We start from the raw sequence: 72,089 nt of genomic DNA on the forward strand, positions 1-72,089 counted from the left end.
TTTATTTTTGTACATACCTATCCAATCCATCCATACTGTACATACATACTCAATCCAGCTGTATTTATAAAGCACTTTAAAACATCCACCACTGTATATAAAGTTCCGTACATGGAGCAGAAATAATTCATACAACAAACAAAACAATAAATAACAAGGATAGTGGAAAGCACAAAGACAGTGAAACTAAAAATCAAGTCTCTTGCTGAGTCAAAAGCCAAAGGGGAAAAAAAGAGTTTTCATACAAGTTTTAAAGAATGGCAGTGAGGGGGGCTTGCCGAACTTCCAGTGAGAGGTCATTCCAAAGAGAGGGACCAGAAATGGAAAAGGCTCAATCCCCTCTGAGCCTCCGCTTGGTTCTCTGTACCTCTACGATTGTCTGGTCCGCTGACCTGAAGCACCTGGCAGGTGCGTCAGTGTGGAGGAGCTCAGAGAGCTAAGGTGGGGCGAGGCCATTTAAAGACAACAAACAACAGGATCTTAAAAAGAACTCTAAAATGTATAAGGAGCCAGTGAAGGGATGCCAGAGTAGGAGTTATGTGCTCCTTCTTATGAGTACCAGTCATGAGGCGAGCAGCAGCATTCTTTACCAACTGGAGACACTTCATGGAGGATTGATTGACTCCAAAGTAAGGTGCATTTTAGTAATCCACCCGTGATGTGACAGGCAGGAAGTGCTCTTGAGAAAGGAGAGGCTTTACTTTTGCCTGCTGCCTAAGATGAAGAAAGCTGGACTTAAAAACAGTACCAATTTGCCGGTCCAATTTAAAATCACGGTCCAGTTTACAAGGGCCACTGGGACCAAACACCATCACTTCTGTCTCCTTTTCATTGAAATTCAAGAAATCCAGTGCCATCCAATTCTTGATTTCCTCGAGACAGGATAAAAGTGGCCTCAATGAGAAAGTGTCTTTTTTGCTCAACGACACATCTACATAGACATAGACATACATTATATTCACTAGTATTATTAGTAATAAAAACAAATATATACTGTACATACGTATTTTTTTTAACTAGTAATATTCAGTCAATTCAGTGTTTAGATTGGGCAAAATTTTTCCGGGAAGGTCAAATACTTTATATTTTGTTCAGTTATGTGTTTTGTGTTTTATGCATACGCTTGTGTGTTTATTTATGTTGTGGTAGTTTTTCATTTGCTGTTTTATTTTTTGTTATTGGGGTTTTCACTTCAGAACCACTGTAAAAGTACTAATCCTCAATACTAAAATGATAGATATGAAAAATATTCAATATTTAGCATAGCATATAAAGATCTTGAGAATATGACAATATTAAAATGACAAACATGAAGAATATGAAACATGTAAACGACGTAATCTAAGACAGTTCGTCAATTTTTTCTTAATTTGAAACCAGTTGGTGGTGAAAAAGGTTTGCGCTGCTGTAGATGTTGAAGGGATGACGAGTGTGCATCATTGTTGTTATTGTTATTTTGAATGTTATCTCATCAACAAACAAATTAACTCAGTATGTAGGTTGTGCAACAAGAGGGAATAAAATTCTGGACCTCTGGTAAACCAAATGCCAACATATGAAGGGAGCTCTTAAATTTTAATTAGAAAAGATTTCCACCCGTTTTTTACATGTTTATTATTATAATTATGTATGTATGTATTTACCTATTTATTATTATTGTAATTTGTGTTTCATTTGTTTCTTTTTAATGTTTCGTCTGTTTGTTAGAAGAAGTCAAGATGGCGCCCGAGTAGGCAGCCGTCAGCAAGTGCTCTCATGAGCCTTGCTTTTTTTGTTGTTTTTGTGTTTGTTTTGTCACTTTGTGTTTGTTGTTACGTCGTGTGGACTTGATGTGGACTTTTTTCAGCAGTTTTTGGCCACGACATTCATCAAGGAAGAGACTCTGTGCTCGGTGGTTGCGCCTTCTCGGCAGCATGGGTATACCAGCACTGTTTTTGACTGGGAGGAATGTCTGCGCCATTTGACTGTCGTTGCTGGACAGTCCTGGGGCGCTTGTGTCTTGCGCCTGTAATGGGCAGCATTTTTCACAGCCCCGCTTTGTTCAGCGGAGAGATTGGTGCTGTTGAACGGTCTGCGGCTGGATGGATGTAAGTCTTGAGGTGCCGACGATGAGAAGAAAGGAGTGTTAGTGCGAAGCGCCGATGCGGATGTGGAACTCGGAGTTGCGGCTTGGAGTTTGAAGCGGATTACGTGGGACAGGAGAAGTGAACAAATCTCTTTTCGTCAATGGACGCTACAGCTTCGTGTTTGCTTTCAAAACTTAGCTTGTAGCAGACGTGTGCACATTTTCAGCATGACGTCTCCGATCCACTGGTGAAAGGACACTTTGATCCTCTCCTCTTTCATCTATAACTGCTTCAGACAACAACGTGTATGCAGAAAAGTGGTGAAGATTGCACGACTGTCTGTGTCCTATGTGTTGTGTTGTATTATTTTTGTTATTTTGACTTCAAAATGGCGCCGCAAGAGTGGCTGCCTTTCCAGCAGCTCCTATATTTTGTTGTTCGGCTTCTTCCTTTCATAACTTTGGTGCTGTGAATTGGGAATTTCTCCATTGCGAGACTAATAAAGGCTTTCTTATCTTAAATGGTATGTTGCGTTGCATACTTCGTTACTTTCATTCTCTTACTTTTGTTGGTTGTCCCAAAAGAAATGCGTTTTTGACAACCAGTAGTTCAAAAGAGCCTATTATTGACAAACGGGGTAAGTTCCACTTTTTTAACTTCGGTTCAGAGAAGTGGCTGTAGGAGATAAAGAACAATAACTTCCACAATCACGGTGAAAGCGTGGATATTCAGCTGACTTGCAGTGAAGAGGAAGTGCCTGTTGTGTAAGAAAAGTGAAATAAACGTAAACAAAACAGCAGTGCCTATACAAAATAAAAGCGATTTAACGTCAGATGAACATATGATTTTAGTATGGGTGAGCGCAGTATACGCTCCAAGAACAACTATTTGAATTCAATCCACCATTTTAAGGTATAGGTTTCGTTTACATTATTCTAAAGCGTATTAAACATCCACGGCGTTATTTTAAGATGAGAAGACATCAGTTGTATTTTGAAATTGAAAGCCGGATGTAGATTGGGGTATTGACTGCCTTTAAATTACACTGACGTGACTCCTAGCATGATGGCTATGGTTAAAAAAAAACACGTCAATTGACACATTCGTTTTAATTTTCGAGTGCGTGTTGAGTCTTTAACTGAAATTGTTGCGGTGGCGTTATTTTTATATTTGACTTTCTCTAGCCACTCCAAGACCTGAGGTACGTAAATGGAAACTTTAAATTGCCCACTGTTCTCTCGTGAATGGATTCACAAGAGCTTTCGGGGAAATCGTGTAGAAGACACATTAACATTTGTTTTGAAGAGGACATTTAAAGTTATGCCTCAAATTTGCTTTAGTAACAGGTGCAATCGTCGTGTTAAATCTCAGCCATGAATAGTCTGCTGTTTTGGACGTGTACAGATTGTTGCATAAATTGTGAGGTGGGTCTATTTGTAAGATGTAAATGTAGTCTTTGGAAACAAAATGCCTGGAAGGATTAAGCATAATAAAGAGTGTAGCCTAAGATGGCTGGAAGAATAAGTTCTCATGAGCTGACTAATGAATCATAAGCAATGTTGTTCAACCATTTGTTTAAAGTTTGTTCCTGTGTTACCAATTCGGACCAATTCGTGACGGTGTGAACCTGGGATGCCCGAGGGGATGGATCCTTTGGGTGCTCGCTCTCAATTTGTGGACATCCAGACCCTCCCCACGTGGCAGCAGCTGGAGGTGGATGGCGAGCACATTCCGCAGGATCTGAGTGACAGCTTGCTCAGCCAGCAGTCCTTCCCTTCGCCCTTCCCCTTCAGGCCAGACATAAACTGCAAAATCATCCTCTTGTGAGTCTTACTGAAAACATACTAACATATATTTAGCAGCTTCATATGGATTTTACGCCATGTTTGTTTTGAGAAAGGTAAAAACATCTCAAGATATTAACACACTCCCTGATTAGCCTTATCACTCAACTCAACTGAAAAAAGATGGCATGAGTGTTTAAAAACTTGGACGACACTAAAGGCACTTTTCTATTATGTGCTAGGATGTCTCGGCTTGGCCTGGCCTGGCCTCAGTTGCTCTTCATTACAACTGGGATCAATAAATTGAAGCAAGATCAACTGAACTGTGCAACCCTCCATGCACACTTGCAGTATGTAGTGTTCTGCCACAGAATTCAGGAGTGGCCGGATCTTAGCCAGTGGTTTTGTGGCAATTCAAAATATGAATAGCAGATACATGATGTGGCAACTTAACAAATTATAGACCATCAAAAGAAGCTTTTTCACAGAGGGAAAAATCCATTTCTGGGGTTAAGCGAGAGAGACACAGCTGCCTGTCGACAAGACGGTGTAAGATAAGATAAGAAAACCTTTATTCATCTCACAATGGAGAAATTCCCAATTCACAGCAGCAAAAGTCATGAAAAGGAGAAGTATATAAGTAAATATAAATGAACATATGGGCAGTATATACGATACATCCATCCATCCATCCATTTTCCGAACCGCTTGATCCTCACTAGGGTCGCGGGGGGTGCTGGAGCCTATCCCAGCCGTCTTCGGGCAGTAGGCGGGGGACACCCTGAATCAGTTGCCAGCCAATCGCAGTATACGATACACAGATTGTGTTTTACAACATTATTTTTTTATATTTACCATTTCATATGAAGATAGAATAAGTGAAGCTTGTGCACATCTCTGTTCAAGGGAATGGGTTCATTTAGTTGAATGACAGTGAGTCCTGTCAATTAATGTATACCCATTTTTGTCTTTATTGTAGCTCACGTCCTCATTATAGCAATCTGTAACGACTTGACTGACATCTTGCGGAGAAAAATGGGTGTATTGAAAAATAGGTCTCGTTCTCATTCACTTGAATAGACCGATATGTGCCTATGGTTTGTAATTTTATTTATTTACCGTATTTTCCACACTAAAAGGTGCACCTAAAAGTCTTTGATTTTCTTAAAAGCTCACAAGCACCTTAAAACCCGGTGCGCCTTGTGTATGGTCATTACGGTAATATGTCAACCCAAAATGGCTCCTTGCTGGAGACATGCAATAGAACACGGAAATAGAATGGCGGCAAGTTCAACGTTAATGAGTCAATGTTATAACTTGTTGTTGGTTCAGTGAACTGTGTCGCTGCTTTATTAAATAAGTTTTTGTTGCAGCTCCGAAAAAAGGAGAGCTGTGGTGTTGGTTTTTTAAAATGTACACTTTATTAATGGTTTTCACAGTCTCAACAGATACAGGTCCTTCTTTGTCCGTCTCCGTGCCTTCTCTTCTGTTCGACTCGAGAGGCGTTCATGACTGCCTCCGAAAAATGTAAATTAACGATTACTTCAATGAAACTACAAAAATTGAAAATAATGCATCAAAACAGAAAATCAAGCGAGGAAATCACAAAATAAATTCTATAGCCCCCCTACAGAATTTATTTTGTGATTTCCTCATTTGTGAAGACACAACAAAGGAAAAAATAACAAACACTTCTGAGACAGTCCAGTCTCCTATATTTTACTGACATCTGATTCTTCTGTTTGCATTTCTTTGAGCATAGCTCTATCAAGTGAATGCATTGTAGATTGCATTTTATAATTCGGTGCGTCCAATATATGAAAAAAATTACAAAATAGGCCATTCATTGAAGGTGCGCCTCATAATCCAGTGCGCCGCCTTTTAGTGTGGAACATACGGTATACATTTTTTTTTTACCACAACTTCACTTATTTTATCCATACATATGAAATTGTAAGTGCTGTTGTAAAACACAATACTGTACCATACATGCATGCTCATGTACTGTATTTTTTGTACTTTACGGCAGCCGGCTGTTTCTGGTTTACTTAAAACCAGGAAGTGGGATTATGAAGTAGAATTGGTAACTGCATCGCTGTCATCGGTGATGACATGGCCCTCCTCGGCGTGTGTGTGCATGTGTGCGTGCGCGCGCACACACGCCATGTCATCACCGTCATACATTGGGCATACACATACACACACACACATATATATACTGTATGTTGTAAAGCAACATTCAAATTTTCTATCCATTTGGCAAAAAAATAATTGATAGAAAATAAAAGTATTGATTTGTTAATCTTCAGCTGATTTAAATTGGAATTTAAATCAATGATTTTTGAAATCAAACAATCCGAATCCCAAAGACACTTCATACTGTACAGTACTGTATGTATAGCCAATGTACAGTTGTGCACAAAGAGAAAAAAAGGGAAAGAAATGGTGACATTTACGATCAGCATTCACTTTCACTTCCATCAATTTCTTGGATAATGTCTTTTATTTTGCTTCCTCCATCTTTCAGTTTGATCACTTTTACCCTCTCTTCCAGTGTCAGAGCTCTTCTTGTTTCAGCTGCTTGGCATCCAAAGGTCCGTTTTGTAGCCATTTTAGCAATGCAACGAAATACTTCCTGGACGACTGCGCATGTGTAAACCAGTGTGGTGGTTGCTGTTGCAATTTCGGAGCGAAGCAGCAGAGGTCGCTGTTGGCTGAGGTTGGATTAGACTTTTGCGGAAGGCTTGTTTTCGTTGTAGTGTATCTGGTCGCGAGGCAAGAGCAGAGAAAAACATTTCGTACAATGGAACAGGGGGATTTTTCATCATAGGGGGAGCAGAAAAGTGGGAATGGCTTACATGCCTGAAAATGTTTTCACATTAAGGGGTATTTTCGCCCATGTAGGTTTCGTTGCAGAGGAGTTTCACTGTGTATATGTGTGTGTGTGTGTATATACTGTATATGTATATGTACCGTATATGTGTGTATACAGTGGGGCAAATAAGTATTTAGTCAACCACCAATTGTGCAAGTTCTCCTACTTGTAAAGATTGGAAAGGCCTGTAATTGTCAACATGGGTAAAGCTCAACCATGAGAGACAGAATGTGGGGGAAAAAAACTCAGAAAATTACTAGAGCTGTCAAACGATTAAAATATTTAATCTAATTAAAAATGCAATTGTCATAATTAACTCAAATTCATAAAAAAATTAATCATGATTACTCACGCATTTTTTATCGTTTCTGAATTTCCATTTATATTTTTTTGTCCTATTTATTCCCCCTTTTAATGCTCTCATCAACATGGAATCATGAATCAGTTTTCAATGTGCAAAATGCAAATATTTACTGAAATAACAATTTCGATTTTACATGAACATTTTTCACTTGGAGCAGTTATTCACACATAATCTCTCACACAATATTACTGTCCATCAACAACAGTTAAAAAAATATTTTGTCACATAACAGCTGCTATAACAGCTCTTTTTATGGAATCAAAACAGAGCAATATAACATTTAAGCACATCTAAGGTAAAATAGTACTCAGCCTGTAGTGGATTTAAGCCATGGTTGCATACTTCGTTTTTCTCAAGTTTGCTTTGAACACAGCAGTCAGGCTATGTTGATTCTGTTGGTCCTTCTTGCGCGGGAGTCTCTCCATGGTTTTGTGCAGACATCATTTCGGATGACTACACTTGGTTCGATGACAACACCGGAGACGTTTTATTTTCTGTATGATCCCTATGACTGCACCGCTGAACTCTCGACGTGTCTACTAAGCGCACCGTCAGTCAGACAAACACGGAGAAGCTCCACCCGCTTTATTTATATGGACACGGAACACGGTAACCTTCCACACAAAATAGTTCCAAACAAGTAACAGTCGCGTCAGTGGCATACATCGTATTTGACAGGCTACCTGCTCTTTATTCTTATTTCTCTCCCGAAACAGTGTCTTCTCCCGCTTGGTGTACCTTAGCCTTCTCCGCTACGTACAATCTCTATACACAGCTTGTAATGGAGGCTCTCACTGGCAATCCGTTGTGGAGTCGTTCGATGCAATGCGAATGATTTCAACTTGAGTCGAGCTGTGGACAATGTTGACAGGCTTGCATGCAGTAGCCATACATTTAGCTATGGCTTCAGCAAATTTGTTCTTCGTCATGTCATCCATTTTCTTCGCTTTGAAATGATCCATCGCTGTCTGTCTCAGACGAGGGGGCGGAGTACTCGCGTCAGCTGTGTGCTTGGCCATTAAGTGGTATTTCAGACTCGACGTGCTATGATGATAGCTCAGTTTACGACTGCAAAACATATAGGTAACTTTGGTCTTGTCAGTGGAACAATCTCCCAACTTTCCATTCATAAAATAAAGTATCCATTTTCGGTGTCTCGCGCTGCCGTGGCTGGCAAAACAAACGTGCGTGGACCTGTGCAGCGCGCTTGTTGTTTTGTTTCTGGTTTATTCATAGAGCAACGTAACATCCGCTGTGACGTGTGCCACGTTAATCTCGCGAGAAAAAAAATTTAATCCCGTTAAAATTCATTAAAATTAATGCCAATAAAAACGCGCTAAACTGACAGCTCTAAAAATTACATCGTTTGATTTTTAAAGAATTTAATGAATATACATACAATTATAAACAAATGCTGCAAAAATGTAAATAATTCAATAGCAGGCCTGAGGATTTCAGAAATTCACGGTAACCGTTTTTCGGTTCCGTCGGATTACCCAATGGTAAACCACGGTAACTAATTTTGGGTTCCATAAACCTTCATCATGGGAACCCATTTTTATATTTTGACTGATATTCATAATCAAGAATTCTGAAACTCAAAAGTATAATGTTTCAAGGGTAAATGTTTGAAAACTATACATTAACAATGAACATTCAGTAGCTGTGTACTCCAGGTTTATTCAATAAAATAAATGGATCAAAATATGCCGAGTGTGAAGCGGTTGGGATGAAAATCAGCACCTCCAAATCTGAAACCATGGTCCTCAGTCGGAAAAGGGGGGAGTGCCCCCTCCGGGTTGGGGAGGAGATCTTGTATCTTGTGGTCTTGTTCACGAGTGAGGGCAGGAGGGAGTGAGGGAGCGAGAGATCGACAGACGGATCAGTGCAGCGTCTGCTGTGATGCGGACGTTGTATCGGTCTGTCGTGGTAAAGAAGGAGCTGAGCCAAAGGGCGAAGCTCTCAATTTACCGGTCGATCTACGTTCCAACCCTCATCTATGGTCACGAGCTATGGGCCGTGACCGAAAGAACGAGATCCCGGATACAAGCGGCCGAAAAGTTTTCTCCGCAGGGTGTCCGGGCTCTCCCTTGGAGATAAGGTGAGAAGCTCGGTCATCCGGGAGGGGCTCAGTCAGAGTCGAGCCGCTTCTCCTCCACATCGAGAGGAGCCAGATGAGGTGGCTTGGGCATCTGATTCGGATGCCTCCTGAACGCCTCCCTGGTGAGGTGTTCCGGGCATGTCCCACTGGGAGGAGACCCCGAGGATGACCCAGGACACGCTGGAGAGACTATAGGGGTGTTCACACGGCAAGATTTGGTCCGGTGCTACGCCGGGGCTGCCCCAGTAGAGCGTTCACACGTGCAAATTAGCTCCGGCGTAGCCCCGGAAAACAGCTTACACCGGACCAAATTTGATCCACCTCAGGGAGGTGGTTTAAAAATTTGGTTGTTAGCGAAGCAGCACCGATGTAAATTTGCACGTGTGAACGCAACTGGGTTAAATTTGCTCCAGAGCAAATGCTTGTGAAGAGTTTACGTACGGCGAGAATGCGTTGCTTTCGCGCTCTGTCGGACTTCCGTCATGTGTTTGTTTAATAACGACACAAGACTTGGCTGGTAACATCTTTCCTTTTGTAGGAGACTGGACTGTCTCGGAGTTGTTTGTGTAGTTTGTTCCTTTGTTGTGTGTCCACAACCCCCCGCCCCCCATATAATTTATTTGTTGATTTCCTCTCTTGATTTTCTGTTTGGCGCATTACGTATTTGCTTTTCTGAGTGTCATTGAAGTTGATTTACGTTTTCGGGGGCGGTCACTCTCGAGCAGAAGGCACGGAGACCGAGAAGGAGAAGGACGTGCCTGTCCAGTAGTCGCTTGAGTTGTGTATACGTTTTAAAAAGAACCAACACGACAGCTCATTTGTTTTCTGTCGTTTTGCTCCGCTGCAGAAACTGCCGTGTGATCGCAAGTGGGGCTGCACCGACGCTGTGCCGGTGCAGACACGCTCAGCGGCTTTGTACGTGTGAACGCTCCACACAATTTGCTGCGGTGCAAAATATATCGCAACAAAATACATCGGTGCAGCGCCGGAGCAAATGTGTGCCGTGTGAACACCCCTTATGTCACCCAGCTGGCCTGGGAACGCCTCGGGATCCCCCGGGGAGAGCTGGAAGAAGTAGCTAGGAGAGGGAAGTCTGGGCTTCCCTGCTAAAGCTGCTGCCCCCGCAACCCGTCCCGGATAAGCGGTAGAAGATGGATGGATGGAATTCAACATACCACACAATCAGAGTATTTTTTTTTCCAATCTCACACTGCAAAGATTAATTTACTGGTAATCATTAATACAGGTAAGTATTGATGTGGCTTGACATCCTCTTCCCAAAACGATGCAAGTGTAATCTAATATCAATTTGACGAAAGAATCTAACACACGTCATCATTAGTTCTACCAACAGTTAACATTAGCATTACTGCACGTTGTGACGAATGTTTTATCCCTAAAGTTGCCATGCTACAACCAGTAAATTATAGAATAACCAATACTGTTTCATAATATTTTTCATAGCGATTAGCCCAGACATGTCCAGCTCCGGGCCTGGAGGGCCACTGTCCTGCCTGTTTTCCAGCTCTCCCGCCTGCAGCACACCTGATTCAGATGATCAGCTCATCAGCCAGCTCTGAAGCGGCATTAGAACGATCCTGATGATTTGAATCAGGTGTGTTGCTCCTGGGAGAGCTGCAAAACAGGCAGGACAAGCGGCCCTTGAGTACCGACTTTGGACACCCCTTGATCTTTAATCAGTGTCTGTTGTTTACGATGCGTGCTAGTTTATGTGTGTGTGTGTCTGTGTGTGTGTGTCCTTGCGTGTGCGTGTGGCTGAGAGAAAGATAGAGAGAGGGGAGGCTTATAAGAACAAAAGCAGGTCTCTTCCATCCTTAATTGTCTAATCATCCGTACTTGACGAATCATAAACACGTCTGCTGCACGGCCGCGGGATCGCTTGCCTGTGTGTGTGTGTGTGCGTGTGTGTGTGTGTGTGCGTCTCTCGTAGTTTTTGTTTTGTTTTGTTTTGACTGAGAAATTTCCTTGCGTCCCAAAAACGCACATTATTTGGAACTGTGCTTCCCGTGGGAAAATTGTGCATCTAGGACGTGGGACGCAGAGGTAACGAGATGGCTGCTTTACTGAACACGAACGAAATCGAAACACACAAACGTATTAACGTATTGGGCACCCCTACCTTGAAAGCTGATGAGCTTAGCGCTTAGCGCCGAGCACCGTTGTTTGCGCATGAGCGATGATACAGTTGTCATCTGATTGGTTGCCCTGTTTGCCAATCATTAGCGCTAAGCACCGTTGTTTGCGCATGAGCGGTGATTCAGTTGTCATCTGATTGGTTGCCCTGTATGTCAATCAAGTAACGGGATTGATGATAGGCTGACGTAGTTAGTTCTGTGTATTTAGTGCCGTTGTTTGAATGGCAGCGCCAACGACGAGGCGTTTTCGACGCTTGTTATTTGAAAGCCCAGGAGCCGCATTGAACCAGCCAAAGAGCCGCATGCGGCTCGCGAGCCGCGGCTTGGCCACCACTGCTGTACAGTATCTCTCCAGTAAAAGACGATTCGTTGTGGATCTCAACATATTTCAATATGAAACGATTTGCTCCGATTTAATGCACTTGCATCTTTTTAACGAAAATTTGAGTTTCCAATTCAGACCAGTTCTGTGATGTCCCTCCAGACTGCCAGGGACATTTTCTTCCACCATTACTGGCTTACATGCTACCTTAGAAACCAACTAACAAAAGTCTATTAAATAGAGGTTCCATTGTATTCAAGGAACATGTTGCTCAGTCGGGAGTCCACATCATAATTCGTCTTTGTAGAAGATCACCTGATCCGTGTGCTGCTCAGCTTGGTGGCTGACTCAGTGTGAGCACCCCTTTGTGGTTGCAAATTTTCTGTTCCCTTGTTGGGAATGCTTGCATTCCTGACACATGAATGGTGACCACCGTGCCCCCAAGCCTCATTGAGCATCCAAGCCTTAACAGAAGATCCATTATTTTCCCGTATTTGCTCTTTACACAGAACCAAGCAAAATATTTCTCCTTTGGGGTTCACCCAGCGACGGCATCCCAGAAGTTGGATTGTCAGATTCACTTCTCTCACCTCGTCGTGTTAAAAACAATTATCACTCTACAACAATGTAAATGTTACTCCTGACACTGATTTATAAACTACTCGTTGGTGAAGAACAATTGCTTTCAACATAACACCTTGTGTGTGAAGAAATGACCTTGGAAGCTAAAGAATCACATTGCTATCTTCTTGCCCACAGCACTGGTGATGTAGCGCTGCTGAACTGCACCGCCATCACAAATACCAGCAATGAACTGCTCAACGACAAGAACCCTGTATCGGAGCGCATCCATCAGCTGGCAGGGCCCGAGCTGAAAGATGAGCTGCTCAAACTTAAAGGTTCCTAACACATTTTTATTCTCGTGTTCGAAAAATGCTGAGCTAACTTTGGACTGTACAGGTGTTGTGTCTATATGTGTGTACTTCCCCTATTGTGTGTTTCCTGCGCAGGATGTCGCACAGGAGAGGCGAAGCATACGAAAGGCTTCAACCTGGCAGCGAGGTTCATCATCCACACAGTGGGACCAAAGTACAAAGCAAAGTACAGAACAGCAGCAGAGAGCTCGCTGTACAGCTGCTACAGGAACATCCTGCAACTGGCCACGTAAGAACCGCAAACTGATTGATATAAAAAAGAAGAAAATATATATACAGTATATATATATATATATATATATATAATTACCGCCCAACATTTAAAGTTGACTTTACCCCAGATGTTACAGGAAAAAAATGAGTCGAACCAAACTTGATGTGTGACTCGTCATCAGGCATGACGTCACCAAATCTTGTGATACTTCCTTTTCATGCTCAGCGAAAGCAATGGTGGGCAAAGTGTGGCCTGTGGGACACTTCGTGCCAGTTTTGTTCTGTAATCTGGCCCAGTGGGAAATTTCTTCACCTCGGTTAATTGTATTCAATTTATTCATTAATTTTGTATTTCAAAATACCTATTTTTAATTAAATTCACTTCAGAATAAAAATGGCCATGTTTATAATTAAATTAATTTCATTTGAACATGTTTTTTGTTTTATGTTTAACATTTAAATTCAAGACTTTTTTTTTTTCTCCTCAAGTATTTCCTGGCCCATCTGTCCGTTTTAGAAATTAAATGTGTTTCTTGAGGTCAGAAAGCGATTTACAGGATTAACCACAAATATCTTTCACTTGTTAACTGTTTTTGGACATTTTTTTAATGCCACTGTGTGATAACAATGGAAGCAAAAACAACTTATGCCAACATGGGAAAACATTTGTGTCCCCGATATGAGCAATCCAATTAATTAAATGTCGCAAGATTTTGTTCAATCTAGCATTGTGTAAAAAACTCAACAAAGTAACAGTATTGCTATGCAAGCACCTGCTTGTTCTCTCCCATTGCATTTGGCAGCATCTCAAAGACACTTTTATAACAGTTCAGAGGTGGGCCTTCCGTCACTGATGGAAGGTCTGTCAATCTGTCACTGACAGATGCCCATTTTGCTGGTGAATGACAGGAAATTGGAAAAATAAACTGACAGACTAAGCATCAACGAAAACAGGTTTTCAGGCGTCATCGGACATGTCACTACACAAGTCGGTAACAAAGGACATTCTCAGTCCAGCACTGATGACTGAGAGTTACTGGACTAAGAACTGTTTCGCTGATGACTGATAGAAACACGTGCCACGTGTCTTGTGTGTTTTGTTCGAGGAGGTGAATGTAGACCGGGGTTGCTTTTAACGAACTGCATTAACTATGGGCTCATCTCATTCCTCTGATTGCCCTTTCCTAGTTTCTCGCTCCTCTTTTTAGATGCTTGTACCTTCCACCAGAAATTCCATCGAGGAGAGAGGAGGTAGAAATGTTTTGCGGTAATCCGACAATAACTCCTCAATGTTGTCATTGGATGGAGACGTCTGCTAAAGATGACCTCATGTTGTTGACACAAACGCACCGTCTGTGTGTCCGAATTATTACTATCACCACAAATGTCTGTTCATGTTTCAAGAAGGATTAAATTAAAGTCATATTACTGTATCGACAGTGTTGCGCTTCACAGCTTTGCAGGTGCGCTTGTACTTGTATTACCTTTGGTCGGTTGCCATGACAACATAACCTACAATATTTGCGTCTATTTTATGTATATGCATTTATTTGCATATAAACCTTTATGGTCTGTTAAATCTTGGTGAAATTATTTATTTCAAGTATATTTAAACAATTAGTTCCAATTTGGGTCATAAATGCTGCAGAGAGAGACATATTGAGATCGCTGAGTAGACAAGACAAGACAACTACTGGGTTACAAGGCACACAAGGCATTTTGTTTATTTATTGAATGTTTGAGTCAAGGAGATGATTGCTAATATTGATTGTATAAATACGATGGAATATCTTTGTTTTAGTTTTTATGGTGTTCCATAATGGATGAGCAATAAAACGATTGTGGACGTCAGTATGAGGTGTGGTTCTTTACCGGGGTAGATACATGATGCTTTTTCTCTGAATGTGTGTGATGTAGTAAGTTGTACGTTCCTAAAGGAGATGGAGCCTAGGATCTGACGGTCCTAAAAATAGTGGTAACGAACTGTAGTTTAGCAATGCAACCATGGTTAAAATAATGATAACGGAGTGATTGACTGACATTACCGTTTTGGTTCGGCTTGAAATAATGAAGGACTAACACTGATAGACGGGTCGGCCAGCCGCAGGCTAATGGCGAACCAGTAAAATTGTCTGACGCGTCCACCTCTGTGACAGTTAATGTAAAAATGTTAACTTTGCATCGCAGTTAAACAATATTTTACATTCCCAAAAATTTGAGCCTTAAACAATTCAGATTTGGATCAAACAATAACCAGCATCACCGAACGGATTGTGTTACACATTGTCTCATTCCTTCAAATATTATGATAGTCATACATTAAAAGTAATGAAACACTCAACTTCTTAACTTCTAAATGAGCAGGGGTAGTAAACGTTTCTTAATGCACCTTTTAACATTAAGTATACATAGAAATAGACATTAAGTGCCAATAGAATGTAAAATGTCCCAGAATAAAACGTTTGAAAACACTGACATGTCAGCCAGACTGCCGGTGACTAATGCAAGCAGCGAACAAAGCAGTCTACATTTCATTCACAAGTAGACGAGTTAATACCACCTATCAAGCCAAACTAAATGGCAACAAAAGCAGGAAGTAGCAAACTACTAAAGCAAAATAACCTAATTTGAAACGGATTACCTCTCATCATGGCTGCTGCCGATCCTCACCAACTATCTTATCAATGAAGCGGTATATCAATAAAATATTTAATAGTACCTCAATCTTTTCTACTTTAAATGAATACACTACTTAGGACTCCAACATTTCAGGTAGGTATTCTTCTTTTTCAACTGTTTTGTCTAGGAGAAAAAGTGCAACAAAACACCAAACACGCTCAAATGAGGAAATGAGTTCAAATGAGGTGTGCTGCCGTCACGCTATTCCCTGTCCAAACTTTGTATGACATTAAAGGCATATTTTTCCTTGAACATTTTAGTCTAACTCCAAATGTTTCTTCAATGTCTTGGACTTCAGAGGTTCCACTGTATTACAAAGTAGAAAGCTTATGAAAAATGAGCATTGACATGTGATCGTCTCTCCTTAAAACAAGGGAACTGTCGATGTCATCCGTTGGCCTCAGTGTACTGAGCACCGCCAAACGAGGGTACCCGTTGGAGGACGCCACACACATCGCCTTCAGTAAGACACACAAAATAACTCAATTTGTATATTCATAAATGTCAGTAGTTGCACCATTTGGGAGTACAACAGTGACAGTGGTAACTACAAAGTGGGAAAAACAGCCTCTGGTTCTTAGCCCTTTAGCTTTAAAGAGCTGCAACTTTATGTTCAGTAGATATAAATAGTCTGCACACCCTTCTTCAAATGGCAGGTTTTTGTGCTGTGAAAAAAAAAATCTCCATCCATGATCCAAACCGCTTCTAATCATTTCAAATATTTTCTTCACCATTAATATGAACAATAAGCTCTACAACTTAATTTGGAAGGAAAATCTGAAATCTTTTAGAAAGGGAAAGTAAAGCAAAACAAGTGCAGTGATGCCATGGCAAAAGTCTGTCCAAGAATTTGAACGACTTCATTTCACTACCTGACAGATGTTTCGGAGTCGATGCTAAGTTGCCAGTTGAGTCGTTCAATTCGAACTAATCACTGATGCCATTTAGACATTTTCATTTGTCAACTTAACTTGGTCTTAAGCCTTCAAGACAATGCTTTCTCCAAGCACAAGCTCACTCAGCCCATCATAGACATATGCACCCCACCTTCCAGTTGCCCCACTCACCGACTCACTCATCAAATCACAGTGATACCTTCACTGCCTCACAGATACCCAGCACAATATAACTTATTCTGATTTATATAACACAACTTCAAGCCCATTGTTCTCATTTCAAAAATAAGAATCATGTTTTGCAATCGAGAGAATGATTTACAATGATGTATTGCAGTGACTCTGCTACAGATTGTGTTATGTGGATTCTTGCTCCCGTTCAATAGGTTCTGTCTGTGAGGCAGCTAAGTTGTCTGAGTACCATTTTTTGATTGGATGAGTGAGCCAGGTGTTGGGGTGACTGAAGGGGGAAGAAGTGCTAACGGTCTAAGGGACCAAGGCTTGTCCGAAACACTAACTGAAGGGTCTGCAACCCATGTCTCCAGAGCCACACGTAGCTCTTTCATCCTTCTGCTCTGGCCCTCTGTGACTTTGGAAAATAAGTAAATAATTGAAATTATTTTGTATTTTACCTTGTTTGTTTTTCTGATGCAATTTTAAATTTGAAAATGATGTTACTTTTGTCATGTTTAAATTTTGGGTCACAACCACCCATGTGCGGCACTTACAGTAGTTCATTTAGCCTTTCGACCCCCCTGTACTGTCGGTGAACATGGATAAATCTAAGAAAAGAAATGTTTCTGAAGAAAATAATGCTCGAATTAAAAAAAAAATTATAGAGCAACTAGCTCTTTAATTATTAATAAGGTAGCGGATCACCGACGTGACGACGAGATAACACCAGCACGTAGTAGCAGCCTGGCTAACTAATGTACCATTGTGGTGATCATGTCTGCAGGGGTGACTTTCTCACCAAAGGCTATGCGTGGACATTGAAAATTAAGTTGTCACTTCCTCATTTTTCATTGATTCTCTTGGGGTTTTACAGTATTGTCAATGCCACAATGTGTGCTATCAATGAGAGCACATGAAACAAAAGTTGTATCTACCTATGTTCATGCGCATCTGTTTCCGATCCCTGGAGCCGTTTTTTTTTTTCCAATGGCGTAGTCACAGGCAACAGTAATTGTTGAGTATAGAACAAAATACTAAATATAGAAATGATGTTAATCGACCATCACTCGCCTTTGTCTAAGCCAGTATTTCTTCACCTGTGTTCGATCGAACCCTAGGTGTTCGGCAAATCGCTCTCAGGGGTTCGACAGAGCCTCTGCCATGGAGGTTAAGACACACCTGACTCAAGATGTCAATTAGTTATGACACGTTCGCTTGGCCATCACTGGCTGCAGATGATCACATTGCATTGCTTGTCCAATCAGTCCTACGGGAAATTTAGTCCGCTCAGTAGTCACCATGTGACTGTTGAGATAGTACATTATACAATTTTTTAAAAACTATACTTAGACCATGTAATTTTATTTACTTTTTTCTGTTTTTAAACAAATGTTTTTTTAATGTCTAAAAAAAAAATCTAGTTTTTATTTTTCACTAATGAAGGGTTCGGTGAACGTAGATATGAACTGGTTGGGTTCGGTGCCTGTTATGTAACAAGGTTAAGCATCACTGGTCTAAGCATATGACATTCTTTAGTCTCTATCGTAGGGGCACCCAACCTTTTTTGACCGAAGATAGACTTTTCAAGCAACCAATCTCCCGCAATCAACCCGTCACCGCAATTGCACGCGTACACACTCGCACACACACACACACACATGCCATGATGAGCAACAGCCGTAACGGCCCCTAACATGAAAAAGGAAATCACTCCCTACTGTCGCAGAGACCTGACGTGGAGGCATGGGGCGGACTTTTGCTGTGTGTTAAGTGCATGAACATCATTATCGTAGCCAATGTGTAACGTTTTAAAATGCTTCTCCTGCCACTGCTGCCTGCTCATTCGTTGCCAGTGCCAGATGAAAAAAACTTTGAATGAGAATAATTTTTTAAATATTAAATAGGATGCTTATGGTGCAGTGTACACAAACACAAAAATATATATCGGTACTAATACCACGTACACACACGCAATTGTTTCCCCCCCACCATTTCCCCTTAAACCTCTCGCGATTGTCTTGGAACCACTCTGCGGGCTACCAGTCAACTGCGATTGACTGCTTGGGCACCCCTGCTCTATCGTTTCTCTGTTAAAGGAGAGCGTTTGGTGAATTCGGCAGCTGACATGAGGATTTTGGCTGCTCATCGGCTAACGTTCACGTGCCCCTTTTCAGATAGCGCTTGTGCTTTTGTTTGACGAAAAGTATTAGACATAGACAATAAATCGACTTCAAAGTCTAACAGTCATTACAGAGTGGCAAAGTTGACACATCAACCAATCAACTCAGCAGTTCCAAATAAAGCTAGGATTTTCCTGGCATTTGTTTGATGTCTAGGAGATGCCTCAAGGATTGTTGCCAACATTGCACAATTTGGAACAGTTCATAATTCCCTCCATCCCTGATTGAAGCCCCAATTCCACCCCAAAAGTATGATGGCCCTGCAACCTTGCTTTTCAGTCGGGTGCACATATTGCGTACTTGTGCAACCACATTCTCACTTATTTGTTCTTCCCTTCTTGAAAACGTTTTTATTTTAATTCTACAGGTTATATTTCACATTAATATATGCCCGAGAAAAGTACACGTACAGTATCTGGGTCACATGTATTTTTTTAAAATCACAATCATAATCACACACTGGCATTTGAGCAGGGTTGTACAGACTTCTTGTATCCATTGTATTTGTTCACAGGAACAGTCCGCAGGTTCTTGGAGAAGCATGGAAGCAGCATAGAGGCAGTGGTGTTCGCTGTGACAGACACGGAGGAGGTTTGTCCGACTTTGGTCCACCAATTGAACATGCACATGAGGGGTACTATATATTGTGCTTGTGTTTACGATTCTGTAGGCGGTGTACAGGAAATTGCTGCCTCTCTACTACCCTCGCTCCGAGGAGGAGGAGAGGTTGTGCCTGCCCCTCGTGCCAGCTGATATTGGTAACTCAGAAGGCGAGCCTGTCGTCCCTGAGAGGCAAATCCGCATCACTGAGAAACCAGGAAGCTTGGAAGGTAAAACATACTCTCACTGGACACTTCTTTTGGGTACATTTGCTCAATTGTATCAATGTTTCAAAAATAAATGAGAAATACATGACAGTAGACCTGAACGTATCCCTTCAGACATTTCACTACACAAGTGGTTGGAAAAACTTGATTATCAGATCCGCACAATTGGCATATAAGAGCTTCAACAGAGAACCCTACATTTATCAACCTGTGGCTTCCACACAGAAACCGGCATGGCGTGATATTGCTGCGACTCTAAACACAAAGTAACACAAAGGCCTGCAACTAACGATGATTTTAATAATCGAGTGGGTGTTTAGTGGCAGGTCTTGTCAGTAAGATTTGATTGTAGCCTCACTTCTCGCCGTGTGTGTGTGTGTGTGTGTGTGTGTTAGTTAGTTAGTTAGTTAGTTAGTTGGTTACCTACCCCAGTAGCTGAAAGTTGACATTGTATCATACCAATTGCTGAAGATAGAACAATTGATCACCAGGAGACCCTTTCCCTCCCCCCTCAATTATAAGGAGCATCGCCACATGCTGGCAAAACGTGATAGTTGTTCAGCAGCGTCTAGTCAACAGTCACTTGCGATGGATGTTGCACCGGCTCCAAACAGTCATTTGCACAGTATTCAGATTAAATTGCAGTACGTTTATTGGATTTATGAAAAAAATGAATGCAAAAACATGGATGCCCCTTCAAAGTAGCCTGTTAGATGCACAGTGCGTACATCACTGGCGACGATCAATATAATTTCTAGATCCACAACAAAAGGACATGAAATTTCTTTAGCCAATTTCTCCCCCATATTCACAATGAGGTCATTGAAGCCTTCCACCACTACCTCATCCTTCGCATTATTATTTTATAATCGTAAGGTAGAAACTCATACTGTACATTGTCGCAAAAAAATCATCGATAATTTTTAAATTGTTAGCATTTAGTAGATCTATGTTAAAATCGTCACAGAAAATAACCTTCTGTTAAGTGTTTGTAAACATTTCTTGCATGGTATTTTTAAGTTGCTCAATACTGGAACTGGGAGCTCTGTAGACCAGGGATGGCAATTTTCCACGGATACGCGGAAATCCGCCGTTTTATTCCTTAAATTGATCATTTTTGTGAATCGTCTAAATCCGTTGAGAAAATTTTAGGGGGGGTCAGGTACCTTATTGTCGAGTTTTCAAAACGAGCTCTCCCGATCAGTCTTTCCATCTTCCGATTGTAAACAGCCCTGCGATTGGACGTGTATGATGTCTTACTTGTTGTGATTGGTCGTCCAGTCCAGGCCATGCCCCTTTCCGCTTTTTTCATCACTAGCCATTGCCATCCCTGTGTAGACGCAATCATATTTTTCCTTTTCATCATTTTATTGTCAATGCAAATGCAGTCTCACACGTCCTTAACAGCACTATCATACTACTACAGTCGTTATCTTATATTTCACTCCTTTCTCAACAATGCTCTCCCCCTCCGCTTTTAATACCACTATTGACATAATTAAATTTGTATCACTCAATTTTTAAATCATTCCATTTTCCTGACAAAGTTATGTCTTAGAAAATTGCTTTTACACTAAATGAAGTGGAGAATTGACACAGATAATCTTTTATTTTGAAAATGTGTGTATAAACACCTGCTGTTGAAGTGTATGATTGAGATTGCTTGTTGTAAATCAATCCTACTCTCAAAACCGCCCCTCTGTATAGTAAGTCATTGTTGACATCATTCAAAAACGTTGCATATTCAAGTTGCCTTGCCTCGTAAATTATTGACGTTCATTACAATGTCATTCATATGCTGAGCTCTCTCACAATAAAAAGAAAAAAAGATCGATAACAATCCACCTTTAACTCAATGGAAAAACAACAGCAAAAATATATAAAAAATACACTACTAAAGTGATAATGTTGAATGGAATTTTAAAAGAATAGGAACAGGATGAATTCACCATGAGTTGAAATAAACACACGTGTTAAAAAAATAATGTGGACTGTCAAGACTGAGCTTTAAAAACATGCCATCATTGAAACTGGCTTGGAACCGAAACTGCCTTTTACTGGTAAAGTGGCAAATATAATGGTAGCATGTTTCAGGTAGAGGTTTCTTATTTTTTAGTATTGGATGAATAATGCAAAAATCAAACCGGTCCCAGCATGTGGGTTACCACGCGGACAAGGCAAATGCCTGAAAGTCACTCAGCAAAGTAGCCAGTTCAAGGACTTGGATGACAAACAGAATTTGGATGTGGTGCCAGCAAAACATCTGGACACACACACACACGTGACTAATCCTAAAAACGTTTTTCTTTAACTTTACACATAATTTTTTTAAGTGTGTATATTTATAAATCCGGTGTAATTTTTTTTCCTACTTTTTGGCACAGATGATTCAGAAGAGGACAATCTGGAGTCAGATCTGGGCCAGGTGGGCAATCATGCCTTTGCCCGGATGGAAGGTGACGTCGACAAGCAACGCAAGCTAATCTTGCAGGGTCACATGTCAGAGGCAGCCATGCAAAAACAGCACCAGAGGAAGTAAGCACACAAGCGACAATGAAACTCTAAAATGCTGCCAACACTCTCAAGCAACGTGCACCACGTTTGCACCTTCAAGCCAAGGAACGTAATAGTCAGGGACAATCAAGCAGATCATCCAAATCAAGTTAAATGCCTCATTTGTTTAATGGAAAGGTTTCCCTGCACATGTCCCCCCCCCCCCCTCCCCCCCGAGAAACACTTCTGTTGACATAAATATAAATACCTTGAGCACAGAGGTGTGAGCATCCTATAATCACTTTATTTCTTATTATTTTGATAAACTAAAATGCTTTTTGGACGACTTAGACTTAAACTCACCAAACTTTGCAAACATGTATTGAGGCAAAAATGCGTATAATTTAAGGGGCCCAGATGCACAAATTTGATGTGGTTATAAAAGATGGTTCTTGCTAAATTACTGAAGTTGATTTAATCATAGGGCATAGATGGAAAAGATGGATGATTCCCGAACTTTTTGTGTGTCTCTCCTCTAGCTACAACCGCTGGTTGTGTCGAGCCAGAGCAGAGGACCTCTCTGATATCGCCGCCCTAAAAGCATTATATCAGACAGGTATTATTTTTGTGTAGGTTGCATGTGTTTCTGCACGAATAAGTTAGAAGCTCAGCCACAGCTTGTCGACCTTTCACCCTGCTTGTGCACTTTAGTTGCAAAGTATCTCCAGTAGAGGGCAGTGTTGTTCTATCTTCTTTAGGAGTGGTTGATGGGATGCCAGGCCACACAAAAGCTGATTTCTTACTGTGGTGCAGCAAGGAAATCATTTCAGCAAAATAGAGACAGTTGACACAAAAATGGGAGATATCCTACTTCTTGAGATATCGCTCTTGGTGACCGGAAGATTACTATATTTTCACGACCATACAGCGTACCATATTAAAAGGCGTAGTGATAGCTTGCAGTTTAAACTGCTTCGTAAACATGTCTCTTTGTAGGTTCCATTTTCGGGATGTTGTTTTGCACAATGCACGCACTGTATACCATATACATCACTGGGGCGTGCCTGTAGCGTCCTCTTTCACGCCCACCCTTTCCACTCTAAAATTCGCATGCCATCTTCAGTTATTTCCGCCTTTCCTCTATATAAGAAGTGTGTCGGCACAACATCAGTCAGTCAAGAGGACCCCTCATTGGAGTGACACATTAGCATTCACAGATTTTGGTACTCGCATATACCAGGGGACCCGCCCCGTCCACTTTGGAGAAAATTAAAGACTTTTGAATGCGCCTTATGGTTGTGAAAATATGCTAGGTTTGTCTTTTCCCATTTTGGAAGGGGGCATTCTTTCTCTGTCCACCAATCAACACACTGCCGAATCTATTGTAGCTCTGCCCCTTCCGCAACCCTATGACAGCACCACAGCCTTATGGGTTGTTTTGGTAGCCTTCCCAACGTTTGTTTGAAAGGCATTCATCCATCCATCCATCCATCCATCATCTACCGCTTATCCGGGGCCGGGTCGCGGGGGCAACAGCTTTAGCAGGGAAGCCCAGACTTCCCTCTCCCTAGCTACTTCTTCCAGCTCTCCCCGGGGGATCCCGAGACGTTCCCAGGCCAGCTGGGTGACATAGTCTCTCCAGCGTGTCCTGGGTCTTCCTCGGGGTCTCCTCCCGGTGGGACATGCCCGGAACACCTCACCAGGGAGGCGCTCAGGAGGCATCCGAATCAGATGCCCAAGCCACCTCATCTGGCTCCTCTCGATGTGGAGGAGAAGCGGCTCGACTCTGAGCCCCTCCCGGATGACCGAGCATCTCACCTTATCTCTAAGGGAGAGCCCGGACACCCTGCGGAGAAAACTCATTTTGGCCGCTTGTAACCGAGATCTCGTTCTTTCGGTCACGAGTGTCCAGAACATGCGGCCGCAAATCCGATGATACAACTACAAAGTCGATCATCGAACTGCGGCCTAGGGTGTCCTGGTGCCAAGTGCACATATGGACACCCTTATGTTTGAACAAGGTGTTCGTTATGGATAATCCGTGACGAGCACAGAAGTCCAATAACAAAACACCACTCGAGTTCTGATCGGGGGGGCTGTTCCTCCCAATCACGCCCCTCCAGGTCTCACTGTCATTGCCCACGTGAGCATTGAAGTCCCCCAGCAGAACAAGGGAGTCCCCAGCAGGAGTACTCTCCAGCACACCCTCTAAGGACTCCAAAAAGGGTGGGTATCCTGAGCTGCTGTTTGGTGCATATGCACAAACAACAGTCAGGACCCGTCCACCCACCCGAAGGCGGAGGGAGGCAACCCTCTCGTCTACCGGTGTGAACCCCAGTGTACAGGCAATGAGTATGCCCACACCTGTTCTGCGCCTCTCACCGTGAGCAACTCCAGAGTGGAAGAGAGTCCAACCCCTCTCGAGAGAACTGGTACCAGAACCCAGGCTGTGTGTGGAGGCAAGTCCGACTATATCCAGTCGGAAATTCTCTGCCTCACACACCAGCTCGGGCTCCTTCCCTGCCAGAGAGGTGACATTCCACGTCCCAAGAGCTAGCTTCTGCAGCCGAGGATCAGACCGCCAGGGTCCCCGCCTTTGGCTGCCGCCCAGCTCACATTGCACCCGACCCCTTTGGCCCCTCTCATGGGTGGTGAGCCCATGGGAAGGGGGACCCACGTTGCCTCTTCGGGCTGTGCCCGGCCGGGCCCCATGAGTGTAGGCCCGGCCACCAGGCGCTTGCCAACGAGCCCCACCTCCAGAGGGGGGCCCCGGTGACCCGCGTCCGGGCAAGGGAAACTTAGATCCATTTATTGTAATCATCATCAGGGGTCTTTGAGCCGTGCTTTGTCTGGCCCCTCACCTTGAACCTGTTTGCCATGGGTGACCCTGCCAGGGGCATACAGCCCCAGACAACTTAGCTCCTAGGATCATTGGGACACACAAACCCCTCCACCACGGTAAGGTGACGACTCACGGAGGGTTTTTTTTGTATGCTTGAATGCCTTTCACAGTACTACTTGTGAAAGGCATTCAAGTAGTACTTAACATGTCTGACTCACAGTCGAGAGGTTCGGGTTTGAATCTAGTCTAAGGCACTGTTTGGTGTTCGCATATGCAAGCGTGGCTTTGACCCCTGATGATCGTCATTGCACATTAGGGTGCCATGGGAATCACCAGTCTAAAAAATGTTCATGTAAATTGTAAATTTCCCCAGTGTGGGACTAATAAAGGATATCTTATCTTATCTTAATTGATCTATTTAAATGACAAAGCATAGTGATGTCAGAAAGCACATACAGGTGTACAAGTTATATGAGCATCATTTTCAAAGTTGTAACCCTTATCACATTAGAAGAGGTCTTTATTAATATGTTGCCAGTGACTGGATGTATAATTGGCCTATGTACAGTATACATTATACGCACGACCTTGTGTTTCTTTCTAGGTGTGGACATGTGTGGTCGGACAGTGATGGTTGTTGTGGGAAGAAACATTCCGGTAACCCTCATCGACCTTGAGAAGGTGCCACTTTGTCGATACTTTGACATTCTCTCTAGTTAGAAGTGTCTCCAAGTACATCTTTTTAGTCTAACTTTATTATATCAAATCAAAATACAAATAATTGTTTAAGAGTAATAGAAAAAAAATTAATTGAATTTCCTTTATAATGCACTCTTGTTTGACAGTGATCAAGCGTATTCTGATACACAAATTGCTTTTTCATTGCTATCCATCCCTCCCCTCCCCCCAAAAATTGGTCACACTAAAGACTACATGAAACCTTAAACATTAAGATCAAACTTGTATAACCCGAAACCAGAGGCAATTGCTCTATGACTGCAAGGGAAGCTCAGCTTCCCCTAAAATGTCAAAAAGTAAGTGATCAAATACATGTGTGTACATGTCATTGACTAAATATGCGCTACAATGCGTTTAAACTTTTTTCCGAATCAGCTTCTTATTACTGGTTACGACGCGACTCTCTTCTCATTCATTCCAGCAGCGTCACTGCGCTTTAAACTGTGTGGATGCTGAGCGTCGAGAGAGTTCAGTGTAGGTTGTCCCAATGCATTGAAACGAGATGAGTCATTGGATAAATACTGGTTTTGTCCCGCCCATCGGACGCTCAGCGTCTCTGGGAGTCTATGGACAGTGGGCGTTTACGGACTGGCCCGGACACTGAGCTTTTCTGCATGATGATTGTATGATCTGTCTGAGGCTGGATCTCTTTTGGATTGACAGCGTAATGAGCCAATCACCGATCTTTTAGTGTAGGCATCTGGGGGCATTTTTCAATTCTCATTCTGTTCTGAGTTGAACTGGAGACTTCTTCTACTCATCTGAACGACACTCTCTTTGTTGAAAACGACGAGCGACAAATTAATCTTTCATTTCTGGTGGGTTTTATTGTAGTTGCTGTAGTTGTAGGACACTAGTTAAGTCCCTGGAAAAGACGCCTTGTTAGTATGACAGGGTCACAGATAATTTTCTTGAAAATGAACGGAGAGTAGAATCCACGTATAAATTAACGGACATATTTTATGATGTCGGCCGAAATTGAGCTTCCCCTCCTTGACTGACCAGCATCCGCCACTGCCCAAAACCTTGAGATAATTTCAGCAAGAATTGATTAATTGAACTACAAAATGTAAAATATTATTGCAACTTGGTGTATTGCATTTATGTAGAATTCAACTCATTAGATGCCGACAACAAAGTACGAGCCTTAAACTAAGGCTCAAAAACCTGTAAAAATGAAGCATTTTGTGGTCCAAGGCACAAATGCAAAGCCTGAGCAATTGTGTGTTCATCAGAATGGTCTTCAATAAATGGGAATTCAACTATTTAATAACATATGCTGTGGAGTTTATTCAAATCATGTTTGTTTGTGCACACATACAGGCCCTGCTTTATTTCATCCATGTGATGGACCACATTGCTGTCAAGGAATATGTCATGGTTTACTTCCACACCTTGACGGGAGAACACAACCACTTGGACACAGAATTCCTCAAAAACCTCCATGACATTGTCGACATCAAGTAAGTGTTTCGTGTGTCATGCTAATATCATAAGCGATAATTTACAAACTACTCAGGCTAATGTTGTTTTCATTGACGATGATTTTATTTCGTTGATGTCCTTTTTTTCATGGTGACAAAAAACAGCGACAGCTACAATATTGATGACAAAATCTTGACAAGACAATGTTTTCGTTGATGAGACGAGACTGGATGAAAATATTGGTTGGTACTCTATCAGAAGTTCAAAATGAATGTGTACGTCTTGCTGTTTGTTTAAAAGGAGGCATAAATGATAAGGAACACTGAGTCCAGTAAGATAGCCTTGACTCACATGCCCATTCCCGTGCTTCGCTGTGTAAAGTTAGTAGGATGAGGGTTGCCAATCGCCGATGTCGAAGCAGTGGTGTAAGTATTCCTAGCTTCTAGTATGGCTGACTAAGGTGTGAATCAGTAAATTCCGGTTAAAACCTGTCAATAAAAACACAGCAACTGTAAGGCCAAAGCTGCCATGAAAACAGACACGAACAACATGCACACATTTTACATTAGCATGGTCATGTTTCTGTCTCGTGCTTTCTCTCGTGCTTTCTCTCATGCTTTCTCTCTCTATCCTGTCCGTCCCCACACCCGCCAACATAATGATGCGTTCAAGAACAATCTATTTTCTAATCCGCTTATCCTTACTAGGGTCGTGGTGCTTAAGCCAATCCCAGCTTTCTTAGGGCAGTTGGCAGGGTACACCCTGAACTGGTTGCCAGCCAATCGCAGGGCACACATAGACAAACAATTCGAGCTCACAATCACAGCGAGGGACAATTTGAGTGTTCCATAAACCTGCTATGCATGTTTTTGGAATGTACTTTCAAACTTCGTGCCTCTGGTGAATGCTTTTCGGGGACCAAACAAGTGAAATTTTGAAGGGGCAAGGTCTGGGCTGTAAGGGGGATGAAGGAGTAGTTCCCGGCCCAGCTCGTTGATGGTCTGCACCGTTTGGGCTGCTGTGTGAGGCCTTGCGTTGTTATGATGCAACATGACTCCTTCTGACTGTTGGGACTAGGGACTATGGAAGCTTGTGCACAGATGAGAAAAGTGTTTGACAGTGCTGGGAGACTACGTTAGGGGTGGGGGGGGGGGGGGGGGGGATTATACCAAAAAATTCACCTTATATATTGAATGACCTTCGTTTCTATATATAGGTATATATATATATATATATATATACAGTATGTATGTATGTGTGTGTGTGTGTGTGTTTATGTATTTCAATGTATGTATTTTCGTGTTGACATTTTTCTGTATAGACCTATTATGTTCAGCTCTGCTGAATTTCCTACTAAATAAAAAATAACACATTAAATCACTATTGAGATTTTCAGGGGATTGAATTGAAGTGCTGACAGCTTTGTTACATACAGAACTATCAAGTGCCACTTTTCAGCCAAATGGTCCCTTCAAATATTAATTATTAATGATTGTAAAATATATGCCTAAAAATAGACAACATTTCAGGGGGAGTTTTTGGTGTCGAAACAAGTCTAAGACCTCTAAGAATATTTTGTTGACTGAAACTGGTCTTAGTATCACAAACAGAGATGACTAAAATGTGACAAATTTTATTTCCCCCAAAGGCAAAGACTAATACAAAACAGGCTGCCAAAAACAATACTGCCTCAGGTGTTTGCATTTGGGATCCAAGGACATCCACTGGATGCCAAATATTAGGATGAGATAAATGTACTAAGCAGATTTTAAAAAGTATTTAGTTGGGTGGCCACTGAACCTAATGGGGACTTAGCTGGAGCAGCTTCCAGTCTTGGGGGAAGACTATAAAAGCTTCTGAAATGTTTGTCTGGGTCCTTTCTGTGACCTTCATTTGGCTCTCACACCCCCTGCTTGAAGTTCAGTTTTTACACTTTTCTAAAGCCCAGTGCCACAGACAATTCTGTGTTTAGAGTTTGGCACAGGTGGAAAGGCCATAAAAAAACAAAAGGACAACAACTTCACCAAATTGTCTGGGTTCTGAGAATCTGGAGGCTGTGTTTGGAAGTCTTTCTTAAACCTTTTTGACTTGGCCTGCTGAATATTATTCAAACTGATAAAGTAAATAATTCTAGTTTCCACCAAGAAATATGTTGTCACAAGTTCCAAAATAACTAATCTGTGCTACTTTTGCGCGGCCTTCTGTTGTGGTGCCGAGCACGGTTGTAGGGTGTCTAAAAGGGCAGCAGTAGACACATTGCAGTGGGGTTTTTTTTGTCTGGTGGACAAATAATAGCCAATTTAAAACTAACTGGTGTCATTACGCGATCGCGTAACAGTACTTATGCACACCGCACATCAAAGCCATTCTCCTAATGTTCTGTGTAAAAGGTACTGACAAAGATTGGGGGAAGAATGCGACCAGAGAATTGCCCAGTTTTGTCAGTAGTATTAAAGATGTAACACAGGCGAGATGGCTCCATTCTGTCAGTGAATTCCGTAATCGTTGGACACAGTGGATGAAGTTTAACACCTGACACTTCTCTCATCTACCCTGTTGTCTTGAAAGCAGTTGTCACGTCAGAGGACGGTGCTAATGTTATCTCGTGGACTGCAGTCGGGACCCGTGGATGAACATTTTCAGGAATTACTTTTTTTTCTAGTTTGTTTTTAATGTTAGAATATTTTGGGATATTGGTTTTTTTCAAGTGAGTCCCCCATACCATCTAACCTTTCCACCGGAAATGCTTCATGCATTACTGTGCATTGTCCGTAATCTGAGTACGGGTTACCGTCTTGCTGTGTCACAGTGGGAACTGTTTCGGCACTGGATTCGTTTGCTACAAAGTTCCTGAAGAAAGCCAGCTTGTCAGAGTGTCCCTGTTCTGTGTGTACAGATCCAGAATGGGGGTGTACAAAGGCAATCGTGTAGTTACCTCACTTTGAAGATACAAAGTCAAATCAGAAGTCTAATGCAGCTGTAATAGAGGTTGTGCGGAAAAGCATAGCCCTAGTATATTTGGAATGGTTTTCATAAAATATTAGTTCAGACTTCGAGGGCGGTTAGCAACCTTTGGTGTGCTACTGCCGTGTAGTTAAGCACAATTGAAGTTTATTCTTCAGTGGGTGGTCTTTTAAAGCACTTTATAAGTTTAAGAAACACAGGAGGAGGTCAACATTATTTCTCTGCTAACTAGTGAGATCCTTCAAACCATCCAACCAACCACTGTGTGTTTCATTTTACACGCCAGGAGATCTCCCTTCCATAAATACTTCAAACCCACAAAAGAAAGATTGCAGTGTGGATTTATCTCAGTGCACTGCGGGCTGTAATTCCAACTGTCCAAATTTTTTTCTGGCTCCACCGTCAGCGGGAGGGAGCCCGAGCATGGCAGGTTTCAACCCATCTTGCCTGTTCACTATGCTTCAGATGTCTTCTGGCTCCAGACGACCCGAACCAACAGACATGAACACGTCAAACCATAGTGATTCCAGTTATTACTGGCTGCATTAGGAGACATGTGAGCTCGACCTTTTTTTGTTTGTTTGTTTTTTTTGTGTCCTGGAATGGAAACAGAAGCCAAGCCATACATTCAGACTTTAATACAATACATGGTGGACATATCCTCACTCAACATTGTGTTTCAGTCTCTGTGCAGTTGACACTGTACAATGGGGCTGAGGTCACCACTGTGGCGTCCATGGGCACCAGGCAGCCCCCAAGGACAACATGAATAGCCCGCAGGACTGTTCTGAAAATAGCCCACTGTAGTGACTTCTATATACATAATTCACCACCAACTGCAAACGTGTGAATGCAATGTTTTCATATGCTTGGCAGAGAGTTCACCACCAATGATACCTTGTATAGTGCTTTTGTACCTTAGGTACTCGAAGCTAACACTCTTTCCTCATTGACCTACTGATGACACAGTATTAGCAGCAGCTGGGGGCGTCAGTATCTTGCTCAAGAACATTTCAACGTGGTCACAATGGCTGGCATTGAACCCCCAACCTCTGGGTAGGGAGGCCAGCACTCTACCACTGAGCCATGCCGCCCCATAAGACGTGGTTTTCAAGGAATCTTGTAGAAATGATCATCTGAAAATCTACACTGGCAGAGATTAACATTATTGTGAGAAATCATTAACACAATCAGTGTCTTCACATAAATCTGTATTATCTGAAAAATTTCGACATCGTCATAATGGCCTGTGCAATATACAAAAGTGAATAGATGTCATTATCGAGGTGTATTTTTCAGCTCTTATGCATTTTTCCGAGCCTAATTCATTACTACTAACCAAGTCACACGTGTAAAATTCAAGAACCCTTCCTTTGAGATTGTCCCTTCTGTATAGCCGTAGCTGTCCATCCCCTGCTCCTCCACTTAATGTAATCTGATGTGCATGTATATGTTGCCTTCTGGAGGTTTATACATTAACCCTTTCATGCACCAAAAATGATAACCTGCAACCTGATAACATGATAAGCTGTCCACTGTAGTGACCGCTGTCTCTGAAAGGGTTAAATGCAGGTGTGCAGTTGTTTCCAGTGTCCTCATTGATACTTGTAATGCTCACACAAGGTGTTGTTGTTGTTTTTTACGGACCGTTATTACAGAGCAATAAGCACAAGCCAAGTGAGCAGAGTGTGTTAAATCCAAACAATGTCCAAAATTTAGGTTCATTTCACACTTAACAGCTGCAGTTGTTGTGAAAGCAAGAATAAAGATGTATTTATTGGACTGTATCACATTAATTAAACAAGCTAACGTGAAATGTGCCTATTGCAAAGTACAACTGCATTAAGTTAGGGAATTGCACATCTACTGTATAAAAAAGTACCGGTAATTGTGGCGAGCTTACTACTTCAAACTAGCAGTGGTAGGATAATTCTAATACCTCCCCCCGTTGAAGAGGAGATCGACACAGGGAATCGGTGCCTTCAGTAAGCGAAAGGCAAAGGCCAATACAGTAAATGTTGAATTTCTGTAATGGCTCTGATGCAGCAATTTTGCTGGATTTTTATGTGAAAGTGCCTGTACTTGCTGGCATGAAAAAAATCTTTAAATTTAGTTTACTTTTATAACATTTACAGTCGCACATGTACTATATGTAATGCATCTTAATGCATAATGCATCAACATATTTTGATCTTAAGTATGTCATTCTTCTTCAAAAATCTTCATCTTTTCTGTCTCATGCATTGTAGGTTTAAGAAGAATTTAAAGGCCTTCTACTTTGTACATCCAACATTTCGCTCAAAGGTAAGACTCACCACTCAAAATTGTTTCACTGTTTTATTGTGTTCATTGTTTCATGTTATTAATTTAGTGTTTGAACTGTCTTTGTTTTTGTCTGATTTTCAATTTATGTACAACACTTTGTATGCAACTGTGGTTGTTTTTAAAGTCCCCTATAAATAAATTTGAGATCATGTAAGAGAAAATAGAAAACACATTTTAATGTTTTGAGTCGTGAAACTGTACAAAGTTTTGATATGTCACAGTGATCCATAAATCAGTATGAATAATAGATGGGGAGATGCAGACTGCTGTAAAAGACCCCATAAAAAAAATGATTCCATCATCTATTTCATGTGTCGTTCTCTGTTAAAGGTTTTCTTCTTAAAAGACCAATTGAAGCATGTCATCCTGCCACGTGGCCTCTCTTGTTAAAACCTGCAGGTGTCTACTTGGTTCTTCACCACCTTCAGCATTTCTGGCATGAAGGACAAGGTGCGGTACCTTGACAACCTGCAGCAGCTCTTTACCTGCATCAGGCCGGAGCAGATTGACATCCCGCCTTTTGTGATGGAGTACGATGCACGGGTCAGCGTGCGCGCGCGCACACACACACACACACACGCGCATACAGTCCTTTAAGGCAGCTTTCAGTCTAAGTTAATTATTATGTTACAGGTTCATGTAAAAAAGAAATAATGTAAAAACAATCATCTGTTTTACGGTCAAACTGTCGGCCACATGAAAAAAACTTTTTAACTGTACAGGCTTACAATATTTTAACATTCCTAAACTAAATAACACAACTCACCCTGAAAAGACACCTGAAAGACACGTAAGAGGAACAGGAACGCATTTGCAGAGTGATACTGTCATCTAGTGATGTTTTGGGGTACATTTATTTCTTTTGAAAATGGAAGTTAACTTTTTTCCTATGAGAGCCATTTTTGGTTTGAATGTTAGCATTAAGTAGTGATCCCTTGCTATTTCGCGGTTTGTTTATCGCGGCTTTAGTGCATCGCGGATTTTTTCAAACATATTCATAATTTTTTTTCCATATACATGTAGTACAGTACTGTATATGTTGCTCTATGTGACTCGCTGTTGTTTTGCTGACTTTTGCAGCTTCTCGCGGACCGTTTGCGGACTTAAAAAAATGGTGGGGGTTTTTTCCACTAAATTGTCCCTAGGTGTGAGTGCGTGCGCGCTTGGTTGTTCGTCTCTGTGTGCCCTGCAATTGGCTGGCAACCGGTTCAGGGTGTCCCCCGCCTACTGCCCGAAGACGGCTGGGATAGGCTCCAGCGCCCCCCGCGACCCTAGTGAGGATTAAGCAGTTCGGATAATGGATGGATGGATGTTTACTGTATTTTGTTATTCATAAACTAACCTAACTTATACATGTTTAAATCTATTAGTATACAGCATTAAGTCATGTTAATTACTTTAAAATTTACTTCTACATGCATGTATACCATTAAATTTGGCCTTATAAATATTATGTACATGTACCTATACGAAGGGGTGGGGGGGGTTGCTACTTCGCGGATTTTCGTTTATCGCGGGTGGTTTTGGTCCCCATTAACCGCAATAAATGAGGGATTACTGTATTTCCTTTTTTGCCATCACTGGCTACCCTTCTGTTGGTTGTGTTACAAGAAAACATAAAAAGCAATATACCGTTCATTTCATTTAATGTTCTCATATCGGCGGCCCAGTGGTCGACTGGTTAGCGCGTCGACCTCCCAGTGCAGAGGTGCAGGGTTCAATTCCAGCTCCTGCCTTTCTGTGCGGAGTTTGCATGTTCTCCCCGTGCCTGCGTGGGTTTTCTCCAGGTACCGTATTTTCACGACCATTCGGCGCACCGTATTGTTGGGCGCAGTCTCAGTAACGGGTGCTATTTCTGTGTTTCACACATACACAAAACGCACTGTATTATTGGGCGCAGCCAGGCATGGTAAAAGATACGCCAGCTTAAACATACGGCATGCATGCACGCACGCTAAAAACACGTTTTTAAAAAGGCAACGGAAGCAAAACTGAGTTCGGTTGTACTTTATTTAGCCATTTTACAATGTACTCACGTTTTTCTCTTCACCTCTTACACGCTCACCCTTCACTCATTGGCGACTGGTACCTGCTAGGGACATGCCTTTAGCGTCCTCTTACACGCCCACCCTTCACTCATTGGCGACTGGTGCCTGCTAGGAACGTGCCTTGAGCGTCCTCTTACACGCCCACCCTTCACTCATTGGCGGACTTCCGCATGCCTGTCGTCACTCACTCCGCCTTTTCTCTATATAAACAGCGTGTCGGCCAGAAGCGCCGACACGCTGTCAGTCATGCTTTGGAACTCCGCTCATACACTAGACGCTCGGCGTTATAAGGCGTCCTGTCCATTTTGGAGAAAATTTAAGACTTTTAATGGCGCCTTATAGTCGTGAAAATATGGTACATGTCGGACTGGATATGTTGCTCTATGTGACTCGCTGTTGTTTTGCTGACTTTCTCTGTTTCTCACGGACTTTTTGCAGACTTAAATTTTTTTTAATTTTTTTTTTAATGAATATGTTTGAAAAAAATCCGCGATGCACTGAAGCCGCGATAAACGAACCGCGAAATAGCGAGGGATCACTGTATATATACTGTATTTTCCGCACTATAGGGCGCACCAAAAAGTCTTCCATTTTCTTAAAAGCTCACCAAGCGCCTTAAAATCCTGTGCTTGTGTATGGTCATTCCGGTAATATGTTGACTCCAAAATGGCTCCTTGCTGGAGACATGCTTCCAATGTTATAACTTGCTGTTGGTTCAGTGAACTGTGTCGCTGCTTTATTAAATAGGTTTTTGTTGCGGCTCCGAAAAAAGGAGAGCTGTGGTGGTGTTTTTTTTAAAAGTCTCAACAAATGCAGGTATGTCTTTGTCCGTCTCCGTGCCTTCTCTTCTTCCGTTCCACTCGAGAGGTGTTCATGGCCGCCTGCGAAAAACGTGAATTAATGATTACTTCAATGAAACTATGAAGCAAATCAAGCGAGGAAATCACAAAATAAATTCTGTAGGGGGGATATAGAGTTTATTTTTTAATTTCCTCAGTTGATTTTCTGTTTTAATGCAATATTTTCAATTTTCGTAGTTTCATTTCAGTACAGTAATAGTTAATTTACGTTTTTCAGAGGCGGTCATGAGGCCTCGAGTTGAATTGAAGGAGTGTAGCACCATCTAGTGGAGGCATTGTAGATTGCGCATTATAATGCGATGCGTCCAATGTATGAAAAAAATTTGCAAAATAGCCATTCATTGAAGGTGCGCCTCATAATACAGTGTGCCTTTTAGTGCGGAAAATACGGTATATATGCTCTCTGAAAACTCGACACGTAATCTTAAGACTTCAATGGGTCTCCCTTCACAAAAAATCATGCTTATTTGGTAGATTCACCTACCTCCTGCTGAACCCTGCCGGCGTAGTCCCACCATACCCCCTATTCTTAGCTCTTGGCTGCCGAACAGAAGTCGAAAATCATGAGTCTGTGGTGGGGCAATTTCATGAGTTTCCTCTTGTGTCCTTGTAGATACCTTGAAGTAATCCGTTTTTCACTTAAATTTCATCAAATTTGTTATCTCAGTTTCACCTCTTCCTGAAAAAAGCAATGAATTGACAACAAGTAAATTTGTACATGTGGGTGGTGTTTTTGTGGGTGTGTGAGTGGGGTTGTGTGTCATAGATAACACACATCAATAACTTTAAATGCAATTCCAGTGCTCAAGTGTGTGAAGAGCCAGCTTTGCTCTTCCAGTTGCTCTCACTGAAGTGCAGCACCCCGTGAGGAGGAAACTTTCAATGGTGTGTGACTTGCCTGGATCCAGGCCGGCAGCTAACAAACAAATCATGTTTGCCTCTGATTCTGGTTCAAGAAGGTTGGCTTCATCCTTGACATTGGCGCCCAGCAATCTTGAGCTTGTTATGTTTCTTGGACCCGAGTGAGGGTCCATAAAAACCATTCTGACATTGTGAATGATTTCAATGGTGAGAAGGCGCTGCATAAAACGTAATGTGAAACTCATGCAAAAAAGAAATGCCAGCGTTCGTGTCCCTAAACCCATAAAAGGCTTACACCGTGTGCCAAATGTTTATGGATTTAAATGAAATAAAATTCAAGTTTTAGCTTTTCTGGGAAAGTTTGATACACTATTGACCCCTTGATTAAAAGTGTGGTCCCTCTAGCATTTAAGGTGCCCATCCCTGTTGTATACAATAGCTCCCATTCAATGGCAATGAATGAGTCAGCTAGAAGTTTACAGATGATTCAGCTTTTGCAATTTTTTGCAATTTTGCAAATTTCCCCATTGTGGGACAAATAAAGGTTTTCTTATCTTATCTTCTGATTGGCTGATTTGGACTCTACCGCAATAAGATTAGTTGTCATTCGGCCTCTGTCTCATTAGGAGATGATTGACTTGAGTTCTGACGATGTGTCGTCATGACCTTTTTTCCTGTCCCTGCAACTCATCTATCTGCACCCTGGCTCACACATCGAGTTGGAACCAGTCAAGACTGGGGAGTCACAAATTGGCAGATGGTCGAGGTAGAGTCGCCACCCTGGTGGATGGGCGGCCAAGGGAGTCTCAAGTACAGCAACCATTTTTGACAAATTAGACCTCCTTCCACAATCTAGTAGGGAAAGGCTCCAAAGCAGTGTCTTGATCTTTCTTGCTTCCATTAAATACTGTATTTCTACTGAGAATATGCAGTCTTCTACAAGGTTCCCACGTAGCCTGGAAAACCTTGAAAATGATTGACCAATTTTCCAGTCAAAGAAAAAAGATGGAACATGAGAAACTGAGCAAAATGAAAAGCTTTTTATCCTGGAAATTTACTTTTCTTCCTGCCTTTCTCCCTCTTGTGTGGTTGAACGCAAATGGATTAAACAGGCATGTATGTCTCTCTTCACCATTGCCCAGGGTGACACGCCCACTCAATCAAATTGCATATTCCCAATGCCCTGTGTTCTCATATGAGTGGTCCGAAGTACTTTTTTCGGATGAAAGCAAGTTTTTCATGTCATTCGGAAATCAAGGTGCCAAAGTCTGCAGGAAGACTGGCGAGAAGGAAATGCCAAAATGCCTCAAGTCCAGTGTCAAGTACCCACAGTCAGTGATGGTCTGAGGTGCAATGTCAGCCCCTTGTGGTGGTCCGCTGTGTTTTATCAAGGGCAGGGCAATGTAGCCAGCTATCAGAAGATTTTCGAGCACTTGATGTTCCATCGGCTGAAAAGCTTTATGGAGATGAAGATTTCATTTTTCAGCACAACCTGGCATCTGCTCACAGTGCCAAAACCACTGGTAAATGGTTTAGTGACCATGGTATTACTGTGCTCAATTGGCCTGCCAACTCTCCTGACCTGACCCCCAAAGAGAATCTGTGGGATATTGTGAAGAGGAATTTGAGAGACACCAGACCCAACATTGTGGATGAGCTTAAGGCCGCTATCGATGCATGCTGGGCCTCCATAACACCTCAGCAGTGCCAAAAGCTGATTGCCTACATGCCACGCCGCCTTGAAGCAGTCATTTCTGCAAAAGGATTCCCGACCAAGTAGTGAGTGCAGTCGGATGAAATATGCTAATTATTTGAAATAGGGATTTTAGTTTTTTCCTGTATTTTTCCAAAGTTATCAATATTAAAACAATGAAAGGCTTGAACTTTCAATTGTGTGCAATTAATCTAAAATATATGAAAGTCTAATATTTATCAGTACATTACAGAAAATAATTACCTTTATCACAATATGCAACTTTTTTGAGAAGGACCTGTATGTCAGTGTTGTGACGTTTAGTGAATGAGTCGTACTTTTGTATGACTGTTTTGGGGTGACTGATGACAATCGATTTGCAGCTGTGAAAGAGATGTTTTTTGGGGGGGCAGCAGGGGGCGGGAGGGTGAGCCAACTTGGTATGGCATTTGGTAACATTCAAGCAATCTGGCTAATTGTACAATAATCAAGGTACATTTGTCGAAAATAAAATTTCTCCAAAGCTTGGAGGTGGACGTTAGTAATAATAATAATGCATCAGATGTATACAGCAGGCGGCCCGGTAGTCCAGTGGTTAGCACGTCGACTTCACAGTGCAGAGGTACCGGGTTCGATTCCAGCTCCGGCCTCCCTGTGTGGAGTTTGCATGTTCTCCCCGGGCCTGCGTGGGTTTTCTCCGGGTACTCCGGTTTCCTCCCACATTCCAAAAACATGCGTGGCAGGCTGATTGAACGCTCTAAATTGTCCCTAGGTGTGAATGTGAGCGTGGATGGTTGTTCGTCTCTGTGTGCCCTGCGATTGGCTGGCAGCCGATTCAGGGTGTCCCCCGCCTACTGCCCGAAGACAGCTGGGATAGGCTCCAGCACCCCCCGCGACCCTAGTGAGGATCAAGCGGTTCGGAAAATGGATGGATGGATGTATACAGCACTATTTTGGACACTCAGAGAGGCTTCAGCACTCACACATTCACACTCTGGTCATGGTTAACTGCATTCTGTAGCCACAGCTGCTCTGGGCCAGGCGGACTAAAGCATGGCTGCCAATGTGCGGCTGCAGCCCGTCCGACCACCAACAAAAATTCACACTCCGCCGTACATCAGTGTGAGTGATGCTGAAGGCAAGGTGGGTGAAGTGTCTTGCCCAAGGACACAACTACAAAAGAATCAGACAGAGCGGGAATTAAACAGTGGATCCGGTGGTTACTGGACAATTCGCTCTACCTCTGATTGCGGCTGCCCCATCATTTTTTAATCTTGTGATATCTAGGCTGGTATTGTAGCGGATAATAAAGTCCTAGAAAATCCCCGGAAAAGTCCTGGAAAACTCTTGGAAAATAATTTAATGAAAAGTGTTCCTGTTCTGGTAGTTACCCCAATTATATTAAGACAAGCATTAAACATAAAAGGACCGGGTGAAGGGTTCCAACAGAACACATTAGGCCAGTTCAACGGGGGGAGATCATTTTTGGCAAAAGCTCATTTTTTAGCATCTTCCCTCATGAACAAAATTTGCTTTGCAGCTCTGCAGTTGTGGCTGACTGGCTCGCATGGCGACTAAACAACAGCCATTTCCCTAAAAGTCCTTAATCACAACCTCCATGTTGGTGAATAAGCAATACTTCTGACAAATATCGAAAGGAGGATGAGTAATATTCAAGAGGGAAAGAACTGTTTCGGCTAAACAATGCTAAACCAGCAGGAAGCTATCATTTAATGTTGTCATCAAACGCCAGAATAAGTGATTGATGCAAATACGTTTTTTAGAGAGAAAATACATACAGCCAATGACGGAACGGTCCGAAAATCTGAAATCTTACGTTCAGACTGATTCCAAAAATGTCACTTTATACGTAAGTGTTACTTCATTCAGCTTGTGTCGAGGGAGTTTAATTGCAGACTACATACATAGCTGCTTCACTAGCACCCCGCCACAACAGGAAAGAAGAGCCGCTCCTACTTTTCTGACAGAAAAAAAAACTGTGGTGTTCAATTAGGTTGCTGGTGGATGTGCTAAAATTAATTGTAAAGACGATTGCTATCTTGGTCACAGTTGAACAGCTGTAAACGAATAAATACATTTCCTTAGGTACCCCAATTTCCTTACTTCCCCTTTCTCAAAGCCTGCTCCTTTTTGGCTTGGCCTCGGCCAGTGTTGGAAGCTGGCTGTTTTTGTACAGCTCCCAGTGCTCACCGACCACAATGATTATTTTCTTCAACATTTTTTCTTTCGTGCACACTGCACAGACTGCAGTGTTTTGTTTTTGTTTGCTTTTCACTTTCTTAAGGATGCTGTCTGTGTGATGTGGTAAGTCCATTCTCGACGCCAATTGTCTGTCACGACGCAGTGGGTGGCGTCTTTCAAATTTCTCAACTTGAGCAAATGAGCACACCCTCGCTTGGGCCACCTCAAACGTGTCAATTGTGCAACCTGTCATACAGACAAGTGAGAGTAGGTAAGATTATTATTTCAGTAAACAGTATTTTTGTTTACTTGTGACCCATTTGAAATTGGAATGCAAAATAGGTACCTTGGCTCAAAGGTGGTTTCCAACTTCTCTAATCAATACTCACCTGGGAAAAAAAAGCCCTAATAAATAAATCTGATAAAAAGCAACTTAGACTGATGCGCTTGTATGAATGTATAGCGACAAGTAAGCTGTAAGTGGCCTCAATGCACCAGCACTGGAAAGATCCAGACTCGTGACACACTTGAAACTGATGTCTGGTGCCCGTCTACGATCTCTTTAAGTTCCTGGTGGGCGTAACGAATGTTTGCAGATCCAATGGTGCATAAACAAACACCACAGTCGTTAGCCGTGAGCCGGTGCTCATGGTTGTGCCCGCAGCATTAATGCTACATGGCTGTTATTAAGCGCCACCATACACCGCTGCGTCTCATTAATAAATGAGAACGAGTTGCATGTGCCTATGAAGAACCCATTGGACACATGTGAGCCAAACTGTTAGAATGGGTTTCAGAAGCCGTACCATCATTGTGTTTGCGTATGTGTCAGTGCCAAAAGCATAGAGTGGCGAGCAGGCTGACTGACAGAGGAGGCAACCAGTGATTGTTGATGACGGATGGCAGGCATGTCCATCTCCGGGTCTGGAGGGCCGCTGTCCCCGCTGTCCTGCCTGTTTTCCACCTCTCCCGGCTGCGACACACCTGATTCATGATCAGCTCATCAGCCAGCTCTGAAGCGGCATTAGAAAAATCCTGATTATTTGAAAACAGGCAGGAAATTGGCCCTTGAGGACCGAGTTTGGACACACCTGATGTATGGAAACAAAAGCGCATGTAAATGACTATTTATCCTGTTGGAAAAAAATATTGTCTATTTTTTTCTCATTGAGGACTAAGTCGATAGATATAGTAATTATCGTGACAGGCCCAGGGTTCGTACGGGTCCTTAAAGTTCATAAAAATCAATAAAAAAAGTTGTAAAATTATGTTCTTAATTGTTCATAATTTTCAGGAAAATCTTCTAAAATCCATAAAAATTAACCTGCTGTGTTCATTTCATTTGTGTATGTCATTTTCCCCACCCTTTCAATTCATAGTTTTGTCGGAACATGCAGGACCTGGTACCCGCTCTGCTTTTTCCGCCGTCTCCGATTACCGGTAGTTCCGACGATGACCACGTGATCACTTCGGGTCATTCCGGGAAACAACAATAGATTGACGCCATCCTGGGGCAGTGAATGGATGGTTTGGTTGCCGGCTCGGCAAACAATTACCGTATTTTCTGGAAAAATCTATTCATCGAATTAATCGATCTCAACAAGTGACAGACAAATATGTAGCGACGCCACTCGAGCGAAGCGCACCTCAGCAGTCGATAGTCCGCTGCTCTCTGCTGTGTGTGCGTCAGCTAAGCTTAGCTGTTGTTTTGGCTTGGCTAGCGTTTTGTTGTCGTAGATCAAAGCGTATTTGATTTGTGACATCGGTTGCTTGGTTGAAACCAAAAGACATGCGCGTGCGTACATGTTCGCGCGGACGCACACACAGCAGAGAGCAGCAGACTTTCGACTGCTGAGGCGCGCTTCGCTCGAGTGGCGTCGCTACAAATATTCCGAGACAATGCTATTTTCAAGCGGCGTGGCTGGAGAAGCCGGAGTTTCGTGTTTGGGTCGGAAAAATTGCTGGCGACTATACGTCGGCCTACTGCCGAGTGTGCAAGAAGGGCATCTCCGTGAGAGGTAAAACTTGTCATAGCCTCCTGGTCAAGTCAAATGCATTGAGGCACATAGCAAAACAGAAGAAAATTGATCGCCAAGAACTTGCAAAAGAGATTGAGGAGAAAACTAAGTCACTGTCTGCTATTCCCTAGTTGTCATATCAGTTTCATATTTGTCATTATAAAACATGTCTGATCATTGAAGGTGATATGAGGGAAAATAATTCGGTTGGACCATTTGGGATTTAGACTTCTGACATGCATTTCAGCTGTTCAGGTATACTGGATACTGCTAAGATGGGCAATCAGTACTACTGTTAGTGAAACCAGATTTTTCTAAACCCTGTCCAGGTGACCCATATGACCATTAGCTCTGTTCTTAGAGTTGTGTTTATTCGAAAATAAATTAAAATAAATTGATCGCCAAGAACTTGCAAAAGAGATTGAGGAGAAAACTAAGTCACTGTCTGCTATTCCCTAGTTGTCATATCAGTTTCATATTTGTCATTATAAAACATGTCTGATCATTGAAGGTGATATGAGGGAAAATAATTCGGTTGGACCATTTGGGATTTAGACTTCTGACATGCATTTCAGCTGTTCAGGTATACTGGATACTGCTAAGATGGGCAATCAGTACTACTGTTAGTGAAACCAGATTTTTCTAAACCCTGTCCAGGTGACCCATATGACCATTAGCTCTGTTCTTAGAGTTGTGTTTATTCGAAAATAAATTGAAGTTTTATATTTTCTCAATTTAAATTTTTTTGTGTGTTTTATTTGAGAATTAATTCAAACGTTTTTTTTCATTTTCCTACCTGTGATACAGGTAGCAAAGTGAAAATTTGACATGCAGTATGTCAAATAAAGGGTTAAGTGATTGCCCCTAAAAATAAAGATGTGCCCTTCCTTTGGCAGCAATGATTTGAACACCAGCTCAGTGATATGTGGCTTTCTGTTCAGCCCGTAGATTGCTGAGCGGGCATTAAATCCACCGTGAATCCCCCGCTGAATGGAGAAAACGTCCTTAAAAATGGCTAAATTGGTCCACAAAAGTCATTAGAAGGTCCATAAATAAAAAGCAAGTGGAAGAGTGGGAACCCTGAGGCCGAGTTGTAGCCACCATCATCCCCTAACCTCAACCACATAGAGAAGCTGTGGAGCATCCTTTAAAGCAGTGGTTCTCAACCGTTATCATCCTTGGACCCCCAATTTCTGATCGGTCATGACCCACTTAAGTCTGGATCTGTCAAGAAAATATACACACTAACACAGTAGTCAGGGCATAATTACAGTAAATGCACTATTTGTGTTTTTAAAAAAACTTTAAACAATTAAATGAAAAGCAGTCATATGTCATATGACCCCCCCTGTATTTTTTTTCTATTTGTGATCGTGCAAAATGAATCCGTTAGCCCACTTTTAGGACCTGACCCACCAGTTTAGAATCTCTGCTTAGCAGGAACGTAAGGTAGCCCGCCACTCAGCAGCTCTGGAAACCATTCCTTGTCTCACCAAATGAGATACAGACAGAAAGTTCACTGTAAATCACAATATTTTTAGGAAAATGAGCAAAAAGAATATACAGTGAACCCTCATTCATTGTGAGGGTGATGTTCCAAAAGGAACCCGTGATCGTCGAAATCCATGAAGTGGTCAACTTTATTTTTTACAAGACTGTATTATAAAATATACAAATTAAAAAATATATATGAACATTTTCTTACAAATAACTGATAGTTTTGAGAAATACTGTAAAATAATTTTAATAGTCAATATGAGGTTAGACACGTTGTGACTCATGCCTCTTCCTCCTGACTCCGCTCTTGCATCTTTTTCTAGTGAAGGCTGTGGTGCAGGTGTCTTTCCCGAGATAACATAGATATGGGTAATTGTTGGGATATCCATCCATCCATCCATCCATTTTCCGAACCGCTTGATCCTTACTAGGGTCGCGGGGGGTGCTGGAGCCTATCCCAGCCGTCTCTGGGCGGTAGGCGGGGGACACCCCGAATCAGTTGCCAGCCAATCGCAGGGAACACAGAGACGAACAACCATCCACGCCCACACTCACACCTAGGGACAATTTAGAGCATCCAATCAGCCTGCCATGCATGTTTTTGGAATGTGGGAGGAAACCGGAGCACCCGGAGAAAACCCACGCAGGCCCGGGGAGAACATGCAAACTCCACACAGAGAGGCCGGAGCTGGAATCGAACCCAGTACCTCTGCACTGTGAAGCCGACGTGCTAACCACTGCACTTACCGGGCCGCCTTGTTGGGATATCTTTTTTTTTTTAAATTATTCTCATTCAAAGTTTGTTTCATCTGCAATGCACCGATGGCACTTGGCAAAGAATGTGAATCTGGAGCGCCAAGAGAAGCATTTTAAAACGGGACACGTGAGCTATGATAGTAATGTTTATGCACGTAACACGCTGCAAAAGTGTGTCCCATGCCTTGGCGTCAGGTCTCTACTAAGATAGGCAGTGATTTCCTTTTCACAAACTCTTGTATCTACTTTATTTTTCTGTTTCGTTAATGTTAGGTGCGACTATGGCTGTTGCTCATCATGGCGTGCATATGTGCGTGTGTGTATGCGTGCTCGTACGGTAACACGTCAATTACGGGAGTTTCATTGCTTGTTAAGTACATCTTAAGTCAAAAAAGGTCTGGCCCCCCTGTTATACAGAGACGAGGCGTGGAGACTGTTGACATTGGTTTGTAGACTCTGCAGTCCCTTAGCCAATTAGGATGCAGAACACAATGCGCTGCAAAAAAAAAAAAAAGCTGTGTGAAGCCGTGAAAGGTGAACCGCATTATAGCGAGGGTTTACTGCATGACTAATAATTTGCAATCAAGTTTAATAGCTGTAGGTCATGCTTGTGCAGTGGTTCTCAATTATTTTCTGTCATGCCCCCCCCAAGGAAGAGGAAAACATGTCGCGCCCCCCCCCACCCGCACGACTATAAATAGTCTCATTTGTCTATGAAATTGTTATAGTACACCTTTGCATAACACTGTATCCTTATTAACGTATAAGAGAATAAAAAAAGAAAAATATGGACCAACTTACAACAAAGAATAGCTTTCGTAACTGCAACAGAGAAGATTTAGAGTGCATTTGAAATTCAAAAATAACATTAAATCCTTAATTTAACAATAAATATTTTTTGACTGACCATGTCAAACCATACGATACTGAAAAATAAAATGACAAAAAATCAATAACTAATAATGCATTCAAACTAATCACCAACATTATCTCAGGAGCACATTAAAAAAACTTTAAATACATTTAAATATTTTTATATATTTTTGCAAAACAAAAATATATAAAATAATTTGTTTTGCAATGCACAGCTTTCCGAAGCGAGGTTTGAAGCAGGACACAGCAACTCTCGGCTCCTGCTCAATGTGTAGCCGGCCGGGACCTGTATTTTAGTTTTCTGAAGTAGCAGTCACAAAGCGGCATGATTGTTGGCAATATTCGGCACGTTTTCGCTGGAAAAAAAACTCAAGCAGCTTATCAGCGTGATTGGGGTGGAATGTCTTTAAGTGACGCCTTAATTGATTTGGCTTCATGCTGTGTGCTACCAAAACTTTTTAGACGCAGTAAGCACATCGATCTTTCCTCTTCTGCCACCGCAGTCACATTGAGGCCAAGCGCTACATACGCCTCGTCATATTTCCTCCCTGAGAATGCTCCCTGCGCAAACTCTGCCAATGAGAGCGCCACTGCCCCCTAACGCAGTGGAGGTGCAACTGCACGTTATTTTAGGACAGTAAAAAACTAAAGCATGTTCCCCGAAGTCAAACGCGCCCCCCCCCCCAGGGGCGCCCCACTCTTTGAGAAACACCGTGCTTGTGCAACATTGCATTCCTGGCTCCTTGGAACATTTAATTTTGTTTTGTTCAAGCACTGGGTCTGCCATACAAAAATTCTCTTTTAGAAGTGAACTCCACTGTGCTTGTCTAATTTAAGCACAGGCAGTTGGAAGAAATGTGGTTTAGTGCTCAATGTGCAGAGACGTCTCGATCGTCGCAAAGCTTCCATCACACGACATTTGTCACAAAATGTGATTAGCAACGTGAGAGAGGAACAGCTGAACTCCAAAGTCTGTATGGCATGGAAGTTTCCACCGATAAAGACCACTCATAAAGCAGGTCAAATTTTGTGGTTGATGAGGGCCAATGGGAAGTCAGACAGACAAATTTGCACTTCAGGTCAGTGTTCCCTCTGAGCTACGTGCGTGAGCATTTGTGCACTGCTCTCAGCGCACAGTGAATGTAAGCAGCACATTAAAAAAAAAAAAAAAATCAACCCCAGCTGTACAGTGAAACTCCTCTACAACGAAATCATGTTTGCGGCAAGAAATTTTTCACAACGGGGTTTTTCACTGTAGCAAATTTGATCTCAGATGTAAGCACACACACACCCACACACACAAACGTATATGTACACACACTCACAAACGTATGTGTACTCTATTTTTATTCCAATAGTGCATAAGTATGAGCACACACTTACAGTATTTGACACTTCATATTGTCAGTGTAGAAAGAATAAAAGGGAAAGAAATTGCGAAATTTACGATCAGCATTCACTTTCACTTACATAAATTTCTTGGATAATGTCTTTTATTTTGCTTGCTCCGTCTTTCATTTTGATCACTTTTACCCTCTCTTCCGGCATAAGAGCTCTTCTTGTCTTAGCTGCTTGACATCCAAGGCCCGTTTTGTAGCCATTTTAGCAATGCAACGTCCATCCTCGTCTGAATCTAACAATAACAAATACTTCCTGGCATGCAATGAACTTTTAAGCCAGCCACGGGACGCTTCGTAGTCCTCGATGGCCATAGTTAGCTCTCGAAGGCTAAAAACCTGATGCTAGCTGGAGCGCTTCTCTCTCATTAGCGCTCCAGTTAGCGTAAGGTTTTTAGCCTTCGAGAGCTAACTATGGCCATTGTCAGAGATTTTCTCGGACAAAGTTAAAGAAATGACTCGGCACACAGGAAAATTGTCTTCAATATCGGCGGGAGCGGATCTCTGAGAGCGAACGACTGTTTAGTTGGTCCGATGATACACACTCGGCTCCCTCTCCGCCGGTTCGAACTTTTATTGCAAAATACAAGAAAGACACTGCCCCAGAGATTTGCATACCACGCCCTCCGGCCCGGCCTCTTGGTAATGATCTGATCTACCCGAATACACAAGTCACAGACTTTGCTGATGACTAATGTCCACCTGGACGCGACAGCTGTTCCCAAACTGTCTTTTGGTATTCAACAACTCTCTGTTCCCAATTTGTTTATTCCCACTCTGTGATTGAATCTAGCCTTCTTCCATCTGTTCGCCCCCCTTGCTTTGACGTGATTACTCAAGAAAAGGCCCTCCGCCCAAACGGCCGACACCTCTGCGCTGAGTCCAGACATGCCCAAATTAACTGAAACTTTAAACATGATACAATTTTGTTCATAGATTTCTCTATCAGCCATCAAGGTCCCGTGGCTGTTTTTAGCATGATAACAAGTAAAGCATTCGAGGAAACGTTCGTTTATTTGAATGTCCGTCGAGCCATAAGCAATTTAGCATTAGCAGCTAATCGGATGCTACGGATCTAGCTTCAGTATCTACACACATAGACAGTGAGGTCCCTCTTGGCCAATCGGAGGCCAGGATGATGCTCGGTAAGCCAATGGCAGAGCAGCTATGAGTATGTTGAGTCCAGGAAACTCGCAGCTGTGACCGAAATAAACATTGTTCACTATGTAAACCAGTGTGGTGGTTGCTGCTGCCGTTTCCGAGCAAAGCAGTAGAGGTCGCTGTTGGATTAGACTTTGTTGTAGTGAATGTCTTCGCAAGGCTGGAGCAGAGAAAATGATTTTGTATAACGCAACAGGGGGGGTTTTGTCGTATGGGGGGCAGGAGAATGGGAATTGTGTTAATGCATGAAGATTTTTTCACATACTGTAAGGGGGGATTTTCGCCCATGTAGGTTTCGTTCTAGAGGAGTTTTACTGTATTTACATTTTGTATTTTCATATTCTCCTCATATAAAGAAATTGAAAAGTTTATTTGGCAGATGTGGTTGACGGACCATAACGGAAAATGGAACCAAAAAAAGACATGCAAGGCAAGTGCAATTGTTTTTTTTTCTTCTTTCATTTATAACCCTGGTTTCTGTTCTCTCAATTACAGGTGAACGGACGTTCCCAGTCTTCCGGCCTGTGACGGCTGACCAAGCACAGTCGCAATCAGTTTTGGAAGCCATTTTACAAATATTTTGCGCTCGACTGCCGCCTCAATCCACCTGAGGGACTGATCTACATTGTGCAGAGACGTACACATGAATTCTATAGTCCATCTGTTGGTGGTGCTTGTATGGCGTCTGCATCCCGGAAACACGCCAGAGGGCCAATATCCCATCTGACTCGGAAGTTGCCGGCTTGATGCGGTGGTGGTCATCATGCAGGAAGAAGACGTCAGCGATCTGGTGCTACGTGACATTGTGAATGTGTCATATCAGGTTTTCAGTCGGAATGCCCACAAGCCCATCAGTCTGCGAACTCTAAACAGCCGATGTCGGGGAATGTCCAAAAGGTAGCGGTGAATTTTTCCCATCTTTAAATCTACTATCAAAAGCTTGACTGACTTGTGTTGCGATCAACGCAGTTCTCACTCAAAGATTCATTTTGTAGCATGTTAATGATCGTTTCCATTCCAATCATGGAAAAAAATCACAAATTGTCACCAAGCTTTCACTGTAATCTGACTTTTTTTTATATATATATCATGTGACCTCAAATGCAAACTTTTCTTCAACATCTGTAAGGTTAGTTAACATCCAGCGAATAAGACAAATGTTCCATGTTTTTAAGACCCTTCCAGCTTGGATAGCCAGATGAGAAAAGTAAAGTCAGCTAACTTGTAGCGAATTGTTCAAAAACATAAGTCACCGTTGAAAACGCTTCTACTACTTCCAGCTTCAGCGTTATTTTGCCAGAGCAGAGTCAGGCCAAGCGGCGCCTTTTGTGTCGAGGCATCAAACTCCGACGACAGATTAATGGCAAATATGTTCTTTGTTTGGGATTCACAAGTCGAAATTCTTGTCATCGCTTTATCGTTAGGATTCTAGTGGTTTCCAAGCTGCCTGATTGTCCTCTGAACCGCTTTGGGTTCGCTCTTCCTATTCCACCAATTTGGCGACACTTTGCTTTAGACTTTACACTTGAAAGGAAATTGTCTTTAGTTTCCATTGGCAGTGACACTTTGATTTGCTCACTTTTTTGGGTGTTTTGCACACACACACACACACACACACAGAGGCACTTTTCTTTTTCTTCCAGTCGGCAATGGAGAGGGTGTGTTTGTTTAATAGCAAATCAAAAACACCAAAGTACTTTAATACATTCCGCTGTTTTATGTCTGTGTGACATCAAAGTCGCCAACACAAATCTTTAGAAATGAGAAGCGGTCACATGACCACACACTGCTTTCAGCTCTACACTTGAGACTGAATTCAAAGGTTGTGTTTTTTCACCAAAGCAAACCTGACGAGATTTTTAAGTTGTCCTCAACAATGTGAAAGTGTGAATAAAATCTGTTGGAGGCATTGGTCATTTTTTCCCCTCTTCCCCCCATATACAATAGTTTAGAACTGATTATGAGCCAAATCGCCTTCTTGCAAATGTATCTTTTAAAATATTTCCTTTCATTTTACTTCAACTGTTAATTGTCAACTTTTTTTATACTCTGATTAAAATGATCTGCTCTAATTTGCATTTTTGTCTTCTTGTGTGACGTTGGAGACCGGCTGATATTTCAAAACACCCCCAATGTGGAAAATATTGGTTTTTATTGTTGTTTGCGTGTTGTTTCCCCCCCGGGATGGAGACTTGAGTCGGTGTAAAAGGGGCTCTCCACGACCTCCTCGGGCCGAAAATTGCTGGATCGATTTCTGTGTCTGCCCTTGTGTAGTACCAATGCTGTTTATACATAAAAGTGACGCTGCAAAAGGTGGCAATGTGCCGGCTTTCCAGGCAGCCTGAAGAAAAGGTTTCACGGAAGTGGCGAATGTGTCCAATGGCATGATATGAGATCCTTCGCAAGAAGCTCTGAAAATGTTTGATGTCAGAGCGCTTTGAGCCAGACCAAGATCACTTTTGGAAGAACTTTGGGGCAACGGGTTCACACGTTTTTTATCGTTTCAGGCTGTGATGTCACCCCTGAGGCGGACCGCCACTTGATCCTGAAAGATTCACGTCACCCATGCGGGCTGTAAAATTTGTGGAAGCTTGTCAAAGGAGACTGTTTGGAGATGTCTCATGTCCAACTCGTAAAGTTTGCTGAATGTTGTTCATGTTCACTGCATACCTGGAGATGTGTCACTGCCTTTGTGGTGGCACGCATCCTTGGCGATGGGATTTTTGCAATTCATCCACCAGAAGCGAAAGGTTCACCTTGACAAAGACTGAGATGTGCGCAAAAAGACTACATCGTAATAATTTCAGTCGCTTTAACGCGTAAGTAATGTCGTTCGAGGTTCAGCTACTGCAGCTCGTAAACTACTTGGAGAAAGCAGGACTTTGCCCAGATGAAGAGATCAACCGTAGTCACCCGCATGAAAGTAAAATGTTCAGATTGTGGAGTTTTCATGAGACGTGAATTCCATAAGAAATCCATTTGGAAAACATGGCACGCATTGATTGTGAAATTGACTTGTGTCACGGTCACGAATCTGGAAGTCATCGCCAGTGACGTGTGTGCGCAATTCATTACTTACTTACAAGGAGCGCGTGTTTTTACATTCACTTTTTCATGAGAGCGGTTAAATCTCATCTCATAACTGAATGCTTAATTAGGACACGCTGATAATTGAGAGATGACCAGGTTGCCAAGCAACACAGTGCACACGTGGCTCATTAAATACATCCATCCATTATCTGAACCGCTTTGTCCTCACAAGGACCGAAGGGGCTTTTAAAAAAACAAAACAATACTATAGCACACATCCAGTGACTGTCGTTCTTTGTGGGCATGATTTACGTTTCAGCATGTGTGGGGGGGAATTATCTTTTTTTTTTTTTTTTTACAACTAATTACAGCTATCATGTCGTCATCTGACCTTCATCGTATTGTAGTATGGACACATACAGCCCAGTGGCAGTCGGTGAGCACATATGGGCCAGGTGTACTGTAAGCCCAGTTAATATTCAAATTGTACATCGTGGTACAGAGGTCAACAATGATACTTGTTCTGCCTACAGTAAAGTTTCGGGTCATTGCGTTTGGAATATTCATTTAGTTATTGCGTCGCATTGTGGGTAGCAGACGCCGTGTTTCATCAGACGAGTCGTTACAGAAAGCCTGACCGTGGTCGTTGCAAGTCACTTGCAACTGGTCCTCCTGAGTTATATTCTTCTTTCGTTTCACCTTCGAAAGCGATGGCTGCAAGTCTGCTCGTGTTTAGAATTATTTAGAAATGTGTTTCGGAGGTCGTTTTCCCTCAATTGTTGTCATTGAAACTCGCTAGCGCAGAGTACTGCTAACGACGTAGTGACGATACTAAATCAGTGCTAACAAGCTAATTAGCATGCAAAGGTACTGCGAAAACGCATTGTTTATCGTTGTTTGTCACACTTTGAGCTGCATTTATGTCTTTTGCTTAACACCAGACGAATTGTATTGTATTTATGTACAGGATGTTCATGCATGTTTTAAATCTGTTCATTTCAGTATCACTCTACATTTCATTGAGCTGATATCACAGTTGTTCACTGTACGCAATAAGGAGCAAGACGCTCAGTTTCCTGGCTCATGAATAAATGAGGTAAGTCTTCTTGTCGTAGGTAGTCTCCTGCATCTTGCTGTAAAGGACGATGTTCACGCCAGACGTCACAGACACATCTGTGGTCTCCGCTTGCTCCTCAGTCGATGCGTTACCACCGATTAAAGAGTCGTCGATGTCCCCTGAGGTGCTGGTGACAACCTTTCCTTCCACTTCATAGAAGATTGCAGTCTCCTTGATCGGGAAGACGTCTGAGAACATCTCATCACCGCTGATGATACACTTGTAGATGATCATTTTTGCCGCTTTGGTGTTCAATCTTGCCGCGACAGAAACCCAGCCGCCCCAAACCAAACGCGAGAGGAAAATCCATCCATCTTCTACCGCTTATCCGGGGCCGGGTCGCGGGGGCAACAGCTTTAGCAGGGAAGCCCAGACTTCCCTCTCCCTAGCTACTTCTTCCAGCTCTCCCCGGGGGATCCCGAGGCGTTCCCAGGCCAGCTGGGTGACATAGTCACTCCAGCGTGTCCTGGGTCTTCCTCGGGGTCTCCTCCCGGTGGGACATGCCCGGAACACCTCACCAGGGAGGCGTTCAGGAGGCATCCGAATCAGATGCCCAAGCCACCTCATCTGGCTCCTCTCGATGTGGAGGAGAAGCGGCTCGACTCTGAGCCCCTCCCGGATGACCGAGCTTCTCACCTTATCTCTAAGGGAGAGCCCGGACACCCTGCGGAGAAAACTCATTTCGGCCGCTTGTATCCGGGATCTCGTTCTTTCGGTCACGACCCATAGCTCGTGACCATAGATGAGGGTTGGAACGTAGATCGACCGGTAAATTGAGAGCTTCGCCCTTTGGCTCAGCTCCTTCTTCACCACGACAGACCGATACAACGTCCGCATCACAGCAGACGCTGCACCGATCCGCCTGTCGATCTCTCGCTCCCTCCTGCCCTCACTCGTGAACAAGACCCCAAGATACTTAAACTCCTCCACTTGGGGCAAGATCTCTCCCCCGACCCGGAGGGGGCACTCCACCCTTTTCCGACTGAGGACCATGGTTTCAGATTTGGAGGTGCTGATTTTCATCCCAACCGCTTCACACTCAGCTGCGAAACGCTCCAGTGAGCGTTGGAGAGCCCCGTTTGAAGGAGCCAACAGCACCACATCATCTGCAAAAAGCAGGGATGCAATACTGAGGCCACCAAAACGGACGCCCTCAACGCTTCGGCTGCGCCTAGAAATTCTGTCCATAAAGATTATGAACAGAATCGGCGACAAAGGGCAGCCTTGGCGGAGTCCTACCCTCACTGGAAACGATTCCGACTTACTGCCGGCAATGCGAACCAAACTCTGACATCGGTGGTATAGTGACCGAATAGCCCGTATCAGGGGGTTCGGTACCCCATACCCACGAAGCACCCCCCACAGAACTCCCCGAGGGACACGGTCAAACGCCTTCTCCAAGTCCACAAAACACATGTAGACTGGTTGGGCGAATTCCCACATACCCTCGAGGACCCTGCTAAGGGTGTAGAGCTGGTCCACTGTTCCACGGCCGGGACGAAAACCACACTGCTCCTCCTCAATCTGAGGCTCGACTTCCTGACGGACCCTCCTCTCCAGCACCCCTGAATAGACCTTACCAGGGAGGCTGAGGAGTGTGATCCCTCTGTAGTTGGAACACACCCTCCGGTCCCCCCTTTTAAAAAGAGGGACTACCACCCCGGTCTGCCAATCCAGAGGCACTCTCCCCGTTGACCACGCGATGTTGCAGAGGCGTGTCAACCAGGACAGCCCCACAACATCCAGAGCCTTGAGGAACTCCGGGCGGATCTCATCCACCCCTGGGGCCCTGCCACCGAGGAGCTTTTTAACCACATCGGTGACTTCAACCACAGAGATAGGAGAGCCCACCTCAGGGTCCTCAGACTCTGCTTCCTCCAAGGAAGACGTGTTGGTGGGGTTGAGGAGGTCTTCGAAGTACTCTGCCCACCGGTTCACAACGTCCCGAGTCGAAGTCAGCAGTGCCCCATCCCCACTGTACACAGTGTTAGTGGTGCACTGCTTCCCCCTCCTGAGACGTCGGATGGTGGACCAGAATTTCCTCGAAGCCGTCCGGAAGTCGGCTTCCATGGCCTCACCGAACTCTTCCCACGCTCGGGTTTTTGCCTCGGCGACCACCGAAGCTGCGTTCCGCTTGGCCAGTCGATACCCGTCAGCTGCCTCTGGGGTCCCACAGGCCATAAAGGCTCGATAGGACTCCTTCTTCAGCTTGACGGCATCCCTTACTGCTGGTGTCCACCAGCGAGTACGAGGGTTGCCGCCACGACAGGCACCAACCACCTTACGGCCACAACTCAGATTGGCCGCCTCAACAATAGAGGCACGGAACATGGTCCACTCGGACTCAATGTCCCCCGTCTCCCCCGGAACATGGGAAAAGCTCTGTCGGAGGTGGGAGTTGAAACTCCTTCTGACAGGGGATTCCGCCAGACGCTCCCAACAAACCCTCACAATACGTTTGGGTCTGCCAGGACGGACCGGCATCTTCCCCCACCATCGGAGCCTACTCACCACCAGGTGGTGATCAGTTGACAGCTCCGCCCCTCTCTTCACCCGAGTGTCCAAAACATGCGGCCGCAAATCCGATGATACAACCACAAGGTCGATCATCGAACTACGGCCTAGGGTGTCCTGGTGCCAAGTGCACATATGGACACCCTTATGTTTGAACAAGGTGTTCGTTATGGACAATCCGTGGCGAGCACAGAAGTCCAATAACAAAACACCACTCGAGTTCTGATCGGGGGGGCCGTTCCTCCCAATCACGCCCCTCCAGGTCTCACTGTCATTGCCCACGTGAGCATTGAAGTCCCCCAGCAGAACAAGGGAGTCCCCAGCAGGAGTACTCTGCCGGTGTGAACCCCAATGTACAGGCACTGAGCCGGGGGGCAATGAGTATGCCCACACCTGCTCTGCGCCTCTCACCATGAGCAACTCCAGAGTGGAAGAGAGTCCAACCCCTCTCGAGAGAACTAGTACCAGAACCCAGGCTGTGTGTGGAGGCAAGTCCGACTATATCCAGTCGGAACTTCTCTACCTCACACACCAGCTCGGGCTCCTTCCCTGCCAGAGAGGTGACATTCCATGTCCCAAGAGCTAGCTTCTGTAGCCGAGGATCGGACCGCCAGGGTCCCCGCCTTTGGCTGCCGCCCAGCTCGCATTGCACCCGACCCCTTTGACCCCTCCCACGGGTGGTGAGACCATGAGAAGGGGGACCCACGTTGCCTCTTCGGGCTGGGGCCCCATGGGTGTAGGCCCGGCCACCAGGCGCTCGCCAACGAGCCCCACCTCCAGGCCTGGCTCCAGAGGGGGGCCCCGGTGACCCGCGTCCGGGCAAGGGAAACTGAGATCCTTTAATTTTACTCATCATAAGGGGTCTTGGAGCCGTGCTTTGTCTGGTCCCTCACCTAGAACCTGTTTGCCATGGGTGACCCTGCCAGGGGCATAAAGCCCCAGACAACTTAGCTCCTAGGATCATTGGGACACACAAACCCCTCCACCACGGTAAGGTGACGGCTCACGGAGAGGTCGATGAATGGAGGATGGATGGATGAATAAATGAGTTTGGCTTGCTGTTGACCTGCGTTAACATACGTAGCGATAACAGTACAATACTGTTTACACTTTAAAACACAGTCATGTTTTTTTTACAAATAAAACTAACTTTATTTGTGAAGAGATTTTTTCTGAGGTTGGAGTTGATGTGGAAAAAAAATGATAAAAGCTGTGTAAAAAGCTCAACACAACCAAGGAGAAACATGTTCGTTTGATTTTAGAATTTTAAGAAGTCCTTCAAAACGTTCAATACCATCATCATTTTCCACCACTTTGTAATCCATCCATCTATCCATTTTCTGATCCGCTTACCCTCACAAGGGGCGTGGGGTGTGCTGGAGCCTCTGCCAGCCGTCTTTGGGCAGTATGCGGGGCACACCCTGAACTGGTTGCCAGCCAATCACAGGGCACATACAGACAAACAACCATTCGCGCTCACACTCACACGAAGGACAATTTGGGGGAGGAAACCGGAGAAAACCCACACAAGCACGGGGGAGAACATGCAAACTCCAAACAGGGAGGCCGGAGCCGGAATCGAACCCTGCACCTCTGCGCTGTGAGGCCGACGCGCTACGCACTGGACAGCCGGGCCGCCCCACTCTGTAATGATTTAGATTTTTGGTTTCATTTTGTAATCCCTGCCACCTCTGAGGGAGAGTATAATACACTGCGAAATTTCAAACAGGGTTGACATGTACGCATCTGTTCATTTTTCTCTTGCGTTCTGGTAGTTTCAAAGTTAGGCAGGACTAATCTAAAACTTTTGTTGAGCCTTGGCATAGCTTGAAGCTTTTTGCTTTACTTTCATCTGGAACCAATGAACTAAAGGGTTCCCAGCGTCAATGATTGGACCAGTTTGAGCAACAAATCAGCTGTGGAGATCCAGCGTGTCGACACCTCACAGATCATTGATGCAACCCAAGATGTCAAATCAAACGCAGACTCAGAAAGTTAAGAACAGCAAACAGAACTTGATTATGTGCGGAAGCCTTCAAGAGAACTCGAGCGCTTGCATCAGCGACCGTCTTCAGCATGTCATACTGATCGCCACATGGCAACTTGGTCAAAAAAACAAAACAAGAAAAAGGACTTTGTTATTCAGCAGCAAGCAGAACACGTGCCAACTCTGACCATGTTTGAAAGTGATGATGATGATGCATGACTGAGAATGCAATTTATTTCTGGTTGCTGATTTTTGACCCTATTACCAGGGGTGTCAAAGTCAAATGGACGGAGGGCCAGATAAAAAATTTTGCTGCAAGCCGAGGGCCAGATTGATTGAATGTTCATTGAAAATTTAAAAAAAAACCCACATATAGTTTATTGAACCAAACTTAATTGACTGAAAACCTGACAAATACATTCCAATATGATCAGATAAATAAAGCAACATTTTCTTATGGCTCTGTCAGTAAACTTTTCATTTTCAACAGGCACAAAAAAATAATTTCCTTTGTATAAAAATACCCATAACATGAATGAAAGAAGCCGGTATTATTCAAGGCACCATCAAAAGCCCATATTTTCTCTTTTAGCAAAAGTAGGCTAAATTTACTTACAAGAAAAACAAATAATAGCAATTTTCAATCATTTACTCGAATAAAATATTTTTAAAACATAATTGGATTTAAATACAATAAAATAAAGTGCAAAAATGTATTAACCAAAAACAACACTTCCTTCAAGAAGTAACATGCAGTGAAAGCAAATATTATACTTTAATTTTTAAACTTGAAGTGAGTAAAAACTCTTAACATGTGATTGCACAGTAATATTCACTTCTTTGAGGCTGAGGCTGATACTCAGTGGTGTCTTATCTTTTCTACAAGTTCATCAATATTTGGGGTCAGGCTCTGAGCTGAGCAAATCCTCAAAATTGAGTGAGGGTGTTCAGCAGTAAGTCGACTTCTGTTTGATGTTTTGTTCAGCTTCATCAAAGAAAATAGTTGTTCACACACGTATGTGCTGCCAAACTTTCGACAACGTTTGATCAGCCTGGATGCGCAGCTGGGCCACTGTGTCGGGGAGGAAACGGGCAAACTGCGCAGCACCCACTGCCGTATCTTTTTCATGCACTATAGTTGTGTCATGCATAGGATGTAAAGCCAAAAACTCCTGTCACGCTTACCGCGGATGAAAATTGACAACTGGGCAACGTCAGAAACTTCAGCGTTCTCATCCACAGCCAAGGTTTATGCGATGATATATTTTCCGTTTTTCACAAGCTGCTCTTTTAGATAAATGGACAACTGCTCTACTCGCTCGGCAATTGCGTTTCTGCTCATGCTCACGTTTAAAAAGAGTTGCTTTTTTCGGGGCAAACTTCGTCACAAACTTTAAGTATACATTTTTTAATGAAATCACCCTCCCCCCTCCATGTCCATATTCTTGTTTTTGTTCGCGTGTTTCGTCTCATGATGTCTCAGATTACACTCTTTCAATACCGCCACACTTTCTCCGCACAGAAGACACACAGGTTTTCCAGCTACGTCCATGAACATGTACTCCGACTCCCACCTTGTTTGAAACCCCCGGTTCTCAGTGTTCACCTTCCGTTTTGCCATTTTTGATGGGTATCTGAAAGCTAACGTCACTGCTATGCGAACGACTGCTGCACGAATAAATATTGAAATAAAGCGGCCGACTGCTTGGCGCGTCACCGTTGCATTGTGGGAAATGTAGTATTGGTGCGTGTAAAAGATCTGCGGGCTACCGGCTTGCTGCGGTCCGCGGGCCGGTTCTAACAATAAATCAATATCATCCCAGGGGCCACTGAAAACATTCTCGCGTTGACATATGTGCTATTACTGTTCCCGGTAAGGAGAAGAATGCAAACTGAATGGATATGATGAACAAAAGTGAAAAATTATTTATTTATTTATTTTAATGGCTGTCTAATTTTTTTAGTTCCTTTGAGTTCACTGGGTTTAGCTATTTGTTATTTGTGTGGGTAACAGATTTTTTTTACCTCCTGTGCAAACAATTCTAAGCACCCAGATACAAACTTGTTCAAGTTTCGTCTATAAACTCCATCGTCACACTTTTCGTGCTTGCTTTAGGAGAGAGAGAGAGGAGAGTGTTGAATATTTTTCCAATTTTCCAATTCAGGCGAAAGGCGGGCGACACACTGTACTGATCGCCAGTCAGCCGTAAAGAAACATACACTGTCAAGAATTCCATTGTAATATAACAATAAAATACTGGCAGCAGGGATGTCGGTATTTTACTGTTATTTTACAATGCACCGACTTGAACAGTGTAGTACTGTATTTTGAATGAGAGTTGAAGATATCACCTATGTTATATGTTTAGCTTAAAACTTTGTATCATAGACAGGTCGACCTTGACTATTAGGTCTCTGTCCTGAACATCCGCTACTTCAAACAAAGAATGTAGTTTGAAGCTGGGGTCCTATCTCCCCTTGAGGGATTAACAGCCCTCCAAGTGTTTTCTTTTGCGTCTCCCACCTTGGGAAAGTTCCTGAAGGCTGTCAAGGTCCCTAGAGGAGGAACTCTTGTCTCGAGATATGGTCTGTACTTTGTCAGAATGCCAAGATTGAACTACATTGACCTTTCTTTGTTTCTGATTTTTACATAAGGGGAAGGACTGCCCGCCCCTAAATTAATATAATTAACATACTATGCCTATATGTACGTGTGACTGTAGTTGCTCGGGGCTTCCTGATGAAATCTGAGACTCACAGGAGCCCGAATCGATTCGTGTTGTGCCCTGAACGTTCAGTAAAACATCTTGCAAGAACTTCTCCATTTCCAGCCTCTGACTTTTGCACATCAACTCAGCCCGAATCAAACGAACACGCGGAGGACCTGGGGAAGTGGGGAACGGTCAAGGGATCCCGCCGTGTCGACAACAACACGCTTCCCCCTGTTTGATCATCCTCCAACAGAGTATATTGCCATAGGATAACTGTGGGTGGCGGTGGTAATTTGACACCGCATCTATTTAATATAAATATACAACTGTGTGGTGGCCCAATGGTCGACGTGTTAGCACGTCGACCTCACAGTGCGGAGGTGCAGGGTCAAGGTCAAGGTCATCTTTAATGTCAATTATGCTTTATGTATGACATGCAGCATAAATGAAATTTCTTCCGCTCAATCCTCGGTGCAAATATGCATGAAAACATGCTGTGCATTAAACACACACAGCTAAGAAAAGATAGCAGCTACCCTGTATAAAAAAGACATAATATGTAATCTGAACAGTATAAACAGTATAGACAAACGTACGGCCCGCGTGCCGGTTCCGCCCGCAAGGAGGTTCAATCAGGCCCGCAGGATAATTTAAAAGTGAAAAAAATGCATAAAAGACACAGAATTAATATTTTTAATAAGGTGCAATTCATTGAGTATCCGCACTATTTTGATCAGCGAAGAAGACAACAGCAGCCTCAGTCCGTGACTGAGACAGACCCATGACAGCAGACGCTATCAATAGCACTCTCACATTTACACATTTAATAGCACTCTCCTTAGTTTGTAAGGTGCAGGCAGGGATTGCGTTTGGATTTTATATGCACGTGTAAATGGTTTAAAACTTCCTTTCTTTATAAATCTCATTTAATCTTAAAGTGCATTACTATATTTTTCAATACCAATTACTTGTTAAAGTTTGTACAATCAGTGGGATCAGTTGCAATGCATATATGTGAATGATAAACGTAAATTGCACATTTGTCGAAGGAAATGTAAGGTGCTTCATGAAATGTTTTGTAAAAGATATGTTCATTAAATTTCAACATATTCCTAATGTTCTTGTGCTTCTTTACACCAAAACAAAGGAAAGACATGATATTTTGGTTATTTATAGCAAAGTATGGGATCATTGTAATGGTCCGGCCCACTTGACATCTACCGAGGCCGTATGTGGCCCACCATGTGAAATGAGTTTGACACCCCTGGTATACAATACAATACAATACATGCAGATTTATATAGCGCTTTCACAACAGCGACAGCTGTAACAAAGCGCTTCACAAAACAGTTAACATAAAGTAAAATAATAAACACAACACATAACATAAAACACGGACAGTCCTGCAGTCCTAACCACTTTTCCGTCACACGCTTTGTTGTTTGAAGCAGTTTGAGATGAAAGAGGAGAGAATCAAAGTGTCCTTTAACCAGTGGATCAGAGACGTCATGCTCAAAATGTGCACACGTCGGCTACAAGCTAAGTTTCAAAGTCAACAAGAAGCTGTAGCATCCATTGACGAAAAAAGAGATTGGTTGACTTCTCCTGTCCCATGGAAATCCATTTCAATTCCAAGCGGCGACTCACGGTTCCAAATACGCATCCTCTCTCCTCATCCTCAACTTCAGCAGCCATCCATCCAGCCGCACCAACGCCGACTGTCCAACAGCGCCGATATAGCCACTGAACAAAACGCCTGTAATGGGCAGCATTACAGGCGCAAAAAACACAAGCACCCCAGGTCTGTCCAGCACCGACAGTCAATGGCGGCGACATTCCTCCAAATCAACATCTGTGCTGGTACAGGCGTGCTGCCGAGAAGGCGCAACCACTAAGCACAGATACTTCTCCTTTGACGAATGTCGTGGCCAAAAAGCGCTGAAAACAGTCCATATCAGGTCCACACGATGAAACAACAAACAACATGTGACAAAACAAAAGACAAAAATACTAAAAAAGAACAAAAAAGCAAGGCTCTTGAAGAGCACTTGCTGAAGGCTGCCTACTCGGGCGCCATCTTGGAAAAAACAGCATAAACAATGGCACTTGTGGCTATTGTAGGTAAAGTGAGGTAGTGCATTGTGCAATACGCAATACGCAGATGTCGGATAATGAGGGGAGGGTCATAGTCTGTGACAGGAGGCAGGGGTCAGGCAGAGGCAGAGGGCGGGGAGTATGGGCAGAGCAGGGAGGGAGTTGAGTCTCCTGACCGCCTGGTGGACGAAACTGTTTTTGAGCCTGCTGGTTCTGGCACGGAGACTCCGCAATCTCCTTCCCGACGGCAACAGGCCAAAGAGGGGTGGGTGGGGTCACCTGCGATCAGGATGACTTGGCGGGTCAGACGGGAGTCCACGAGTGGGGGGAGAGAGACACCAATGATCTTCTCAGCTGCTCTCACGGTGCGCTGCAAAGTCTTTTGGCAGGACACAGTGCAAGCACCATACCACACAGTGATGCAGCTGGACAGGATGCTCTCAATGGTGCCTGTATAAAATGTCTGCATGATGGGGGACGGGGGCTCTTGCTCTCCTCAGTTTGCGGAGGAAGTACAGGCGCTGGTTGGCTCTTTTGACCAGTGATGAGGTATTGTGGCTGCAGGACAGGTCTTCAGAGATGTGCACTCCCAGGAACTTGGTGTTGCTCACTCTCTTCACTGTGGCACCGTTAATGGTCAGTGGAGCATGCTGGGAGTGCGTCTTTCTGAAGTCCACAACAATCTCCTTTGTCTTCTCCACATTCAGGTGGAGATTGTTGTCTACACACTACAAGGCCAGCCTGCTCACCTCACTCCTGTAGATTGTCTCATCGTCATTGTTGATGAGACCCACTACAGTCGTGTCATCTGCAAACGTAATGAAGAGATTGGAGCTGGACGAAGGAGTGCAGTCGTAGGTCAGCAGTGTGAAGAGGAGGGGGCTCAGCACACGTCCTTATGGGGCACCTATGTTCATCATGATGGTGCTGGAGGTGTTGCTGCCGACCCGAAATGCCTGTGGTCTCTCCGTCAGGAAGTCCAACAGCCAGTTGCACAGGGAGGTGTTGAGCCCCAGGTAGTCCAGTTTGTGGATGAGCTGCTTGCGGGATGATGGTGTTGAATGCTGAGCTGAAGTCTATGAACAGCATTCTGACGTGTGAGTTCTTGGTCTCCAGGTGGGTGAGGGCTGAGTGGAGGGCGGTCATACCTGTCAACTCATACGGTTTAGCCATAGTTCATACGGATTTTGTGGTGAATCTTACGTATATGGCCGTATCGCACAAATCATACGGATTCTGAAAATTTCCGGGGTTTTTTTCACCAAAGTAACGAAAAGTGAAAAAAGTAACGAAGGAATACAACTCTGAACATAGTAATGCCACTAAGTAGAATGATGATTAGACATTAACCAGACATTGTATTATGGAGATCTACAATAAATATCATTGAAAATTTTGTGGGTTTTTTTCTGCCGTTATTTTGACATTTAAAATGCTTTTGTGTGTTATAAGGATTTTTTGCTCTTTATGAGGATTTTTTTGGTAGTTTATACAGGTTGGCGCTCCGAAATGTTGACAGGTATGGGCGGTGGAGATGGCGTCTGCAGTCGATCTGTTCTGCCGATATGCAAACTGGTAGGGGTCCAGGGTGGGGGTGGGGGGGCAGACTTTATGTGCTGCATGACTCGCTGCTCGAACCACTTCATGAGGATGGGGGTGAGTGCGACCGGGTGGTAATCATTGTAGCTGGAGGGGGTCGACTTCTTCGGGACCGGGATGATGGTGGTGGCTTTGAGACAAGTGGGGACAACAGCCTGGCTCAGTGAGGTGTTAAAGATGTCTGTGAAAACATCTGTGAGCTCCTCAGCACAGTCTCTCAGGACGCGACCAGGAATGTTGTCAGGACCTGCCGCTTTCCGTACGTTTGTTCTTCTGAGGGAACGCCTCACACTATCCTGGGAAAGCGTCAGCACCTGGTCGCCAGGAGGGGGTGGGGTCTTCTGTGCTGGGGTGTTGTTGTCTATCTCAAAACGAGCGAAGAAGTCGTTCAGGTTGTTCAGCAGAGAGATGGAGCTGTCGCAGCTGTGCGGAGAGTGCTTGTAGTCCGTGATGGTCTGCATCCCTCGTCACAGGTTCCTGGTGTCTCTGCTGTCCTTGAACTGGTTTGCAATCCTCCTTGAATATTGTCTCTTGGCCGGTCTGATGCCTCGTGTCAGGTTGGCCCTGGCGGTCCTGAGGCCCATCACGTCTCCAGCTCGATCCCGGCTCTGGCCTTCCTGTGTGAAGTTTGCATGTTCTCCCCGTGCCTGCGTGGGTTTTCTGCGGGTACTCTGGTTTCCTCCCACATGCCAAAAGCATGTGCGGCAGTTAATGGAACACTCTAAGGCACAGGTGTCAAACTCAAGGCCCGGGGGCCAGATCTGGCCCGCCACATCATTTTAGGTGGCCCGCAAAAGCAGATCAAACATGTCAGGTTCCATGATGCTTTCTAAAATGTCTATCAAAAATGTTCATTCTCACATGCAATAAATAAGAGAGATATTCTAAGCATTTTCTTGTAACCAAACCTCCCGTGATGGTAACTTAAACAAGAGTTGAATCAACAGTAATTCTTGACTTCTTGATCTGGTTTCAGTCATCACGGCCCTCCAAGGGAAATGGTAACTAAAATGTGGCCCGCGACAAAAATGAGTTTGACACCCCTGCTCTAAGGTGTGACTGTGAGCGCGAATGGTTGTATGTGTGTGTGTGTGCCCTGCGATTGGCTGGCAACTGATTCAGGGTGTCCCCCGCCTACTGCCCGAAGACGTAGGCTCCAGCACGCCCCGCGTCCCTTGTGAGGATAAAGCGGATCAGTCAATGGATACTACTGGGCTTTGGATTATAGTACATGACAGTTGGCTAATTGATTTCCGGCCACGTTACAGCTCAGCGGTTAGCACTCTGTGTTCTTGAGCCGGAGACATGGTCACGATGTGGGTTAAAAAAAAAAAAAAAAAAGCTAATAGCATCATACAGCGCTTTTGAAATTACGGACTGAGCAGCAAGTCAATCTTGCTGCAGGACGCATGTCCTTCGATAACTCGTGTTTATTATGGCAGCAGGTAACGTTCACAATTCCAACTACCTACTACTGACACATGCAAGACATGAATTTTCTTGTATTTTACCAAAATTGTGCTCGTGTTTCTACCTTAAGTCTATCTCAAACGCATCCAGCAACATGCATGCACCACTCTTTGCCTGTCTGTGCCAACTGACAAAAGTAGCATGTTAAGCTAGCGGAGGAGACTAAGGAGAATAACTGACAAGTCAACAATCACTCATATATTTTTCAAAAATCAAGAATGACAGAGTACATAGCACTCACACTAAAGCCATAACCCATAATAATCAGTGAACTGATTTAACATTGATTAAATGTTTGTGCCATTAACTCATTCACTCCCAAAGACGTTTTTAAACGTCTTTTCAGACTTGGTTCAGAATTGGCTGGTATTAAATGAGTTAAATGAAAATCAGATCAAAACCTTAAAGTAACACGTTCTGAGAACTCCAGATATAAAGCACAAGAGAATATATACTTCATAACCTTGCTGTACTTTAATCACAATCCCTCAGCAGACTTTTTAAGACTAATAACACTTTTGTATTCCAACAAGAAAAGGCATTCCAAACCAAACTTTAACAACACAACATCACTGGTAAAATAAAATAAAAATCAGTGAGTGTTAAGTTGCGAACACACCTGACAAAGGTCATTAACGGATTATTAACGTTAGCTATTTGAGTTCAAGTTTGCTAAGTCGCAGAGAGCTTCCTATGCCAAATATAGCAGTCTGACAAGGTGAAACAGAATAAATGAAAATATTATAAGATGTCAACAAAAGGCAGACAAAACAAAACCTGGACACTGACAGTTTTTACCTCTTTGGTTCAAGTCTACATCGACTATTTTTCTAAATACAACAAGGTAGTGTTCTTACATCAGAAACTTACAGCAATCCATATGTATACAGGGTGACCCAAAAAAAAAACAGGCCCGTGTACACTTTATTTGATATCTCCTTTATTTATTCACCGATTGCCCTTATTTTACAAGACCCCAGTAGGAGCTGGGACAAAGTGTTAAATTTTACTACAAGACGGGCTCGTTTAAGAAAACCCAGGACAGTTTCATGCGCCAGTTCGAATGTGAAAAGGCTCCATCCAAAAGCAGAATTCAGAACTGGGTGGACCACTTCGAGAAGTATGGGACCGTGGAGAACCTCAACGCTGCCAGTGAGTTCTCACACCTCAAACCTGTCCCAAGATTGGCTGAAAGAGAACTTCGGAGGCCGAGTGATCAGTCTCAAGACTGATTTTGAGTGGGCACCCCATAGCCCGGACCTAAGCCCCCCAGATTTTTTTCTTTGGGGCTATCTTAAGGACAGAGTCTACGCAGGGAAACCCAGAACCATCACGGAACTCAAGAAAGCCATCAGGGAGGAGATGAGAGCCATTACCAATTCAGTCTGTAAGAACGTCATGGACAACTTGGTGCTGCGCCTCAAGAAATGCACGGAGCTAAATGGAGGCCATCTAGAACATATGCTGTAGATCGTAGAAAAAAAGGCCAAAGATCCTCGTGTTTTGATGTGATGTTTTGAATATAATAAACTAGTTATGGCCAAAGTTTCATTTCATTTGGACAAAACACTAAGAAACGGGGCCTAATTAGAGTTGGGGCCCGTTTTTTTTGGGTCACCCTGTATTATGCTGTAAAACAACACTTATCTACACTTTTAGTTAACTGACTGATTTAGCTATTAATTGACCTGCTACAGGTGAATATTTATTTAACTGTATTTTGCAATTATTATGAAAATAAATTTTAAATAAATAATGTAAATTCACCATAAATTTACAGAAATCCATTACAGTGTAAAACTATTCCACCTGAGTCATGAAACTATTATATAGTTTACTTTACTTTCCCTTCATCTTCCTACATTTTCACACACAGTACTTGGCCACAGGCATGCAAATACAAACACATAATTAAATTTTATTTCCCGAAAGATAATAATTCAAAAATAATACAGAAAACATCGAGTGTATGTCGTCAGTGTCTCTGTATCCCACTGTGAGCTAAAAATGAAAAGGTCTTTGTAAAAAAAAAAAAAAAGTGAAACCTTGGCTTACATTTATTTTCTTTGACCAATTTCTCCTAAATCAAATCAATTTTCCCCACTGAAATCAATTGACACGCCATCCAGCGCCCCCCCCCCTCACAAAAACACCACAACTGTTATTACTACAAGTTATTAATGAACAAAAATGGCACCGTATTGGAAAATATAAACATTCAAAACACAATTAAAGCGACTGTAAATACTCCTGTACACAGTACCACTGCGATGTGTTTTAGCTCACAGCGGCACTACTTATCTGGGTGCATTTGCTGTCACCAAACACCAATTTGACACGGCCACTGCGTTGACAACTTCACTAAGCAATCAAATATGTGACAGACTTATCAGAAGGCAGCACTGTTAAGCAAGCGCAAAAACCTGCAGCTCCGGCTCTACATGTGTTCACAAACTTGAATTACGAGATTTACATGAGACAGTCAAATGGGTTTGCCATGTGGTTTCGATTCTTGAGGAGAGGACACGTTTGTGAGAATGAATTCACCGATGCGTGGAATGGTGCATGTTGTCTCTGTTTCGGCCACAAGTCACCTGCTTCACGTCCCCTTGTGCGCTTGGCCAGGCCTTTTTTTCCTGGAAGGGATGCAGATGTGGGAGGAAGGATAAGGCCAGTTGGTTCTATTTGCGCAGCTGGTGGGGTTTCTGAGAGGTGGACAGTTTAAGCGAGCAGTTCTACTTTGAACTTTTTTTTTTTCAAATACAGTAGTAGCCACTATGAAACGCCTTTCGAGCCTTTATTCAGAATCCTTGAGATTCCCACGTACTCGTACACTGTCCTCACTAGTAGGAGAATTTTTTTATTTTATTTTATTTTTTTACATCACTAAGTTCCACGTTTGGTACTACTGTGCTTCCGCCGAGTGGTAGGTTAAGTGGGGATTGATTTGAAACAGCGATGCCATTTTTTTCTTGTTACTCACAGAAATGATTGCTGAATTGCAAATTCTGACTTCAGCGTCAGAATTTGAGCAATGATATCACAGATGTGTCAGGTGTTGAAGGTGTGCGCATAATGACATGAAATTAGCTCACATTTTCAAGCACTTCAAGACACCAAAAGCATTTTTTTTCCTCGTCTGTACTGTACTGTACAATGGAAGCTCATCCTGTTGTGAGACACTATTATTGGAGCAACTGGTTTTGTTGAGTGTTTGCATATCTCTGCAAAGTTTATTTTTACATTCTTTTGTTTGGGCAGTGGCGGCCCGGTAATCCAGTGGTTAGCACGTCGGCTTCACAGTGCAGAGGTACCGGGTTCGATTCCAGCTCCGGCCTCCCTGTGTGGAGTTTGCATGTTCTCCCCGGGCCTGCGTGGGTTTTCTCCGGGTGCTCCGGTTTCCTCCCACATTCCAAAAACATGCATGGCAGGCTGATTGGACGCTCTATGTCCCTAGGTGTGAGTGTGGGCGTGGATGGTTGTTCGTCTCTGTGTGCCCTGCGATTGGCAACTGATTCAGGGTGTCCCCCGCCTACTGCCCGAAGACGGCTGGGATAGGCTCCAGCACCCCCCGCGACCCTAGTGAGGATCAAGCGGTTCGGAAAATGGATGGATGGATGTTTGGGCAGTGTTGAAATGCAAAGTAGTTTGTTTGTTAATATTTGATTTTTGTGCCCAAGCATCACAAACTGCATTGAACTCTTCAATATTTTATAGCAAAAAATTATATTTTATTTTGTATTATTTGGATTGACAAAACAATAGATCCATTATTCCAGAGACAATATGACGAGAGAGCTAAATCATGCAATCACGCACAGCCAAGATGTAAATCTTTTTTTTTTTTTTTTTTAATGGAGCAGCAGGTGGTAAAAAATGTCTAAAAATATGAAACGGTAAGTGCAGGACACATGCTCTTCCTTTGTTGTCTTATGCACACTTACGTCACTTCAGCCAGCTAACGTTCACATCAACATTGTATATGGCCACAAAAGTGAAGTAAATACATATGGTGGTAATCTGTCCAAATGAGACACCCTGGCGTTTTGGCGTCTTAACGGCCGCTGCGGGAAACCACAAGCCCTGAACTGGGTGGCAAAAACCTCCTAATGCCTCTCTTTTTTTCACTCACCGATCAACGTTAAAATGTTAAGGCAGCGGAAACATCTGTTACAAAAGTATAATTTAATAATAATAACTGCCAAACTGTGTTATTGCTGGACACTCTAGCCACATTACCTTGCGTCGCTCTCGTCAGATGCATTTGATTAATAAAGGTAAAGACACGTGCAAAAAAGATAGCTAGCTAGCTAGATAGCTCGCTGGATAGGTAGATCGATCGATAGATAGAAAAATGGCACCCATGCTGAAACATCCATGCTTTAAGTCTTATTTACAATAAGTTACTGATTATTCTGCTTTTTAGGCCATAATAGTCAAGACGATCAAGAGATAAATATGGGTACAATCATTTCACATCAGACCAACGCAAATGTGATTTGAATAACAAGGTTTCTTGAACTTACATGGACCGTGATAACTTTAATTTATGGAGAACAACTTCATTCACTTGTAAAACAAAACTGGTAGTTGAACTTAAAAGCTACATTTTATACCAATTAAATTTTATAGCATTATACTTTGAGCAACAAAGTAGTTGTGTTCAATCCAAAATAGAAATCCTTTCGAACAGGGGTAACCAACACAGATGGCTGTCCCTGGGTTAACAATAGTGTCGGCAACTATAGAGGCATTTGAACCGTTTCATATAAGATTCCATGGAAGCCATAATAAACTCTTTGCAAATCTAAAATGAATATAAATATTCTTTTCTTTTTTCTTGTCAAGTCTGCAACAGACAATTGTTGAACCGGGTCAAAGCGATATGTCAGCCCGTCCGCCATATTGGAGCCATAAATTCAGCAAATAACATCGTAAAACTGCGGATAACATCATAAAATCAAAAGGAATAATTCCGTATTAATCCGGTGAGTTTTTGCTTGATGATACATCTCCAAGGAGCAAGCATCTTCACAATATGCTTCACTTTGCCACATCCAATTCCACTGCAGCGTCGATGTACTCAAGAAGGTGTCTTTGTATTTGCAATGGAAAATTTGTCTATGAGAATACTTGCTTGCTATTGTTGCAAAAGCTGCCATTCAAGATGGGATGGGCTGTGCTACTTGAATTTAGGGAGCAAAGTAAGTGCTGTCTCATCTGTACGGTATGAATTGCCCACCCCCTATAATGCATTTCAAGTATCCCCCCTAAGGCTGGGCTCTGGTGACCAGTCTCCTTCTGCCGTTAGCATCTCTTCCATGCATGGATGCTTTTTTTTTTCTGCATCAATCTTATCCTGACGTCAGGTGTGCTACTGCTTTGTTCATAGAACCCTTTTAAGAGTGGTGATCGACACTCCTTGCATAATGCGAAAGACAAAAGTGCATAAAGGTGCAGAACGTAAACAGTTTCATAGCAACCCTGTGTGTTGCGGAATGTGTGTCGTCCTTCAAACCGTGCGAACACAAGTGCATAAAGAATCCTCACTACTTCTTGTTGTCATACTGTCATAGTAACTTTATGCATGCAAGCATGCAATTTTTCTGAAAATGACAAATTCATACATTCTTCAGCTCTAACACCATCACTGTTGCTGTTGAGCAACCTCCAACTGGGTCTCAAAGCGGCTTCTAAAGCCGCAGCGACCCGGGTAACTGCAGACCCAGTTGTCGGCTGTTGACTGGGAACTGTTCGTAGCCCGAAGGCACGCCCAACACCGCTTGGAGGTCGTTCCCGAGTTGGGCCACCGTTGCTGTCCGCTATGGTGCAAATGCAAAGTCGCTGCCACATCCTCGCAATTTAGATCACAGATCCCTCTAGTGCAGAGGTGGGCAAACTACGGCCCACGGGCCAGATCAGGCCCATTGGTCTTTTTAATCCGGCCTGCCGAAGGTTGGTACACAATTAAGGTTCGATGTAAATGATTGCATTCATTTCATTTGGACTTGTAATGACAGGAATTTCAATTACTTGCAGTTGCAGACCACAGGGAGAAAGGGGGAGACGAAGAGAGAGGGAGAGAGAAAGAGGGAGAAATCTTATCTACCACTTGCAGACCTCTGTCAAGCAGAAATCCCGAACCCGGTGGGGAAAAAAAAAACCTCAACGTAAGCATTAAACTTTCTACTACTATTACATTAACGATCGATTCATAACAACTGAAGTTCCGGAAGCCATACGGGAGCCCGCATTAGCGCCAACTCAAGCAACTCCCGCTCGATACGACAGAATAAGTGTGTCCGCGCCGCTATTTTCTGTCATTGGATCCAAAACGGCAACATGAAAGTGATTCTTGATTTCAGTGAGTTTTCCTGGAATTGCGAACGTTTTTAATTTCACTCATTTACATTTATGTCGTGTAAATCATGGCATCCAAATGAAGAGGAACTGTAATGACTGCGGAGTAGAAAGTGAAATGTATCTGATTAAACGAAGCGGGTTACAAACCACGAAACAATTTCCATGCTCAGAGTGAATTGCTTGTGGCTCGACGGACAGTCGAGTAAATGAACGTTTCCTGGAATGGTTTGACTGTTATCGTGTTAAAAACCTTCCGCAAACTGGACCGCTAATGAGAGAGGAGGCGAGTTCGATAGCGCTAAGTATGAGCATCGAAGACTTTGAAGTGTCCCGTGACTGGCTTCAAAAGTTCCTTGCATATCAGCTGACCAATGCTGTCATTTGTGGTGATCGAGGGGAGGTCAAGTTAGAGACAATGAGTGAGTGGAAAGAAAAGCCACCAGGTCTCTTTCTCGTCTCATTTTGTAGCAAATCGTCCGAACTTGTCTATTGTATTGTAATTGAGGACTGCAACTCCTTGTCTTGTCTGTTTTATGATGTCTTACTTCTTTGGTTCTTATTTCTCTCACCGTGGTTCTAAAGATTTTTAGAAACCTGCCTTGGGACAACGGCTGAAAAGAAGCATTTATGCTAGGTCAGGCGCATTTACACTGTTGATTCTTGTGTTGATTAATGTGAACTGTCCCAATGAAATAAATGAATACATACAGTACATAAACAAATAAATATACTGCATACATAAACACGGCTTGAAGTTAGCGGTTTTGCATCATGGTGTGTGAATCAAAATTAGCATTTTGTGAAATAAGATTAGTATCCCTTTAACCTTTGTACTGTAAACAGAAGGCAGGGAAGCCATGCTAATTGCAAAGCTAAAATTGACACGAAAATGTGAAACACAGAAATTAAGCGCTTGAGTGTTTGAGTACACTCTTCAAGTCTGTCATGGACCGTGTTAAACCGCACAGTGTACAAATATGACAAGCAAATTAGGAGCCACTCTAATATTTCTCTGCAGAGAAAATTATACACTGTTACAGGATTGAAACCGGAAATTACTTTCTGTACGTTATGCTTTATGTCTGCCGGGAGAACAAGGTAACAAGGTAAAAAGTACATTGATATATTTTTATAATTCCAGTAATGTTATTTGTTTGTTTTTACAATACGATTCTGATTTGATGTTGACTTAAGATTTGAGTACAGCTTGCCATCGTTTTCATTTTTTTAAAATTAATTTATCAATGTAGCTTTGCAAAAAGACCATACAACCCACACATGGTTATAGGTGTAGTGTTTAATAAAAGCCTTATTTCAGGGGCCTGGGTTTACCTGAAAAAAAAGAACTGCTTCTCAAATGAAGTCATTGATGAGTAAAACTACTCAATAAAGAAAAAAACGTTATTTGGAACCTTTTATAAATATGCTGTGTTTTCATTCATTCATTCATCTTCCGAACCGCTTGATCCTCACTAGGGT

General features: G+C 43.1%; 1 protein-coding gene across 1 annotated transcript; it reads left to right on the plus strand.

Annotated features, from left to right (window-relative positions):
• Positions 1 to 3,105: 3,105 nt before the first annotated feature.
• gdap2 (ganglioside induced differentiation associated protein 2) lies at positions 3,106 to 49,797 on the plus strand. Its single transcript, XM_086123705.1, has 14 exons — positions 3,106 to 3,267; positions 3,648 to 3,889; positions 12,428 to 12,567; positions 12,679 to 12,832; positions 15,870 to 15,958; positions 19,260 to 19,336; positions 19,416 to 19,575; positions 21,957 to 22,107; positions 22,605 to 22,681; positions 25,512 to 25,588; positions 26,969 to 27,108; positions 32,284 to 32,338; positions 32,759 to 32,902; positions 48,221 to 49,797. The coding sequence occupies exons 2-14, from the start codon at positions 3,699 to 3,701 to the stop codon at positions 48,251 to 48,253; spliced, it is 1,488 nt and encodes a 495-aa protein (XP_085979831.1). The 5' UTR covers positions 3,106 to 3,267; positions 3,648 to 3,698; the 3' UTR covers positions 48,254 to 49,797.
• The last annotated feature ends 22,292 nt before the right edge of the window (positions 49,798 to 72,089 follow it).

This window comes from Hippocampus guttulatus, chromosome 11 (assembly GCF_054856545.1).
Source record: "Hippocampus guttulatus isolate MCC_2025c chromosome 11, RoL_Hgut_1.0, whole genome shotgun sequence".
Lineage (NCBI taxonomy): Eukaryota > Metazoa > Chordata > Actinopteri > Syngnathiformes > Syngnathidae > Hippocampus > Hippocampus guttulatus.

Coding starts and splice junctions, on each gene's coding strand:
- gdap2 (XM_086123705.1), top strand. CDS start 3,699: ATGCCCGAGGGGATGGATCCTTTGGGTGCTCGCTCTCAATTTGTGGAC. Junction 3,890..12,427: donor AACTGCAAAATCATCCTCTT/GTGAGTCTTACT, acceptor TCTTGCCCACAG/CACTGGTGATGTAGCGCTGC. Junction 32,339..32,758: donor ATCCAACATTTCGCTCAAAG/GTAAGACTCACC, acceptor TAAAACCTGCAG/GTGTCTACTTGGTTCTTCAC.